We start from the raw sequence: 72089 nt of genomic DNA, 5'->3' as shown, positions 1-72089 counted from the left end.
TTGTCATGTCCATCCCCTCAACAATTCATCATTTTCTTATCACTGGAAATATTCAAAATTCTCCTTCTAGGTATTTTAAATATGCATGTCACAGTTAACTGTGTTGACTACTCTCTGCAACAAGTCACAAAATGTATATTCCTCCTATCTGACTGTAGCTTTGCACACATCCATCAACCTTTCTCTTTTCTTCCTCTACCCACATTTCTGAGGGTCTGCTAAGCACTATTGTCCTCTCTTGTTCTGTTAAACCAACCTTTTAGATGCACAGGAAATCCAGTTGGTATTTCTTATTCTAGTGAACAGGTTTTTCATGCACAATAGCAGAGTGAACAGAACACATTCCTATCCCCTGTGTGATATCCTCTCTGTGTTATTTCAGAGTTTCAGTTTTGAATTCTTTGAATAAATCCACTGGGCATACTCCAGACCTGCCAACATACAAAGACTTCCCAGTACATACTCTATAAATAGTGAAAACACCTTGATATTTCTTACCTGTTACACTGAATAGAACGATGTATTGGCTGATCCCTGAGGATGCTACATCGCCACACACACACACACACACACACACACACACACACACGTTTGCTTCATTGTGCTGTGTCTCAACTTCATGATGCAAGATCCAAATGAGCAGGTGCTATGTTCATAGAAGAATATAAACATTTCTGTGTTTGAGAGAATAAAATAATTAAAAAGTATATGTGAAATGAAAGAATTGCAGGGAAGAGAAGGTTAAGTTGAGGGGGGTCAAAATAAGTGTATTAAATAAGTATAGTGGAGCATCAAGAATTAAGTGAAAATAAAAATACAACACCAACAATTTAATGTAACAAAACATTGATAATTAAATTGTCAAAGTCCTAGATATTAAAGCATATAATAAATATGTTCCTCAAATGTTATATCTAATGTGCTCAATTATTATTTGTTGGATGAATTAGGAATTATGCCACAGTGTATACTGACATTTAAACATGACAAAATCATCTTTATGTTTATTGCCTTGCAGAAGGTTGAATAATAAATCAAGAGATTATATCAATGTCTTTATATCCTGAAGGAAATGAAGTTGGTGCTCTAGATCACATATCTGACAACAGAGATATTTAGGACCATGGTGTAAATAATGCTACAAGAAAACTACATATAAAATTGTTTGTGGGAAAAATCATCTTAAACAATGAAAGAATCTCATAAGCAATAACACAAACATATTCCTGTAATTTAAATGTTTTGGGGAAAATATCACTCTAAACGTAGGTAGGCAAATAGTGAAATTGAAACTTGTATTGAAATGCTGCCAACTGTGCAATGGGCAGAATAATGAGCCAATGAAAACATTGCTCCATCTAAGAAATAAGAAATGACCTTACATCCCTCCACATGTATGCATCCCTCCACATGTACGACACTGTGTCTTTTTTCCATATGATTAAATACAAAGGTCCTTAGACACATGTTTTACTCACAATAGAGCCACGTTAAGCCTCTCAGTCCCTCTTCTAACTGGGCTTCCATTGCCATCACTTCACTGTCAAAAATGACCCTGCATTGCTGAGTTTGATGTTCACTCCCCTTTCAAACATGGCTATTAAACACATCAATGAAGTAATCAAGCATGCCAGTAAACAGCAAAGACATCTCTCAGCTCTGGGCTGGGCTGCATTGGCTCTCAGGTGACCTGAGGTAAATCCTCTCTCCCATCTCTCGGAAGCTCTCCTGATATGCTATCACACTCATGTGAATGGGTTTTGTGAATTGAAATTCTCCCTGTGGAAGTCAAAGTCCCTTTATGGATAGTTGGCAGGGAAGACAGTATTCATGTAGGCAGACAGGATGGAAGGAAGGGTTGAGGATCTGTCCCCAAGCAGGTGAGAGCTCAAAAAGAAACTATGTCCCATGCAGAGCAAAGTTGTACTCTTGGAATGAACATAGTCTGGGCAATATTTACAACTTTAGACCTCTAGTCACAAAGCAAATCTCCCTCTTGTTTTTCCATTACTGAGCACATTATTTCCAAGTAGGACATGACTCTACAGTGAAAGCAATTTCTTTTCTTGTTAGTTCTCTGTTCCCAAGACAACTAGACAAATTTACAATTAGTTTTTATTTCTATCTCCACAAAAATTATTTTGCCTTCTGGAATTCTAAACTCATAACATGATCCAAAATATCAATGTTTTCTCCCAAGTCAAAGATGAAAGGACCTATCTTGACTGTGTCCTTTGTCTCCCCAAAGCCATGACTAGAGTTCAGAAACCACACTTGCTATGTCAAAATATTTACTAATCCTTCTTCAACAAGGAGATGATCTGTGGTCACTTCGTATAAAAGCATGGGCAGTAAATCCTTGACTTCACATTTTAAACATGAAGTGTATAACTCAAGAGCTACTAGTCATGCATTTATAAGTAATTTTAAAAATTGCAGAATTATACTAATCCAGTTTATGAGCACTTCCCTTAAATTAACACTTAAAATGAATCTATTTTTACTAACGAGCATTTTTGCAGTTTGAACTATTGCAAAAATCATTCTATATTTCTTTTGTTTTTTGATTGTTGTAATGGTCATTCTACTTTTATTCAAATGAGCTCAGAATAAGCGTTCTTCCAGGTAAGCTCATTAACAGTTAGAATCCAAATATGCCATGTTTATTTATTTATTCATTTATTCATTTATTTTAGAGGTTCAGGGATTGACTTCATGGTCTCACACTTCAGTCACTACTTAAGAATTCATGGCTTGAACCTGCAAGCTGCTCAGTAGATATTTGTTGAATCAGAGGATACATAAATGATTTGATAAGACCACTGTTTTGTCTACAACTCTGTGCTACTTCCTGCAAATTGTTTTGAATATTCAGGGTATTTTCTGTTTCCATATAATTTTAAGACAGCCGTCTATACTTCTATGGGGAATGTCCTTCTTATTTTCATAGATTTGTATTAAATCTGCAGCTCATGTTGACTAGTGTGAACGTTTACATAATATTTATACTTCCCACCCATAACACAGGAGCTCTTTGCTATTGTGTATGTCCTCTTTAACCTTTTTCATCAATGTTTTAAAGTTAGTTTTTTCACTTCTCTCTAGGTATTTTACAGCTATTAATATGGGATTGCTATCTTGAATTCTTTTCTTTAATTTTTATTTTATTCATATGTGCAGACAATGGGTCATTTCTCCCCCCTTTCCCCACCCACTCCCTCTCCCCCCCCAGCCCCTCGTTACCCAGCAGAAAATATTTTGCCCTTATCTCTAATTTTGTTGAAGAGAGAGTATAAGCAATAACTGGAAGAACCAAGGGTTTTTGCTAGTTGGGATAAGGATAGCTATACAGGGAGTTAACTCGCATTGATTTCCTGTGCATGTGTGTTACGTTCTAATTTAATACTTCTTGAACTAAACTTTTCCTTCTCCTATTGGCCTCAGTTGCTTTAAAGTATCTGCTTTAGTTTCTCTGCATTGAGGGCAACAAATGCGATCTAGTTTTTGAGGTGTCTTACCTATCCTCATACATACCTTGTGTGCTCTTGCTTTATCATGTGATCAAAATCCAATCCCCTTGTTGTGTTTGCCTTGATCTAATGTCCGCATATGAGGGAGAACATAGGATTTTTGGTCTTTGGGGCCAGGCTAACTTCACTCAGAATGATGTTCTCCAATTCCATCCATTTACCAGTGAATGATAACATTTCATTCTTCTTCATGGCTGCATAAAATTCCATTGTGCATAAATACCACATTTTCTTAATCCATTCATCAGTAGTGGGGCATCTTGGCTGTTTCCATAACTTGGCTATTGTGAATAGTGCTGCAATAAACATGGGTGTGCAGGTGCCTCTGGAGAAAACTGTGTCACATTCTTTTGGGTATATCCCCAAGAGTGGTATTGCTGGATCATATGGTAGATGATGTTTAGCTTTTTAAGTAGACTCCAAATTTTTTTCGAGAGTGGTTGCACTAGCTTGCATTCCCACCAGCAGTGTAAGATGGTTCCTTTTTCCCTGCACCCTCGCCAACACCTGTTGTTGGTGGTGTTGCTAGTGATGGCTATTCTAACAGGGGTGAGGTGGAATCTTAATGTGGTTTTAATTTGCATTTCCTTTATAGCTAGAGATGGTGAGCATTTTTTCATGTGTTTTTTGGCCATTTGAATTTCTTCTTTTGAGAAAGTTCTGTTTAGTTCACTTGCCCAATTCTTTATTAGTTCATTAATTTTGGGAGAGTTTTTTAAGTTCCTTATATATTCTGGTTATCAGTCCTTTGATGTATAGCTGACAAATATTTTCTTCCACTCTGTGGGTGTTCTCTTCAGTTTAGAGACCATTTCTTTTGTTGAGCAGAAGCTTTTTAATTTTATGAAGTCCCATTTATCTATGATATCTCTTAGTTGCAGTGCTGCTGGGGTTCTATTGAGAAAGTTCTTGCCTATACCTATTAATTCTAGAGTATTGCCTACTCTTTCCTGTACCGATTTTAGTGTTTGGGGTCTGATATTAAGATCCTTGATCCATTTTGAGTTAATATTGGTATAGAGTGATATACATGGATCTAGTTTCCATTTTTTTCCAGACTGCTAACCAGTTTTCCCAGCAGTTTTTGTTGAAGAGGCTGTCTTTTCTCCATTATCTTTTCTGCCTCCATATGAATATTAGTATTCTTTTATATTTCTGTGAAGAATGCTGCTGGGATTTTTATGGGGATTTCATTGGATACATACATTGCCTTTGTGATGTAGCCATTTTCATGAGATTAATTTTGTAAATCCATAGATCTTTCCATCTTCTAGTGTTTTCTACAGTTTCTTTCATCATTAATGGTTTATACTTGGCATTGTAGAGATCTTTTACATCCTTATTTAGTTTATTCCTGGGTAATATTTTAAGGCTATTGTCAATGGAATTGGTTTCCTGATTTCTTTGTTATCATGTTCCTTATTAGAATCATATGTTGATTTTGTAACCTGCTAATTTGGTAATAGTAATTGTCAGATTTAAGAAATTATTGTGCACAAGAGGCCACGAATAGCCAAGGCAATACTCAGTCAAAAGAACAATGCAGGAGGTATCACAATACCTGACTTCAAACTATATTACAAAGCAATAACAATAAAAGCAGCATGGTACTGGCACAAAAACAGACATGAAGACCAGTGGAACAGAATAGAGGACCCCCATATGAAGCCACACAACTATAAGCAACTTATCTTTGACAAAGGAGCTAAAAATATACGATGGAGAAATAGCAGCCTCTTCAACAAAAACTGCTGGGAAAACTGGTTAGCAGTCTGCAAAAAACTGAAACTAGATCCATGTATATCACCCTATACCAAGATTAACTCAAAATGGATCAAGGATCTTAATAACAGACCACAAACTCTAAAGTTGATACAGGAAAGAGTAGGAAATACTCTGGAGTTAGTAGGTATAGGTAAGAACTTTCTCAACGAAACCCCAGCAGCATAGCAACTAAGAGATAGCATAGATAAATGGGACCTCATAAAGCTAAAAAGCTTCTGTCCATCAAAAGAAATGGTCTCTAAACTGAAGAGAACACCCACAGAGTGGGAGAAAATATTTGCCAACTATACATCAGACAAAGGACTGATAACCAGAATATACAGGGAACTTAAAAAACTAAATTCTCCCAAAACTAATGAACCAATAAAGAAATGGGCAAGTGAACTAAACAGAACTTTCTCAAAAGAAGAAATTCAAATGGCCAGAAAACACATGAAAAAATGCTCACCATCTCTAGCAATAAAGGAAATGCAAATTAAAACCACGCTAAGATTCCACCTCACCCCTGTTAGAATAGCCATCATCAGCAACACTACCAACAACAGGTGTTGGCGAGGATGCGGGGAAAAAGGAACCCTCTTACACTGTTGGTGGGAATGTAGATTAGTACAACCACTTTGGAAAAAAATTTAGAGGCTACTTAAAAAGCTAGACGTCAATCTACCATTTGATCCAGTAATACCACTCTTGGGGATATACCCAAAAGACTGTGACACAGGTTACTCCAGAGGCACCTGCACATCCATGTTTATTGTGGCACTATTCACAATAGCCAAGTTATGGAAACAGCCAAGATGCCCCACCACTGACGAATGGATTAAGAAAATGTGGTATTTATACACAATGGAATTTTATGCAGCCATGAAGAAGAACAAAATGTTATCATTTGCTGGTAAATGGATGGAATTGGAGAACATCATTCTGAGTGAGGTTAGCCTGGCCCAAAAGACCAAAAATCGTATGTTCTCCCTCATATGTGGACATTAGATCAAGGGCAAACACAACAAGGGGATTGGACTTTGAGCACATGATAAAAGCGAGAGCACAGAAGGGAGGGGTGAGGATAGGTAAGACACCTAAAAAACTAGCTAGCATTTGTTGCCCTTAACACAGAGAAACTAAAGCAGATACCTTAAAAGCAACTGAGGCCAATAGGAAAAGGGGAACAGGTACTAGAGAAAAGGTGAGATCAAAAAGAATTAACCTAGAAGGTAACACCCACGCACAGGAAATCAATGTGAGTCAATGCCCTGTATAGCTATCCTTATCTCAACCGGCAAAAAACCCTTGTTCCTTCCTATTATTGCTTATACTCTCTCTACAACAAAATTAGAAATAAGGGCAAAATAGTTTCTGCTGGGTATTGGGGGGGAGAGGGAGGGGGCAGAGTGGGTGGTAAGGGAGGGGGTGGGGGCAGGGGGGAGAAATGAACCAAGCCTTGTGTGCACATATGAATAATAAAAGAAAAATGAAAAAAATAAAAATAAAAATTTGTAGATGGAAAAAAAAAAAGACAATACTCCTCAGATTCAAACTTCAGTCGGGGATGCATAAATTTTTTTAAACTTATCTGTTATATTTCTCAAATATTCAATATAGGTAAATGTAAATGACAATTATTGATTTGCATTCCAGGTACAAATCTCATTTTTGATTTGTAGAAAGCACCAAAAACCCAAAAGTTGTGGTAATACCCCATGGTTTTATAACAAATAAACTCAGTTCTCTTCCTTGAAGAAGAGGGAATAGGAATTTCCTGAAATGTTCATGAACTGTGGTCACTCTGCAAGTCAGGGTTTTGTAATTCTAAAGAATGTAGAAAAGTCAGGTACTTTGGAACTTGGAGAAAATTGGAAGGTACAGAAATGCTGAGGATTTAGACCTCAGGAGTGTAAGAGAATATAAAAATTTATTCACCTAATTTCTAACTTTGTCACTTAGGAACATAAAAGGATCTGAAATTTTTTCCGTTTTGTTCTATCACTATCTCTCAAGGAAATCCAGTATTCAGAGGTGGTATGAACAAGAGGAAATGTGGTAATAAGCAGAAAGAGAGTTATAATAAATACATGCTCTGCTGGTGTCCCTCAGAGGATACACTCCCAGGCTAGATGGGATAAGTTGGTTATCTTTGTAGTCCAAAGCCTAGTTAAATGCCCAATTCTTCACTCCCTTCTTCTACCCTGTAGGGCAGAGTTTCAGTCACCACCATCTACCATGCAGGAGAGAATCCAGATGTCCACATAGTGAACTTCTTCTCAAAGTCCCCATCCAGATGATACTGAGATCTTGGTAGGTACTAGGAAAACATGGCAATGGTAGAGAAGAATGAAATAAATGCATATATTGAATGCCAATCACAGCGTGAGTCCTATTAACAGGAGAGATTGCAATGACAGGCACAGGATTTTATATGTGTATGATAGATTGTACTGTCCTTGGAGTCAAGTTCCTGTGTTCACATATTCCAAACTCGGAATAATCTCTTGAACATTTTGTCCAGTTCACTTTATTAATATTTTGTTGAGCATTTTCAATACAAATCATCAAGGAAATTTGCCTGAAATTTAATTTTCTCCTAGAGTTTTTGACGGACCAAATTGTGACCCTCATACAGATGTGTGAATGCAGAACACACAGTTACATAAATAAGGATCTGCTCTGCTGTATACAATGACTTTGAAACAGAAGTCATGAGATTTCTAAGGTAATCAGACTCAAAAATGCCTGAGATACAATTGTGGAGACAGTGGAGTGGATTACAGCAAAATATAATGTGGTTTATTGATGATTTCAAAGTTACTGTTACTTAAATTTATTAATTTCAAAACACACACTGTTTAGCATAATGCTAACACTAAGAATACGATATTGTACACCTCAAAGTTTACTATGATGATATATCGTCTGTTGAGTGTTCATGCCCTAGAAAAAACAATACAACAAAATGAGAAGAAAGGAGCACAAGTTGCTGGATTTGTATGTAACACTAATTGTGGGGTTGGTGTCACCAGGGCTTGAATGTGTCTAAACCTCGATGATTTAACACATTACAAATGTGCGGCTTCTCACATATTAATTACATTCAATGAGGCTGCTTAAAACAAAGTCCAAAGACCACACATAAATGGAGGATTTTTTGCATTCTGAAAATATTTAAATTTCCCCAGCAGCAGGGAAACTTCCCTCCACCTGTCACGAAAGCTCCCTCCTTCACTTCGCTCTGGCTCAACTTTGATAATGTGAAACAAGCCAATCCACGGGCCTTTTCACTGCTTATTCTTCCTTCCAAACACAAACTTCTTCAGTTATACTTTTGGCCCTATTCCCAATTTCCTGAAATCTCTGTTCAAATTCCCTAATGCTTAAACATCTTGTCAAAGTCCTTTAAAAAATCACGTACCTTAATTTCCTATTTAACTGTGGACTTCATCTACACAACTATTACCATGTGATATTTTATATGATAGCATTCTTTTTGTCACAGATACATAATATCTATACATGCGTATGAGATGTTTAAATAAATGTATATGTTCTGCCATATTCAAATTCATCTCTCTCGAAAGGATATATTATTTCTTAAAGATCAAAACATTCAAAAGTCTATCCTAGCACTTATTGTTTGATTTTCTCTTTCAATATTTTTACACTTCCTTCATGATTGCATTGTAAGGACTTTTTATTTATAACCATCATTGACCCTTTGCTGAGAGTGCAAATTGTTGTATAAGTTGGAACTCAATTTATATTCCTCAAGCCCATACAAAATGTTCATTAAAGCTTCAGAGAGGCTGTTATTATGCCTCACACTTGAAATCTCAGCTCCTTGGGAGGTAAAGATACAGAGGACTGCATGTCAAGGCTGGCAGAAGGAATAAAGCATGAAACTATCTGAAAAAAAATAGCTAAATCAAAACAGAGCTTGGGGCATGGTTCAAGTGGTAAAGCACCTGCCTAGCAAGCCCTGGACCTGAATTCTAAAATAGTGCTGCCAAAAAATAAAATAAAAATAAAAACTGTAGAAATTTCAGGCTACTGGGGAAATAATATAGACAGGAGCAGAAATAAATACAGTTTTTTTTGCTTTGCCAGTTCTGATCTTTTTGTTGATATTGCTTTCTGATCTTTTTGTTAATATAGTGGTCAGGATTTTGTAGCTTCATTGCTGGGTGGTGGTCCCCTAAATGACATCCTTTTTTCTTACTCTAACATAGTCTCCTACATAAGTAAATTCCCATAAGGTCAGGAAAGGATAAACATTTTCCTCCTGGGTATCTCACCTCTCAGTAGCCTACTTATTTATTGTACAATGGAAGGAGTGTACCTGAGTTATTCTGTGACTCAAAAACTCACAATAAATTGTAATAGCCTTGAACCTAATAATATTAAAAGTCTTCTGGTAATTTATCTGTTTCTTCATAGTCTCCCACGCCACATACAAGTATGGTATTACACCTAAATGATGGAATTTTTTCTTCTGGTAATTTCAGAGGTTTCAAATCTGAAAAAGGTTTCGTTAAAACTATATATTTTAATATGTGCAATATGTTGAAAAAAGGGCAGAGAGAATGAGAAATAGAGACAGACAGGGAAAGATAAGAGGGAGAGAGAGACAAAGAGATTGAGAAGGAGAGAGAGAGAGAGAGAAAGAATGATTCCTACTCAAAGCAGACACAGGACATAGTAAAGTGGACCAATTACAAAATTGAATGATGCTATTTTCCTCATTTCTGGTAAGAATATCTACCACATGGAAACAGAAAATAATACAAGAACTTCAGCATTTTTTCTTCTGGGATTTTCAAAGGAACAAATATTTCAGGGACTACTGCTTCGGTTTTTCCACTCTATGTACCTGATTACAGTGATAGGGAACCTGCTCATAATCCTGGCCACAATTTCAGACTTCCACTTGCACAAGCCCATGTACATCTTCCTCTCCAGCCTGTCCTTTGTGGATATCAACTTCATCTCCACTACTATCCCAAAGATGCTGGTGAACATCCAGATGCAGTGCAAAGACATAATCTATGAATGCTGCATGAACCAGATGTAATTTTTTTGCATTTTTAGCATTGTTGGACAACTTTCTCTTGGCCGTGATGGCCTATGACTGCTTTGTGGCCATCTGTCATCCCCTGCATACACAATCATCATGAAATCCCAGATCTGTGGATTGCTGCTGTTGGTGTCCAGGTTCACAAGTGCCCTAAATTCCTTTTCACACACCTTAATGGTTTTGGAAGTGTCCTTCTCTACAGCCCTAGAAATCCCTCACTTTTTCTGTGAACCTAATCAGAAGCTTCACTTTGCCTGTTCTGACACTTTTCTTAATAATGTGATAAATATTGCAACAGCATTGCTGTGGGTTGGTCCTCTCCCTGGCATCCTTTGCCCTTACTCCAAGATTGTGTCCTCCATCCATGTAATCTCATCAGCTAAGGGGAAATACAAAGTATTTTCCTCCTTTGTTTTTCACCTTTCAGTTGTCATTAATTTATTGCACAATGCTGGGAATGTACCTTAGTTCTGCTGTGACTCAAAACTCAGACTCAAGTGTCACAGCTTCAGTGATGTTTGATCTTGTCACCCCCAGGCTGAATCCCTTCATTTATCATCTGAGGGATAAGGACATAAAGAGATCCTTGAAGACACACTTTGAGAGAGATGGTATAAAAACATACATTACCATGGGACTAAAGCAGCATTGTTGATCTAAGTATTGAAACATCAGAGTGATAATTACAATATTTATATCAGGAAGGAGAAGTATAATTTTCTGAATTTTTTATTTCTTTGAATTCAACTTCTCTATAATAATAAGGTTTAATAATGGGAGCCATGAAATACTATTTGAAGGAAAGGAGAGGAGAAGAGCTAATGGGAATATAGTGGAAGAAGTGAACTAGTTCAAACACACTGTGCATGTGTATGCAATTACCACAATGAAACCCCCACATATTACTAATGCAAGATAAAAATGTTCATAAAACGTTTTTAAATTTTGCTTAGCAAATTTAAACACCATACTATACTTTCAATTATTTCATACCTAGAAAGTACTTTCAACTTCAGCAATTTCCTTCTTCCAAAAATTATGTTAACACTGTGATTAAAATATAAGAAACATCCTTTCATCCCTTGATACAAAATGAATTCCTTAAGAAGAATTTACTCCCAGATATGTTTTATGTCAGGCAGAATTATTGTTCTATTCTTTTACAAAACATAATCATGTGCCTTACTCTTTTTCCATTGGAAAAACCTACAGTTGCAAGGCAAATCATATGATTATATCTTATTTTTTACAGAAGACAAAATAATGCCCTTTTTATTTTTAAAACTCTGGTGAAATAGGTTTCCATATGACAACTTATTTTTTAAAAAATTATTGTAAACCAACCTGTGGGTTAGATACACTATACAGACATCATCAGAATGTTTACAGTTGCCTAGACTATTTCAAACACCACTTATTAGGCAGTAAAGTTTTGCTGCAATTTTTTGCCAGTACATATTCCACAGTAAAAGAAAAGAGGATGTGTGGGTGTCTGGTATAAAAACCCTTAACAATTGGAGAAAGGCAATTAACTAAGAGAATATTTTTCCTTGAAACCATTTTCTTCAATAATTGGGAATATAGAAATGGGATGTAGTTGTCAAAGAACTGTAAGAATGTCTGTGTTAACATTTTTCTTTTAAATTATTTTAAGTACCATTCAGTTAAAATGTTTACATTCATTATTAACAAGCTGTTAAATCTTATGCAAATGATTGAACACTGATAACTGAACACAAATTGCATTTTAAAAAAATATTGTATACATGAAAGAAAAATATCTTGTTTGTTACCCTGTTTATAAGTCTCAGTGACCTCAGATCAGATCTTTGAGACACACCAGTCACATGTCCACCTGAACTATGATACAGTTTTACACACTGACTTATGTCCTTGAAAAGACAGCTCAGAAAGCTTCTCCACCACCAGGTTTTGTACCAAATGGACTCTAATGATCTTCTCCATGAACGCTTGTATGAAGAAATTTTGGAATAACCAAATTTGATCAGGAGAAGATTTAGACTAAATGAAATACTGAGACCACAGTTTCACCTTGTGGATCCATCATGCAACACTACATTTACTCTTTACCTTTTATTCCAGGTTTTAATAAACCAGTGTGTGTTATACATGAGCATTGGCTTACCTTCTCACTATTGGGATTCTGTTTTTTCCTCAGCTTGGTATCCATACTGCCTACCATAAACACAAGCAAAAACTACTGCATTATCCCTGGAACTCTACATGGAAAGACACTTTAGACATGATATCTTGATTAATTGAACATCAAAATCAAAGAGGACCTGAAATATGGTTAGGTAAATTCCTTCATTTTATATTGGTTTTCTCTGTAAGTGCAATCAGTGAAGAGTGGAAGGTTGCTGTCCATGTGGAAGGCTTTATTCATTGAGGAATCTGTGGCATGTGTTATATTTTATTTCTGAATTACTTGTTTGCTTCTGTTTGGAAACTTTCACTGCTACCCATAAATATAAATTCTCTCATTGTTCTAAATAAAAGCTCCTCCCATTTATGAATGCTTCCATACACACTAGAAGGGTAACAAGCAAACAGTATCAAAGTCATCTGTTATGTACCATCTTTACGCTCAAGAATAACTTTGATCTTCATAATCAAGACATGACATTCAGGGAACTTGAAATCCTGCTCAGTCTTTCAGTTGTGGGTCATCAGCTTCCTTGCATAAACATCCATTTATTTTACCTTAAATGTTACCTCCAGGTAGTGTTTTAAGTAGAGTTATATAAAAAAAACTTGAATAAAAAAACTCATTGTGAGTGTTATATTTAAATGAGGAATAAATTACAGAAGTAAGGAGGAGCTTGTTATCATAATTGCACTCAAGTTCATTGTCTTTGGTTAATGTGAGTGTTAGCTACTGGTGCAGAGCCAACATCCTTAACGTAAGTCATTTAATACATTGCCTTAATTATCAACGGCAGTATGCATGGAGGGTTACTCTGAAGTCAGCTGGTCCTGTTCTGCATCTGTAGTCAGCTGATGGTCAGCTTAATTTGCTTTGCTGATCCTGGCAAGGCTATCTAACACGTTGGTGCTTCAGCTGATCCTGGCTCTTCTAGAATAGGTTTTGCTGGGATAGTGGTTTCTCCACATGCCTTCTGCAGTTCCATCTGTCTACCTTGGATTTGTCATGTGGTTGTGGCAGGATTTAAACATACAGTGGAAGAAATTTCCCATGCGTCACTTGAGGTGCACTATCAATCCCAATATATTCTACTGTCAAGGCAAACTAAAAACCTTAATCCACCTCAATCCATGGAGAGTGACTCTATCCAAAATTCTCCTCAGCTGCTAAAGAGAGTTCTTACAGAAGAGACTCAGATTGAGGAATAGTCCCCTCTCCATAATCATGGGGGATGGGTTCTAGAAACTTAACAGACACCAAAGGTGACTTTATATCTTGAAATCAGCTGCAGGCAAAACACGGTGAATATGCATCACAGTGTAGCAAAAACTATTTATCAAAACATATCATAGGCCAGATTTAGCCAAACACAGTAGTTTATCATTTTCTCTCTCAGAATCAAGGTGAATTTGTCCTTCCTGAATGTCCTGAATTTCAGGGTGAAGGAGAAGCAGAAGGTTCTGGAGAACATGGGATTCAGAGGACAAACAGCATGAAATGATGAACAAGGACAAGCACCAGTGTCCTTTTAAGTAGCAGACATATTTTAGGACCACTAATTCTTCACTAATGCAGAAAAATGAAAATTTCCATCTTCTTCTTGAGCCCCTATGGCATTTTTGTGGGACTATGTGAGTTCTTTTCCAGTAGATGATTGTTCATATGAAACATCTATCAGAGAATAAAAATGCACTGTAGTTAAATAACAAGGTACATCTTAATATGTAGCCTTGTTACTTTATTTTCAAATTTGACAGGTCTTCTTTTTTCTCATTTCATATTTTAATAGCATATAGCAATTGTACAAATGGACTTAGTTGCTGTATTTCTATCAATGAATATAATGCACTTTAACCAAATTCACTCTTTTACTCTCTTAAATCCCTCCCCCAATTTAAGCAATAATAATGGACTTCATTTTTCTATTTTCATGCATGCATATAAATTACTTCTATCATACTCATACCCTATTACCCTTTCCATATGCCCACTCTTTCCCTCAAGTTCTGTAGAGTCCCATTTTAACACTCAAGCCATTTTGCAGGTATTGCATAAAAGAAAATGTGCAATATTGTGTCTTTATGAGTAGGGTTTATTTTGTTTTATACAATGATATCTAGTTCTGTCTGTGTATTATTAGCATTTCCTTCTATTTGTCATGTATTCATGTTTGTAATAACTAAGCTCCTGATTTCTACATCTTCATTAAAATATACAATAAAAACATGTGAAATACTGGTTCCCCATCATCCTCAGAAACACCACAACCTTTTCCTTCATTCTGTATTTTGGTACTTATTAGTCAACCTTACTCTGTTACTCCACCCTCCCATCTTTTTAAGTTTCTAGTAATGACATTCATGGATTCAAGCTGAATTATTTTAACTTCCACATAGGAAAGGGATGTGAATTGAATTTAAATCCATATATTGGAATAAGCATTTGGATTATCATTTACAAACACAGATGAGATACACTTCTAAATTGCAAACACAAATGAAATACAATTCTGAATTTCTAGGGACCTACGTTATGTATGATTTAAAAAATCAATAAGCTGGGTGGATCAGAAAGAAAGAGACACAAATGAAAATGGGAATGCTCTGATTTTTCATTTATACAATCTCAGAACACATCTTTATAAGTTAACAGGATAATATTTCCAAAGGAGTCCCAACAGAATCACCTCAGAAAATCTGTGTTAAATACGTATCATGTGATTTATTTTTAAAAACTAACACTGGTGTAAATAGCTGAAAATAAGTACAGATTGTAGTTTACAAAGTTACAATGACTGGCTAAAAGGGAAAAGTGTAATGCAATATATAATTTGATGAAGTATAGCGAGGGCAGGAGAAATGCTAAAAAGACAAGCAAGTAATAACTTGCTTTAACATACACACACATATGCACAGAAACAGTGAAAGCATCTAAAGCAGTAGACTGGACTCTGTGTTGCTTGGTTTCATGCACATTTTAACTCATGATTGCCTGCCATGTTCCCTTCACTGAGAGGTACCATCTTCCTAAGGAGTCTCTCCAGGGCTCCTTTCTCTCCTTGCTCCTCATACTATAGATGAAGGGACTCAGCACAAGGATGACTATGGTGCACAGACTTCAGACCTTCAGCTTGTCCTAGAGGACAGAGCAGTGGCAGAACTGAGGAAGACCCCAAAGCTATTGCTGCAATTTGTATCTTAAATGTATCCCACAAATCTAGGTGTTAACGGCTTTGAACCCAGTTTGGTGGTACTACGAGATGGTAGAACATAAAAGAGGTAGAGCCTTGCAGAAGATCTTGGTCATTGGGACATACCCTTGAAGGTGATTTAGAACGCAAGAATTTTCCTGACACTTTCCCACTTCCTGGCCAGGAGCTAACAGCCTCCCTCTACCACATGCTCTCTGTCCCTCATGGTGTGCTGACTTAGCACAAAGCCATGGAAGCAGCTCATCATGGACTGCAATCACAAATCTGAGAGCCAAAATAAACCTCCTCTGTTTATAATTTGATGATATGATGTATTCTTTTCAGTAATGAATGACTGTTTAACAACCCAGTGCTGTCAAACAAGGACACCACCAAGAGGGGAGATCCACATTTTCAAAAATGCTTTGTATAAGCCTTAAAATAAAATTCTCAGGATGGGGTGAAGAATCTGAGAAACAAAGAAATTACCAGAGAGAAAATCCCAGTGACATCCTAACTTGATTGTCATAGTCACACCACAATGTAACTGGGAAGAGTATCAGAACAGGAGACCTTCATGACTTCAAGAATGTCACAAAACATGAAAGGGGTAAGTCTGAGGAATATGGGAGAGCTTAAGATGTTAACCCATGTAAAAATCACACTTCTAGATAAAATTTCCATCTGTACACATGTCTCCTTCCATCTCTCCACAGCAGACAGGTTCATAATGATGGAAGTTTGGATGCCAACATTTATTGTCTCCATTCTGTTTACTGCATTATTGAGCTGTTTTTACATTGATCTGTAAGCACACTTCCTAACGGACTGCCATAAAAGTACTTTGTCACATCATGTCCAGAATGACACAAAGATAGATTACTATCAGCATGATGCTTTTATCAAAACAAAGTATGTTATGGTAATTTTCACCATGGTATATTATTGTGTTTTCAGTATGAAAGTTCCCCCACAGGCTCAGGTATTGTGCATCTAGTTGTCATCTTGTGGGCTTTGAGGAATTTATTTCATCCTGAGAGCTCTAAACTAATAAATGTATTTTCCCTCAATAGATTCCTAATGTGATAGAAGTATTGGAAGATGGTAAAACTGTAAAGTGGGGGCCTTGTTGGAGAAAGAATGTCGCTGAATGTGTGTCCAAGAAAGATGTATTTTTGTCTACTGTCCCTTGTTCTTTCTTCTCTTCCTGATGTCATGAGCTGAGCAACTTTGCCCCAACACATCCTCTGTGCTGTTCTGCCTCATCCCTGCCCAGTCACAATGGAACCATCCAACTTTGTTCTAAATCAGGTAAAGCTGAGTCTTGACATTGTTTCTCTCACATATTTGTCACAGAGATTAAAAATGACTAACAAAGAATTTAAACACATCATATAATTAAGTAGGATAAAATTAAAAGAAATTGTGAGTTGACGAAGGGAAACAAGACGAAATTTGAACGGCTTAAACACAGCTTGCTTGGATAACTTTACTTTTTCTTTTGTAATTATTACCTAAAATTTTTATTTTGAGATAATTGTAAGTTTACATGCAGTTGAAAGACACAATAATGAAGGATTCGTGTACTTTTTGTTCCATTTTTAAACAGTAACATGGAGTAAAACTTTGACACAACATAAGAAACACTCAACCAGGCTAACTTGGCTTAATGTAATGAGATTTAATTTTTCTGAAAGGGCTTCCATTACCAGGGGGATGGTAGTTTTTCTGTCTGTATATCTATATGTGTGTAACCCAAACTTTTTCATTCCCCAATTTATTTTCCACCTTAATCACCTTTTTCTAGTGATATCAAAAGTTTTTAAATTTCTCTATTCATTCTTGTATAGGAAGTACAACCACCATACTCACCTTCTTAACTTCCTTCTTTTAAGCTACCCCTTGTCTATGGGACCTCCCCTTTGCAAGACCTGTTTTTCATAATATGGTAATTGTATATTTGAGAGAAAGGGTGCAGCCACTGGTTTTCTGAACCTGTATAACTTCACTTAAGATGATGTTCTCCAGTTCAGTCTATTTGCCTGCAAATGACAAAATTTCATTTTTCTTTATAGCTGAATAAAACTTCATTGTATATAAATACCACAGTTTTTATTGCAATCATCATTAGTGGGGCATTTAGTATGTTTCCAAAGTGCAGCTATTATGAATAATGCAATAAATATGGATGTGCAGGTTCCTTTGCTGTAACCTGAGTTACATTCCTTCCAGTATATCCTAGGAGTAGAATTCCTGCATCATATAGTAGTTCTATTTGTAATTTTTTAAGAAGCCTCCATATTGTTTTCCAAAGTGGTTGTACTAGTTTACATTCCCACCAACAGTGTATGAGGGTTCCTTTGTCCCCACATCCTTGCCAACATTTGTTGTTCATGTTCTTGATGGCAACCATTCTCATAGGAGTGATGGGGAATCTTAATGTGTTTTGATTTGCATTTCCTTTATGGCCAGGGATTTCGACCATTGCTTCATGTGTTTTTTGGCCAAGTGGACTTCTTCATTTGAGAGTACTATTCAGTCATTTGCATTTTCTTCATTGCATCAATACTGTTGGGGAGTTTAGTGTTTTGAACTCCCTATATATTCTGGTTATCAAACCCTTGTCAGATGTATAGCTGGCAAAGATATTCTCACATTCTGTTGGCAGCCTCTTCAATTTACAGACCATATCTTTCATTGTGCAGCAGGTTTTAATTTCTTTTAGTCCCATATGTCAATACTTTCTCCTAGTTGCTGAGCCACTGGAGTTCTATTGAGGAAGGCATTGCCTATGCCTACTAACTCCAGTCTATTCCCTGGTCTTTCCTGCAGTAGCTTCATAGTTTCAGTTCTCGTTTAGGTGATTAATCAAGTTTGACTGGATACTTGTACATGTTGAAAGACCTGGATTGAGTTTTACGTTTCTGCATATACATACCAGTTTTCCGAACAACATTTGTTCAAGAAGCTACATTTTCTCCATTGCATATTTTGTCTCCTTTGCCAAAATTTATGTGAGCATGCCTACATGTGATCATATCTGGGTCTTCCATTTTTTCCATTGGACAACGTATCTGTTTTTGTGCCAGTACTGTTCTGATTTGATTGCTATGGTTCTGTTCTATTGTTTGAAGTCAGGTATTATGACACCTACATCATTGCTCTTTTGCTCAGCCTTTCCTTGGTTATTCAACAGCTTTTGTGCTTTCATTTGAAATTTAGGATTGATTTTGAAATCTCTATGATGAACGTCATCGAAATTGTGATGGGAATTGCATTGAACATGTAGATTGCTTTTGGTAATATTGCCATTTTCACTATGCTAATTCTGCCAAAACATGACCATGGGAACTCTTTCTGTATTCTGCTGACACCTTTGATTAATCTCTTCAGTGTTTTTTATCTTCCATTGTAGATACTGTTCACATCCTTTGCTAAGTTTTTTCCTTCATGAGGGTATTATAAATGGAATTATTTTCCTATATTCTTTCTCAATCATTCATTGTTGGTGTATAGAATGGCTACCAATTTTTGTAAAATGATTTTGTATCCTGCTATTTTCTAAAGCTGTTTATGTAGTCTAGGAGTTTTTGGTGGAGTTTTTCAGGTCATTAATGTATAAGATCTTGTCTTCTGCAATTATGGATAGTTTGACTGCTTCCTTCCCAATTAGTATTCCTTTTATGTGTTTTTCCCCTTTTATTACTCTAGTTAAGAATTCCAAGACTATGTTGAATAAGACTGGAGCTAATGAACAATCTTTTCTTGTTGCAGACTTTATAAGAAATGTAAAGTCATCATGTCGGAAATAGGCTTGTAATATATAGCCTTTATTATGTTGAGGCACATTCCTTGTATTCCTAGTTGTATCAGAACTGTTGTCATGGAAGGATGTTGAATTTTATTGAAGATTTTTTTCTACATTGATTGAGATGATCTTGTAGATTTTGTCTTTGTTTCTGTTAATATGCTGTGTTACATTTAATGAATTGCATATGTTTTACAATCTTTGCATCCCAGGGATGAAACTGACTTTGTTATGTTTTTAGGGTAATTTTAAAAATAAGATATTTATTATGGTATGAGTATTTCGTATTTGGGTTTAATTATCAGCTAATGGACTTTTGCAATATAAAGTCTCTGGCCTACAAAGTAAACGAATACCTTGAGGAATTAAACTAATGGCATTAATTGAAGATGGTAAAAAGTAAGAGATGGATACTAGTTGGAGAAATTAGGTTACTGGGTCATGCTGTGGAAAGAGGTATCTTGTCGTCCCCTTTCTTTCTTTTTCATCTCTGCTTCTGGACTACTGTGAGGTCAGCAGCTTTGCTCCACACCACCCTCTAGGATGCCCTGCCTCACCACAGCCCAGAGACAATGGAACCATCTGACCATGGACTGAAACCTCCCAAACCATGAGACAGAATAAATCCTTGTTTCTGTCTTGGATATGTCACAGCAATGAAAAATTTATTAACACAAATATCTTCTAAAAGCCTGTGATCATGTGGATTAAATTGAAACTGAACCGTGTGTTGAAGAGGGAAAAGAGAGCAATTCACACTTGAACTGCATCCAAACAGCTTGTTTAGAAAACTTACTTCCACTGACTGAAATTTATTTAAAGTTTTTAGTTTTGAGATATTCACAAATTAACCTGCAGAAGAAAGAAATAGCACAATATACCCTTCTGTCATTTTCCACAATGATAACATCAAGCACAACTATGATGCAATATCATCTCATAATATTAACACAGGAAAGAAGAAAACGACATCAGCAAAGCAAAGAGACACCTGCACACCACAGTTTAATGTGTCACTTTGTACAGTACACAACTCAAGAATCAGTCTACAACCCATCACATGAGGAATACACAAAGAATATATGGTATATTCACACAATGGAATATTAGTCAGATGTAAAGAATGGAGTTCTAACAATTGTAGCTACATGGATGGAAATTGACAACTATATGTTGGGTGACATAATCCAGATTCAGAATGACAAGTACCACATTGACTCTCCCTTACATTCTCAAGTATTAAAAAGGATATATGAATGGATAACCATGATTACAAAAGTTAGGAATAGCTGAGAAGTCTAATTAAGGAAACTGGGCTTAATTAGTGCATAATGTATTCATGTAAGCAAATGCCATAGTGAATTTCATTCATATGTATAATTGATACAGTTTAATCCTAAAGGAAATATAATTTAATAGAGAAAAGCTGTAATAATTCAAGGATTCCAAGAATTTGTCATCTATATCCTCTTCTACCCACGCTGTTTCTAGTACCAATGAACCACCAGTCTATTCATCATTTCCACATTGTTACCATGACAACTACACTATAATGAGTAAGAAAATACCCATTATGGATGTGTGTGTTGCCCATGACTGTCATAGGCATTGAAGACATCAAGCTGATATAGAAACAAGACTCCAAATACAAGAAACACCCCCCAATGATGAGCTATACAGCACCATAATAAGCTAAACTCTACATTATCAGAAAGGCAGAAACTGACACATGAATGCATGATAAAAAACACAAGCATGCAACTGCATTTTTTGACTATATACCCCTACAGGATCCTATAAATGACCTGAGCTACCAAATGCATGTTTCCTGCATGGGAGTACAGATTATACAATTAGTTTCAGTGTCCATCAACCAATGAATGTATAAATAAAATGAGAGAGGTGAGGAGAGGGAAAAGGAGAGAGACCAATGGAAAATTATTCAGCCAGAGATAAGAATGCAATGATATAATTTGCTTACAGAAACATGGAAGGAATCATCATGCAAAGTAAGCCAGATAGAGAAAGTCAAATAGCACACACTGATTCATATGCAAAATGTACACCAGAAAAATGGCATGAGTACAAAATGAGGAGATTGCTTCTAGGTGGGAACCAATGGGAGAGGGAGGGTGAAAGGAGAAAAGGATGATGAATATGATTAAGGCTCTTCTTATACATGTATTAATATAGTATAATGAATCCTGTTAAAACTGTATAAACAGTGAGTAGCGGAATAAGAAAGATTAATAGAAGGGCTGAATTTGGTCAAAATACAGTGGTGCATGTATGGAAATACAATGATGAACTCCTTCTGTATAAATTATATTAACTAATAAAATATGAAAACTTGTTACTGCCATATACATAATCAGAGATGAAAAGTTCCAAAGAAATGTATATTATGCTATTGAAAGGAATTTTCAAGTGTTTTGAATCCAAAGTTGGAAAATTCAGCAAAATTAAAAAGTGATAAAATGAGATGATTGGATATCATAGAGAGCAGGAAGTTTACAAAAGTGAATTTTGTGTATGAATTACATGTGAAACCGAAATCCGAGAAATGGAAACTTCAGAAATAAAACAGAATGAACAAGTTCCATATCAATCATCAGATCAAAGAATCCTAAGTCCAATACTGAGGCTTTGAGTCCTGTAATCATGGTCACTTATTTAGTCTCAGAATACTTGGCCATTTTATTGTTTCTATCTCAGTAAGTCTCTTCAGAGCTCTCTTGATGTCCTTATTTCTCAGGCTGTAGATGAAGGGGTTCGGCATGGGGGAGATCACAGTGTATATCACTGAGGCTATTGCAGTGGAGTGTGAATTTTGAGTCACAGCAGAACAGAGGTACACACCTAGGCTTGTGCAATAAAATAAGGACACCACTGAGAGTGAGATGCACAGGTGGAAAATGCTTTGCACTTCCCCTGAGATGATGAAATTGAACAGATGGAGGAAATTATCTTGGAGTAAGAGTAAAGAATGCAAGCAAGGGGACAAGCACCCAGTAGCACAGCACCAATATATGTCACTACATTATAAAGAAATGTGCCAGAACAGGCAAGTTGGACCACCTGATTCACTTCACAGAAAAAGTGTGGAATTTTGGAATGCCCACAAAAGGACAGTTGTGATATTATTAAGGTTTCTAAAACAGAATACAGGGAACTCCCCACCCAGGACATGAAAACCAGCAATACACAGACCCGAGGGTTCATGATGACTGTGTAATGCAGGGGATGACAGATGGCCACAAAACGGTCATAGGTCATCACTGTCAACAGAAAAACATCCAACATTATAAAGAGTAAAAAGAAATGCATTTGGATGATGCAGGACTTAAAGGAAATGACCTTGCTTTGTGTCTGTATGTTCACCAGCATCCTTGGGATTGTAGTGGAGGTGAAGCAGATGTCCACAAATGACAGGTTGGAGAGGAAGAAGTACATGGGCATGTGCAGGTGGGGATTTGAAATCATGGCCAGGATGGTGAGCAGGTTCCCAAACATGGTGAACTGGTACATTGCCAAGAACAGTCCAAAGAGGACAGGCTGCAACCTGGCTTCCTCTGAAATTCCAAGAAGTAGAAATTCTGAAATCTGTGTGTTATTCCCCAGACCCATGTGGTTGATGTGACTAACATTAAAAAGAAAATAAGACATGTTACAATTATGCAATCACAACATGACATCTTCATCTGCAATGAAGATGTGAGCATTGAAGATTGCATGTAAATCCTCTTCACTTCTGATTTTTGATTGCAAATCCATTCCAACTCTCAGCTTTTTTCAAAGTGGTCATGTATTCAAAACTTTTAGACATTACTATTTTCATGTACTAGAAAAGTATAATTTAGTGATGCTAGTGTTGCAGGCACTGTTTAGGGAATGATTGACCTCTGCAAAAAAATAAATAAATAAAAGCAAGTGTTCCTAAAACCAATTAGGGAGATATAAGATCAATAAATATAAGAATATACATTTAGGTAAAAATAGTATCAATGGAAACGACAGATGGTGAGAAGTACTGTCAAAGAAACAGGAGATATACTGGAGAAAGTGTATAAGAATTGATAAATTTTGTGGACTTTCTGGCAAGGCCAACACTTTGCTCTCTAACCCCAGGAGGGCAGGGAGGGATTCACAAAGTCATCTGCAGTAGAATATGACTGGAAAGAGGAAAAGCCCCTTCACAATCTCCTTGATTCAAGGTCAGCATGAAGACCATGTGACTAGACACATGAGCGAGGAGGAGAGTGCTGAAACCTGGTGGTGGGGAATAAATAAAATTGTGGAAGCATAGCTGCTTAAACTCCAGACACAAGGAGTCATTGTGTCCAGATGTTCCTGCATTTACATTTTGAGATATTTCTTCTTTTGGAGAACACGGTTTATTTTTTAACCTTTTTATGAGTATATGACAATTGTACAGGGCTGTTTAATGTGACGTTTCTAAATATACATATATTGTAAATAGTTTTGGTTCATCCTGTCCAATATTCTACATCTTACCCCACTGCCCATATTAAAAGACTTCAACAGGTTTCAGTGTTTCATACTCACACATGTATAGAAGTCACCTCCAACCATATTTACCCTCCTTTGTCTTCTTCATTTACCTGCCCTGCCCACAACTCCCCTCCCCATAATGACCTGCTTTACATTCCTGTCTTGCATTGTTTTCATCTCTTTTTATCGTTCAGTGAGTTGTGCTCTTGTTATTTTACCTGTAAATATATTGTATTCCATGAGTCAATCCCATTTCTTACTTTACCTTAAACGTTTCCCCATACCTTGTACTGACCAACAAAATTCTGTGAATTTTGTTCTGTCTTGTTCACCCAGATGTGATGCAATTCATTGTTATTTATTCCCAGTCATCTTTTCTTCTCTTCCTTTTCCCTTAGGTCGCTGGGTATATAGACCTGTGATACAGCTTCCTATGGAAAGAAAGGCCCTGGTTTCCATACCTACAGATGAAAGAAAAGTCTAGAAAGAGGTTTCTCAATTGGGCAATAGAGACAGAGAGAGAGAGGAGAAAGAGAGAGAGTTAGAGAGATGATCCATCCCCTCAACAATTCATCATTTGATTGTCATTTAGAACATTCAAACTTCCCCTTCTATGTATTTTAAATACTCATGTCATTGGTAACTGTGGTTACTGCTCTATGCAGCAAGGCACCACAGTATATCCCTTTTATCTAACTACCTTTTCACCCATCTATCAACCATTCCCTGTTCCTCCTCTACCTCTGCTTCAATGGGTCTGCTAAGCACTGTTCTTCTCTCTAGTTCTGTGAGAACAACTTTTTGATTGCACAGGAAAATAGGTGTCATTCCTCTTTCTAGTGAATATGTTTTTTCACACACAAAAGCTGAGGAGACAGACCCCATTCCCATCCCCAGTGTGATATCCTTTCTGTGTTATTTCAGGGTTTCACTTTTGAACTCTTTAAATGAATCCATTGGGTAAACTGCAGACCTGCCTGTGCTCTCATCCAACAAGCAACAATTTTCCAGTGCAAACTCTGTAAGTTCTGCATGCATCATGATGATTGTTCCCTTTTACAATGAATAGAATCCTGCATTGGCTGATCCCTGAGGATGCTACTGCATCACACACACAACACACACACACATTTACTGCATTGAGCTGTGTCTCAACACCATGATGCAAGATCCAAATGAGCAAAGTCCTCACCTGCTTTGTTCCTCATGCTGTGTTCACAGAGGAATATGAAGAGTCTGTGTTAGAGGAATAAAATCATTAAAAAGAAGATATGAAATAAAGAATTGCATGGAGGAGCAGGTTAAATAAGCGAATTAAAATATAGTGTTGCATCAAGAATTAAGAGGAAGTAAATATGCGACAGCAACAACTTAATGTAACAAAACATTGATAATTGAATTTTCAAAGACTTAGATATTAAGGTTTGTAAGGAAAATGCTCCTCAAATATTGGGTTATAGGTTAAGTGATCAATTACTAATTGTTAAATGAATCAGGAATTATTCCTCAGTTTATACTGACATTTAAAACATGATGAAGTAATTTATGTCCATTGCCTTTCTGTGGCTTCAATAATAAAGTAAGAGCTGATATAAATGTCAAGGAAATGAAATTGGTGCCCTATGTTACATGTGTGACAAAAATCAGAGATATTGAGGACCTCAGTATTAAAGTAAACAATGCATTTTAGAGAAATAGCAAGAAAATTACATATAATGTTGGTGGTGGAAAAAATCATCTTGAATAATGAAAGAAACTCCAAAGAAGGTCGACATATTCCTGTAAATACAATGTATATTTTTTTTTGGAAAATATCATTGCAAAAGTAGGTAGCAAAATAATACACTGGAAATTTCTGTTGAATAGCTGACTGCTGTCAAATGGGCAGAAATGGTTGCTCCATGTGAGAAATAATAATGCCCTTGCATCACTGTGTCCTTGCTCGTGTAAGGAACTGAGTCTCTTTTCTGCCTGATTAAATACAAAGGTCCTTAGGCACATGTTCTATTCACAATAAAATCACTTTAAGTCACTCAGTCCCACTTCTGACTCGGCTACAGCCATCCCTCAGCACTGGGCTGGGTTTCTTTGGCTCTTGGATGACCTTAGGTAAATGTTTTTCTCTCTCATCACTCAGAAGTTCTCCTGTAGCACCTATTGAGCTCTCAGACTCACCTGGATGAGTTTTGTGAATAGATGGTCTCTCCGTCAAAGTTCAAGTCCCTTTCTGGATAGTTGAACATGGGGCCTGAATCTATGTAGGCAAACAGGACAGCAGGAAGGGTTAAACATCAGTCCCCAAGCAGATGAGAGCTCCAAAGGAACAACTATGTTCCTTCCAGACCAAGATTATATTCACTGAATGACAACAGACTGGTCGATATTTCATCTCTGGACCTCTGGTCACTAAGGAAATCTCCCTCTTATTTTTCCATTCCTGGGCACATCATTTCCCTATGAGACATGGCTCTGCAGTGAAACCAATTTCTTTTCTTGTTGATTCTTTGTTCCCCAGACATCTATTTGAATGTATGATTAGTTTTTATTCATAGCTCAAAGAAAACTCTTCTGCCTTCTGGAATTCTAAACTCATAACAAAAACAAAATCACAATGTTTTCTCCAAGTCTAAGATGAAAGGACCTACATTGTCTGGATCCTTTGGCTCCCCAAAGACTTGACTAGTGTTCAGGCACCACACCTGATATGTCGAAACACTTATTAATACTTCATCAACAAGGAGATGATCTGTGGACACTTCATATAAAAGTATGGGCAGTAAATTCTTGGGTTCACACTTCATGCAAAAAACTAAAATATATTTCAAATTTAAAATAAAAATTTAAAGGAAAACTCCAATCGAGTGCTATTAGTCGTGCATTTATAAGCAGTTTTAAAATTCAAAGATATACATTTGAATGATTTTATGAATACTCTCCTTAAATTAACAACTAATAAATATTTCTATTTATTAAAGTCCATTTTTTCTGGTCTCAACTGCTGTGAACATCATTCGATATTTCTTATTTTTAGTTGTTTTAATGGTCATTCTACATTTCTACAAGTGATCTCACAATGCTTAAGTGTTCTAACCAGTTAAGCTTATTATGTAAATGTATAATTTTTATTTATTTATTTTGGTGGTACAAGTGTTTGAATGCTGGATCTCATGCTAGCTAGGCAGGAGCTCTATCCGTTGAGTCACTAATCATTCTGTAATGAGGTGAGGAACACAGACTTGGGACCCCTCAGATGCTCAGTAGACATTTGGGGGATTAGTGAATACATAAATGATTTGATAGGACCATGCTTTGTCTCCAGTGCTATGCACTTTACTCCGAATTGTTTGACTGTTCAGGATATTTTCTGGTCCCATATAATTTTATGACAGCTGTCTATATTTCTATGAGGAATGTCCTTATTTTTCATAAGAGTTCCATGAAAATCACAGATCTCTGCCTAGTGTGAACATTTTTTATAAATTTGATACTTCCCACCCATAAATATGGGAACTTTTTGCTCTTGTGTAAGTCCTCTTCAATGTCTTTCATCTATATTTTATGCTTTATTGTAAAAATCTTTTACCTCTTTCTACATATTGTACAGTCATTATATATTGGATTTCTTTCTTGGTTTCTTTTTCAAGTAGTTCATTCTGGGCATACAGAAGTGCTATTGGTGTCTGTATATGAAGCCACACAACTATAACCAACTTGTCTTTGACAAAGGAGCTAAAAATATACGATGGAGAAATAGCAGCCTCTTCAACAAAAACTGCTGGGAAAACTGGTTAGCAGTCTGCAAAAAACTGAAACTAGATCCATGTATATCACCCTATACCAAGATTAACTCAAAATGGATCAAGGATCTTAATATCAGACCACAGACTCTAAAGTTGATACAGGAAAGAGTAGGAAATACTCTGGAGTTAGTAGTATAGGTAAGAACTTTCTCAACAAAACCCCAGCAGCACAGCAACTAAGAGATAGTATAGATAAATGGGACCTCATAAAGCTAAAAAGCTTCTGTTCATCAAAAGAAATGGTCTCTAAACTGAAGAGAACACCCACAGAGTGAGAGAAAATATTTGCCAACTATACATTAGACAAAGGACTGATAACCAGAATATAAAGGGAACTTAAAAAACTAAATTCTCCCAAAACTAGTGAACCAATAAAGAAATGGGCAAGTGAACTAAACAGAACTTTCTCAAAAGAAGAAATTCAAATGGCCAAAAAACACATGAAAAAATGCTCACCATCTCTAGCAATAAAGGAAATGAAAATTAAAACCACGCTAAGATTCCACCTCATCCCCGTTAGAATAGCCATCATCATCAACAACAGGTGTTGGCGAGGATGTGAGGAAAAAGGAACCCTCATACACTGTTGGTGGGAATGTAACTAGTACAACCACTCTGGAAAAAATTTGGAGGCTACTTCAAAAGCTAGACATTGATCCACCGTTTGATCCAGCAATACCACTCTTGGGAATATACCCAAAAGACTGTGACACAGGTTACTCCAGAGGCACCTGCACATCCATGTTTATTGCGGCACTATTCACAATAGCCAAGTAATGGAAACAGCCAAGATGCCCCACCACTGACGAATGGATTAAGAAAATGTGGTATCTATACACAATGGAATTTTATGCAGCCATGAAGAAGAACAAAATGTTATCATTCGCTGGTAAATGGATGGAATTGGAGAACATCATTCTGAGTGAGGTTAGCCTGGCCCAAAAGACCAAAAATCGTATGTTCTCCCTCATATGTGGACATTAGATCAAGGGCAAACACAACAAGGGGATTGGACTATGAGCACATGATAAAAGCGAGAGCACACAAGGGAGGGATGAGGATAGGTAAGACACCTAAAAAACTAGCTAGCATTTGTTGCCCTTAATGCAGAGAAACTAAAGCAGATACCTTAAAAGCAACTGAGGTCAATAGGAAAAGGGGACCAGGAACTAGAGAAAAGGTTAGATCAAAAAGAATTAACCTAGAAGGTAACACCCATGCACAGGAAATCAATGTGAGTCAATGCCCTGTATAGCTATCCTTATCTCAACTAGCAAAAACCCAGTTCCTTCCTATTATTGCTTATACTCTCTCCTCAACAAAATTAGAAATAAGGGCAAAATAGTTTCTGCTGGGTATTGGGGGGGGGAGAGGGAGGGGGTGGAGTGGGTGGTAAGGGAGGGAGTGGCGTCATAGGGGCGAAATGACCCAAGCCTTGTATGCACATATGAATAATAAAAGAAAAAAAATAATAATACTTTACCCTGTAGCTTTCCTGAATGTATTAATCACTTTTTAAAATTCTGGTGATTCATTCATGTTTACTCTTGTTTGTTTTTATTGTGTCTTTCCTTGTAACAATTCCATACATACATGTATTAATCTCTGTGATCAATCACTTCCTCCTTACTCGTTTGTCCTCCCTCCCAAATCCTATCACTTATTTCAAAAAACTTTTGCCAAGTTTCATTATTGCATTTTAATGTATGCGTACAATATTCTTGGTCGTGTTCATTCCATCATACTCTCATTCTTCCCTTCCTTTCCTGGAGTCCCCTTTTAAATAGCTCCCTTTTATGTTTATGTCCTTTTTAGGTCAAGAGTCTGCATATGAAAGAAAAAATGAGATATTTTTCTTACAGAGTCTGCCTACATCACTTAATATAATGATCACACATTCATTCCAGTTCTGTGCAAATGTCATCATTTTGTTTTGATGGCTGAATAATACTCCATTTTGCATTGTATACTAGATTTTCTTCGGCCATCATTCTGTTGATGGGTACCTATTCTGATTCCAATCTCTGGTTATTGTGAACAGTGCTGTGTGCAGTATACATGGGTGTGCAGGTATCTCTGTTAAATAAGCTCATTTTTATTCATTAATTTTTGTTAGGCTATTCCTTGTAGGGGGCATTCACTATGACAATTCTAAATGGGCTTACTTTGTACATTGCTTATATCGCCCACACTTACATGCCAGCCTTCTTTGGGAACTGCATGCTATATACACATAGAAAAGGTATTACCAATTCTCTAGGCATTCCATAATCCACTCAAACAGACACAAAAAACTAGTCATACAAATGTCAGGGTTCAAAGTGACATGCACTCTTTCAACATGAGGTAATAAAGGGCCAAAAGCAGTGAATAAGATTAGAACATCTCCTACAGTACAAATTGTAATCATAGCAATGATGAAAATATATGTGTGGGGCAGCACAAGACAGACCAGAATTTATTCTTTTGTGGACAGAAAGTTTTTATGAATTGCATATTATGCATTTGCAAAAGGAGAATGAGAATAACCTTAGAAATTTGACCCACTAAGAAATACAAAATTTATGGATAGATCCAACATTGGACCCTAGTCAACCTGCTTAAAATAGTCTGCAAGGATTTAATGTACATATTTGGAGGTGGCAGGTGGGAATTCCAAATGATGTCCATGAGGTCAGCACAGAGTTGCATGCTGTATTGCTAAGCTTTGTGCTGCCTGACTCAGCCCTGGGAGGATGACAATCCCTATCACCACTGCTGTCTAACAGGACTAGGGCAATGAATGCCATGCTCACTACTCATGACAAGAAAGTTTGTGTCATCACAGAAAATTCAGTACATGAAGAACAAGGTGATAGTCACATAATTGCTATCTATTGATCATCTGCTCTATGCCAGGCAGTTTTCTATGGTATTCAACACAGTACCTAATATTAACAATATGTCATTTTACACTAAAGATTACTATGAGGATAGATCTCATATTAAAAGTTGTTACCCTAGGAAAAAAAAGAAAAAGCAAGACAGAAGCAAAACTAGAATACTCTGGGAGGTGCTGGATGTGTCTGCAACACTGATTGTAGGGATGGTGTCACCAGAGCCTGCATGTGTCTAAACAAAAATGATTCTACTCATTATATATGTGTAGTTATTTACATGCCAGGTATACTCAAAATTTGCTTAAAACAAAGTATAAGGGCAGCACAGGAATGGAGAACTGTCTGAATCCTGAAAATATTTCACTTTCTCCAACAGCATGGTTGCCTTCCTCCACAGTCTCAGGAAAGGTCTTGCCTTCATCTCTCCATTGCTCATTCTGGCCAGCAACATGGCTTTGTCCAGAATGTTGATATGTGAAACAAGCCCCACACTCAGTACTTTTCACAGCTCATGCTTCCTGCCAGGCACAAACTTCTTCAGATAAATTTCTAGTCCCAACTCCATCTTTCTTGATGTCTCTGTATGAATGTCCCATTGTTTACCTGTCTTGACTGAACTCCAAAAAAATTACACCTACATTACCTGCCCACTTTAAATGTTCAGCAGCTATTACCATATGATAATATGATATTTTATTTGGTAACTTTTTTGTTTAACAGATACACAAAACTGTACATAGTTATGAATGCCATATCATATTAAAATAAATGTATACATTGTGCAACGTTCAAATCAATCTTTCTCCTGAAGTATGTACCATTTCTTTAAGCTCAGTCCATCCCAAAACCTTTCCTAGGTCTTACTGTTTGCTAACCTCCTTCTATATTTGTACTCATCCTTCATGATTGTGTTGTAAGTACTTAATATTTTTTAAAGTGTCAGCACACTGCCTAGACAGTGCAAACTGCTATAGAGGTGGGAAATAAATTTACATTCTTCAACTGCATACAAAACGCTCATTAAATCTGTAGAGGATATGGCACAGCTCCTTTGGTGGTGGGTATCTGTAGGATTGCACTTCAAGGCTGACTGAGGGCAAAAAGCATAAGACTACCTCTGAAATATAACTAAATCGAAAACAGCTGGAGGCATGGTTCAAGTAGTACTACACCAGTCTAGCAAACATAAGACCCTCAGTTCAAAAAACAGTACTGCCAAAAAGTAATTTAAAAGCTAGATTATTTAGCATACTGAGGAAGAAATATAGACAGGAACAGGAATAGATAGAGATGTCATAGTCATCACCCTAATCAGTTGTTTCACTTTGCCTGTTCTGACGCTTTTCATAATATATTGGTGATGAATTTTTTAGCTGAATTGCTGGGTGGTGGTCCGCTCCCTGAATCCTTTATTTTTACTCTAACATAGTTTCCTACATAAGTAAATTCTTATATGATCAGGGAAAGTATAAAGCATTTTCCTTCTGGGTATCTCACCTCTCAATAGCCTACTTTTTTTTATTGTACAGTGATAAGAGTGTACCTGAGTTATGCTGAGACACAGAACTCACACTGAATTGTAATAGCCTTGGATGTAATGTTATTAAAACTCAGAGTTACTTATTTTATTCATGGTAGTCTCCCACAAACATGAAAGTATGATATTATACCCAAAAGACTGAATTTTTTCTTTGGGTAATTTCAGAGGTTCCCAAATTTCAAAAGCTTATTTAAAACAATATGTTGATGAAACTGCAGACAGAATGGGAGAGAGAAAGTACAGACAGAAAAAGGAGAAAGAGAGGGATTCCTAATCAGAGAGAGCACAAGACAACCTAAAGTGGACCAATTAGAAATATGCTATTTTCCTCATTCCTTCTAGGAACATCTAGCACATGGAACAAGAGACTAATACAAAAAATTCAGAATTTCTTCCTCTGGAATTTTCAGAGGAACAAGAATTTCATTCCTTTTGGTTTGCTTTTTTTTTCTTCCCTATGTACCTGATTACAGTTTGCAAATGTGCTCGTCATCCTAGTCTCAATCTCCCACCTGCTCATACCAAGGTCTCCAACCTATCATTTGTGGACTTCTGCTTTATAAAGTCAGTGGCACCCAGATTTTTTCCATATTTTGTAGGACTGGACAACTTCCTCCTGTCTGTGATGTCCTATGGCTGCTTTGTGGCCATCTGTGTCCCCTACACTACACAAAGATCATGAAGCTCCAGCTCTGTGGATTGCTGATGCTCATGTCCTGCCTCATAAGCGTCCTAAATTCCTTGCTATACACCTTAAAGATGATGCCAGTGTCCTTCTGTTCAGCCCTGGAAATCACGTTTTTTGTAAACCTAATCAGGTTCTTCTCCTTGCCTGTTCTGCATTTTTCTGACTAACACAGTGATTGATATTGCTACTGCATTTCTGGCTGGTGGTCCTCTTGCTGTCATACTTTATTCTTACTCCAAGATAGTTTCCTCCATCTGTGAAATCTCATCACCTCGGGGGAAGTACAAGGCATTTTCTAACAGCACTTCTCACCTCTCAGTTGTCTCCTCATTTTATTGCACAGTCCTGTGAATGAACCTTAGTTCTGCTCTTACACAAATCTCACACTCTTGATGTACTCTCTAGTCATACCCATGCTGAACCCCTCCATCTATAGTCTGAGGAATAAGGACAACAAGAGAGCTTTGAAAATACCCTTTAAAAGAGACCTAAAAAAGCATCCATTATCCTGGGACTAAAGCAGCACTGTTGATCTAAGACTTGAAAGATCAGAGTGATAAATACAATTCTTTAATCAAGTGATACAGGTAAAACTTACTCCTATTTATGCTCTGAGTTTTTTATTTCTTTCATTGAAATTTCTCTATAACAATGTGGCTTTATAATGAAACCCACCAAACACTGTTTGAAAAGAGGAGGGGAGTAGAGGGTATAGAAAAATAATGGAGGGAGTGAACTAGTTCAAATATACTGTATTTGTGGGTGGAATTACCACAGTGAAACTCCCTCATATTACTAATGCATGCTAAATAAAAACATGATCAAACTAGTTTTCAATTTTGCTTAACAAATTTAAACACCTTGTTAAACATTCTATTCTCTCATATGTACTAAAAGCATTCCACTTTACCAATTTTATCCTTCAAAAATGTGATTTTAACACTTTGATTAAAATATGAAGAACATCCACCCATCACTTGGGACAAAATGAATTTCCTAAGTATAATTTGTTATCAAATGTTATGTCAGACTGAAAATTATTTTTCTGTTGTTATGCAAAACATAATCATGTGTTTACGCTTTTTCTATTGGAAAAACCAACAGTTGACAATTAGAGCAAATCACATGATTTTAGATGAAAGGAAACTCTGACCTTTCTGTGGATCCAGCATGTCTTCCAGAATTCTGCACCTGTGGATCCAGCATGTCTCACTTCATTAACTACTCTATCCATTAATGCAGGTTTTAACGAACCAATGTCTGATCTATCTGAGTGTTGGATTTTCTTCTCATGATTGGGGTTTTGTTTTCTTCTTCCACTTGCTGTCCACATTTCCTACCATATTCACTAGCAAAAAATGGTCACCAAATGCATTACTCCAAGTAAATTGTACTTAGAAAGATACTTTAGAATTAATACCTTTATTAATTGAACTTCAAATTAGAGAAGAACTGAAATATGCTTAAATATCTTTATTCTATATTGTATTTCTGCACAAATTTTGATCACAATCTAATTACAATCAATGACATGTGGAAGACTGCTGCCCATGTGTAAGGCTTTATTCATTAAGGATTATATGGCATGTGTTACATTACATTATTGGATTATATATTTTGTTCTGCTTGGAAACTTCCAGTGCTACCAGTAAGTATGAATTCTTCCACTGTTGTAAACAAAATCAACTCTCATTTCTAAACACTGCCTTAAACATTAGAAGGGTGATGATTGATCAGTATAAAGTCATCAATTATGTACAACCTTTATACTCAGTACTAACTTTGCTCCTCATAATCAAGATATAAGATACAGGAAACTGGAAATTGTATGCAGTCTTGCAATCATAAGCCATGAGCTTTCTTGCACAAACATCTGTGTTCTTTGCCTGCAACATAATTTCGATGTAGTCATTAAGGAGTAATGGTGAATGCTGTCCATAAATATAACAGAAAATGATAACATGAGGCAGGAACATGTTATCATAATTGTGCTGAGGTTTGTTGGTTTTGGTTAAAATGAGGGTTAGCAATTTTTGCAGAACAAATACCTTAAAAGCAAGTCATTTAATACAATGCATTTATTATCAATGCACTGTACATAAGGGGGGTTATTCTGAGTCCAGCTGGTCTCTTGCACCTGCCATTAGTTGATGGTCAGTCAAGTAAGTTTTGCTGATATTCACCAGGTTTCCTAAGGTATTGAGGATGCAGCTGATGGTGGATCAGCTAGGATCATTTTTCACTGGGACACTGGCTTCTCCATATGCCCACTTTGGTTCCATCTTTCTATGGTGGATTTTTCATATGGTTGTGGTAGGATTCCAACATACAGTGGTAGAAATTTCCCAAGAGGCTACTTGAGGCACACTATCAATCCCAATATATTCTATTGTCAAAGTAAGTGAAAATCCTAAATCCTTCTGAAGCTGAAGATGGTGAGTCCTTTCACATGCCTACCCAGCAGCTGAATATTCTTCTTACAGAACAGACTGAGATTGAGGGACAGCCACCTCTCAATATCTATGAGGGATTGGTTCAAGGACTTCATGGACCAAAGTCTGCTTTTATATCATAAAATCACCTGCAGACCACACACGGTGAATCTGCATGACAGTGCGCTGATAAACCTATTTACAGAAACAGGCTACAGTTCAGATTTAGCCACACACAATAGTTTGTCATTTTCTCTCTGAGTATCAAAATGAATTTTTCTATCCTGAATGTCCTGAATATGAGAGTGGAGGAGAAGCAAAGTCCCTGGAGAACACGGATTCAGAGTAGAAGCAGCATGAAATGTATAAGAACATGTACCCACACCCTTTACGGTGGCAAAATGGTTTCATGACCACCAAGACTTCTTCCATTGAAAAACTTCTGTTTAGTTCACTTGCCCACTTCTTTATTGATTCATTGATTTGGGGAGAGTTTAGTTTTTTGAGCTCCCTGTATATTCCTGTTGTCAGTCCTTTTCCTGATGTATAACTAGCAAATATTTTTTCCCACTCTGTGGGTGGTCTTTTCAATTTAGAGACCATTTCTTTCGCTGTGCTGAAGCTTTTTAGTTTCATATAGTCCCATTTGTCCATCCTTTCTCTTAGGTGCTGAGCTGCTGGATTTCTACTGAGGAATTCCTTGCCTATACCCATTTCTTCCAGAATATTCCCTGTACTTTCCTGTACTAACTTCAGAGTTTGGGGTCTGATATAAAGGTCCTTAATTCACTTTGAGTTGATACTTGCACAGGATGATAGGCATGGATCTAGTTTCAGTTTTCTGCAGGCAGATAACCACTTTTCCCAGCAACATTTGTTGAAGGTGCTGTCTTTTCTCCATTGAATATTTCTGTTGCCTTTGTCAAAAATTTGTTGGGTGTTGCTATGTAAATTCAGATCTGGGTCCTCTATGCTGTTTCACTAGTCTTCATATCTGTTTTTGTGCCCAATTTACTGATTTTTAGACTCCTACATTAAAAAACATCCCTAGAAAGTGTATTTTGTTTGTGTTTATAAATCAGAAGTGCATCACATCTGTGTCTGCAAACTTAATATCCAGAACAGCTCTTGTTAAGGGGATTATAGTCAGTGATTTTTGTTGAATGGAGGAAAATTAGGCAGGCAGTGGTTTCATATAGACATTTGATGCAATCCCCATCAATATGCCAAAGTAACTTCAAGAAATAGAAAAATTAGTCTTTTAAAAATACTTTATTAGCATATATTGGTTGTATAGGGAAATTCATCGTGACATTTCCCTACATGCTTACAATATACCTTGGTTAGTTTCATCCCCACCATCAGTCACTCCCTTCCTCCCCCAGTGGAAATTATGTAAAAGGTTTCATTGTTCCAATTTCATACAAGTATCAAAAGTATATTTACTGTATTCAGCCTCTACATTCACCCTCCTCCTCCTCCCATTTTATCCACTCCTTTAAAGCAACTGTCCTTCATGCTAAGTATGTATTCATTGGTTACTATAGTATGAACATTCATATGTAAAAAACAGCCCCATATATACTCATAGCATTTGTGATAAAAAAAGAGCAATACTGGAAGTATCAGAATACCTGACTTCCAAAAAGAGCATGGCACTGGCACAATACAGATATGTAGATGAATAAAATAGTATAGAAGTTCCAGAAATAAACCCACATAGGTACTGCCACCTGAATATCACCAACAGTGCCAAAACTAATGTTGGAAAAGAAGATTCTTCAACAAATGAGGTTGGGAAAAGTGGATATCAACATGTAGAAGAGTGAAGTTTGACCTGCATTTCTCAATTTGTAAGAAAAATAAATTCCAATGGATCAAATAGCTTAATAAAGTTCTAAAACATTAAAATGACCACAGGAAATACTGGGGGAAACACTTAAGTTATAAGCAATGATTTTCAAATAGGACTCCAATTCTCAGAAAATAGTAGCAAGAAATGACAGACAAGTGTGATTTATCAACTGAAAGAGCTTCTGCACATCAAAGGAAACAATTATTGTAATCAACAGACATTTCACAGAATTAGAGAAACTCTTTAAGTAATAAACAGATATAAATAGGTCAAAATGAAGAAGTAAAATAACAACTAAAGTAATTAATACATAGACCAATGAATTGAACACACAGCTCTCAATTAACAGAAGCAAAAATGGCAAATAATACATGAGGAAATCCTAAACATCCTATCCTTAAAGGAAAAGCAAATCAATGCCATATTGCAATTCCATCTTTGCCTATTTAGTAAGGTTATCATCAAGAAAAAACCTATACAAAAAGCAACAAATGCTGACAAGAAGAGGAAGAGAAACTTTTATACACTGTTGATGGGAATTAAAATTGTCTTGTCACTGTGGAAATCAGTATGTATGTTCCTCAAAAATCTAGAAATAAAACAAAAATATGATTCTAGTATACCACTCCTAAGACACATCTCAGAAAAAAGCAATATGGTGGCTTCTTTCAAAAAAGCCTAAACATAGATCTGCCATATGAACTAGCAATAAGGAACCACTCCTAGGGATGTACCTGAAAGAATGCAACACAGGTTATTACAAAGGCTCCTGTACACCCATGTTTATTGCAGCACTATTCACAATAGCCAACCTAAGGAAACAGACAAGAAGCCCGACTACTGATGAATGGACTAAGAAAATGTAGTGTTTATACACAATGGGATTTTATTCAGCCACAAAGAAGAATGAAATTTTGTCATTCGCAAATAAATGGATAGAACTGGAGAAAATCATCTTAAGCAAAGTTAGTCAGGCTAAGAAGGCCAAAAATCATATGTTCTCCCTCATATGCAGATTATAAACCTAAAACAAATGCAGTAATATTATTGGACAAGGGTCACACACTAAGGGGAGAACATTCACAGGAGGAATAGACAAAGGGAAGGAAACCTAGAGCTTGAATGTGGTTGATGTACTCACTGTAGAGGAGCAAATATAGTAATCTTAAACTGCCAGAGGACACCATGGGAAGTGGATTAGGAAGTAGTGAAAAGGTCTGGTAGAGATGAAGCAATGTGGGTTGCAATACACATGTGCATAGAAGCAATGCTAGGAACCTCTCTGCATAACTATCTTTATCTCTAATTTAAAAAGCAGTTATGTCTTTGTTATTATCTCTTATGTATTCTCGTCAAAAAAATTAGTTCTCCCAGAAAGGGAGGGGGGCAGGTGGCCCAAACAATGTATCCATATTTGAGTAAATGTCAAAGCTATAAAATAAAAAAAAAACAAAAAAATCAGTAAATTGGGTGGACCAAAAAGAAAGAGAAACAAATAACAAAGTGAGAATGCTCTGGCTTATCATTTACTTAATCTCAGAACACATCTCAGAATTTACTACACAAAGCAACATTTGCAAAGGAGGTCCACTTGGATCACTTCTAAAATTATATGTTATATATGTATGGTGTGATTTATTTAAAAATCCTGAAACCAAACCCTACTGTAGATAGCTGAAAACTGCCAGCTTTTCATTTTGAGGTAATTGTACCTTTACATGTAGCATAAAGCCTCAACAATGAGAGATGCATGTACTTTTGCTCCGATTCCATAATAGTAGCATGGAGTTAAACCTTGATACATCATGTGAGAGAAAGCACTGATCTTTGTCTTTCTGAACTTGGCTAACTTCACTTAATGTAATGATCTCCGATTTTTCCAAATGGCCTTCCATTACTAGGGTGATTACAATTAAAATATGTGTCCCAAGGATATGGAGCCGAGGAAACAATAGTATAGTGTTGCTGTGTTTCCCTGACATGGCTAGACCCTGAGCATCATCCCCACATATTGCAGATAAAATAAAAAGACTTCAAAAAGACTTTGTGTGTGTCTGTGTGTGTGTGTGTGTCTGTGTCTGTGTCTCTGTTTGTGTATGTCTGTGTGTTATAGAATGAAGGCTATATAGTTGATTACACTGTGAATTGTAATGTCACATCTTGAGTTTAGGAATATGGAGAGAAATCATGAACTCTAGAGATTTCTTGCTAATCTAGGAAGAGGGAGGATAATGAGCAAGTTTGCAGATTTGAACTCAGAGGAAACTCTGCTCCAGGGAGGATAAACAGTTGTCTGGGGACAGCCCATTCACCACAGCTCCAACCCTGCATCACACAGGAATTGGGTGCCTCCCCTTTCTTACCTCTATCACCTCAGAGTCTGGGAGACACAGGGGCCTCAGGCAGCTCATGATGGGGCTGGAGTCTCTCAACAGGGTGGGAAAGGACACTGGTCCAGGCTGCAGGTCCAGTCCCACCCTGGGGGATAGAGGGAACATACAGCCGAACATCACCAGCAAGGGACTCCATGAGGGTTTCAAATGATGCCCATCGCAAATCCAATATCATTTCTGTCCTCAACATTTCCCACTTTTGGAGTGTTGTCAACTCCTCACTATGACTCCGTGCACATCACAAAGGAAAGATTACATCACAGCCATAGTGTCATAGTCATGGTCACAGTGTAAGGCCACAAGTTGCAGGGACCACTGAGGTCACTATCTGGGTCACGTGAATTCTCACAATGCCCCCTTCACACTTAATCAGTGACATACCTGATTAGACAGTTTAAGTAGCCCATGCCCTCTTGATTGAATGACAGTAGAAATGACCAAGTAGGTAGAATTGATTTCCCTGTGAATACAAGCTGGCCCTGTCAGCCCCATTTGCCTTTGACAAGAACTTGTTCCCAACCCAGAACTGAGACTAGTGTCTCCCTGAACATGGGACTCAGAGTGTGCACAGGAATTTCCAGATTTCTTTGCACATGGGATGTGACATTAGTCTTACCCAATAGGGAAGCTGAGCACAGGCCAGACTCAACAGCAGGTTCTCTTGTGCTCTGAAGTCACAGGCTCAAGATGTCTACCATGCCAACTTTGAAACTGTGCTCTTTGCCAACACAGACATTTAAAAGAGACCTCCTCACATGTAGCAGTGTCTGGTTCCCAATTCCTCTTGGGAAGGTCATATAATCCAGTCCTAGAAGGGTATGTGACTTACTGATATAGCCAACAAGGAGCTATGTCCATTACACCTGCAAGGAATGCAACTTCCTTTGGAAGGATGTTTATTTACTTATTAATTTGTTTGTTTGTTTATTTGTTTATTTACTTATATATGGTCTGGTAACTTTGCCAAAACCAGCATCAACCTCGTGATTTTTACCTGGGATCACAGGTATGCACCACCACTGTAGCAATTTTATGTATTTTATGATTATATGTAAATTTTCTATGTTAGTCTTCTTTCTATGATTGTGAAAAAAATACCTGAGATAAACAAGTTAATAGAAGTTTTATTTTGTTTCACTGATGCAGAAGTTTTACTGCAGGCTCAAACTAATATGACATACCAACATAATTATGAGGTTTTTACTGTTTTTTGTGTTTGTGTTTATGAGCACATATAAATATATATATACATATTTAACCTAAATTGTGGCATAATCCACAATCCACAGCAAGAGAGTCCATACTGTTACAAATCATTGCATCACTTTGTAGAAATGAAGGGTTCTGTTTGTACTAATCACTGTCCTCCTGGGCATAAAGGAAAGTGATTCCCCCATGGTCTGCCTGAAGATTCATCTCGAGCTCAATAAGGATACTAATTGCAAAATAGTCATGATGATAAGCTACTTGAAACAGCTGTAGCTGGACCAGTGCCTTCAGGAGTTGGAGATGCAAACAGGGCAACAGCTAAGATACCCATGCAGCTTTCTGAATTTCTTACTGGATTGTCAAAAGTTTCCAGGGTTGTCATGAGGGCTGTACTGCTGGATACTTGGCTGACAGTCCTTTGCTCAAGGCAGTCAAGGCACCAGTAAAGGGTTAAAATGTCATCACAATTAAAATTCAAATTTCCCTGACTCCCAACATCTTAGGTTGTTTATAGAAAAGCAAGCATTAGAAGGGATGATTACACCAAGGGCTAATAATTAAGATTTGGAGTGCTTTAAGAGTATTTGAGAGTGCTGCAACAATGCTGGCCTTCTGCCCAGTCCCAGAGAGAAGGGTTATCCCTACATCTACCTCAAGTTGGAGCATGGCCTTGGAAGAATATTAGGAGCCCAGTATCTTCTATCCTTTTTTCACTTGATAAGAAGCTTTTCTCCACCATGTTCTCATCATTCCTCTTGATGCATGGCCTCTCTAAAGGAAAACATTAATGGAATTAATCGATCAGGGTATGGAACTTCTGAAATGGTGCCAAGGTAAACCTCCTCTGTTTATAAGTTGATTGCATCAGATATTTGTTAGAGAAAAGGAAAGCTGGCTAACAGCCATTGAACAAGGGTCAGACCAGACGAGAGACCCATAGGTAAGAAAGGTTTTAGATTGTCTCCAGCTGATGAAACGCTCAGATTGAGAATATAATCTCATAATAGGAGAAGAATCCCAGGCAAAGGTGAAACAATGAGGACTGTGATCAGAGAATACATCACAATGAGAATAAAGAAAAGATAACATTCAGGACTTAAGGAAAATCTCAAAAAGTGTGGGATTTCCATGATTATGTGGAAGGAAATAGGTATAGAATTTTCCCTTGTACAAAATTCACATTTCTTGATCAAACATCCTTCTGGACTGCTATCTCCCTCAGCCTCTCCACAGCACACAGGCCCATAATAATGAAAAGACAGCTGACAACATTTGTTATTTTCCCAATTCTGTTTGTTTCATTCTCGAATTTTTTACACTGATGAATAAACTTTATCACAGACTGCTGTATACCTGTGGGTTCACAGCATGTACAGAGTCATAGAGACAGAGCCCATTAGGAGCATAACTTTATTTTTATTTACCTATCTGCTTCAAAAGCAGTTTGGTGAGGGTAATTTTAAGCATAGGATATTATTGTGGCTTGAGTATTTTGTATTTGTGTTTGTTATCAGTTAAACGACTTTTAGTATGTGAGGACTATGACCTACTCAATGGTTGAATCCCTTTATGCATTAAACTATTGACATTATTAGAATGTGGTGAAAAGAACAAGGCTGATCCTAGTTGGAGAAATTAGGTCACTGTGTCATACCCTGGAATGATGTATCTTGTTCCTTGTTCCCTTCTTTTTCATCTCTGCTTTGGGGCCACCATTTGGTGAGAAATGTTACTCCAGTCCTCCCTGCGTGATTTATGCCTCACCACATTCCAGAAACAACAGAGGCAGATGGCCATGCGCTGAAAACATCTAAAGACATAAGATGGAATGAATCTCCGTCTCTGTCATGTATTTGTCACAGGAATGAAAGATTTACTGACACAAATATAACAACATGTGGTCATGTAGGTGAAATTGAAAAGGAATTGTGAGTTGAACATGAAAAGGGAAATAAGTCAAACCATGAACTGCTTAATAACAACTTGCTCTAAAAACTTTATTTATTGAAAGTTTTTAATTTTGAGATTTTCAAATTACCCTGCTGTAGAAAGAAATGACAAAGAGAGACCATATGCCTTTTTCTGTTTCCACAATGGTAACATCAAGCAAAATTATCATGCAAAATCACCCCCAGGACATTCACATTGGTATAAGGAAAGGACATCGAAGAACAAACGTTCAAACGACCATATTTATTGTGTCACTATTCACAATACTTAACACAAGAAAGCAGTCTACAGTCCATCATAAAACAAACAAGAAAAGAATATGTGGTATATTCACACAATGGAATATTAGTCAGCTGTAAAGAAGAATGGAATTCTGTCATTCGTGGGAAAATACTGTATGTTGATTAAAAAGGAAACCCGAAGAATAGTGACTACAAGAAGTTTGGGAAGAGTTTAGAAGTTCAGTGAGAAGCTGGATTGGATTAGTGTATACAGTAGTCATGTGTGGAAATACCATACTCAGTTTCATTCATATTTATAATTGATACAGATTAGTGTGAAAGAAAATATAATTTAATACAGAAAAGTTGCAGCAATTTAAGGATTCCAAGTATTTGTCTTCAATATCCACGTCTACATCACTTCCTTTTTAGTGCCTAACTCCTAAGAACCACAAATCTATTCACAACTTCCACACTATTGCCATATTATCAATGTGATCTTGAATAAGAAATATCCAACTAGGAAATATGGGGGGCAGGGTAGATAACTCTGTGTGCCTGGGTGTCCTATGACTGTAGGAGGCATTAAAGACATCAAGTTGAAATAGAATCAAGACCCTAAATACAAAAAACCCTCTATTGATGAGCTATAAGAAAACTGAATATACTAAATTCTGCACTGTCAGTAAAGGCAGAAAGTGACACATCAATTAATGATAAACACACAAACAACTTGTATTCTCTGATTATATTCTCTTATAAAATACTGTAAAGGAACTGAGTTACCAAATGCATGTCTCCTACATGGAAGTGCAACAAATGTAATCAGTTTCAATGTCCATCAACCAATGAAGGTATAAATAAAATTAGATAGGTAGGTAGATAGGTAAATAGATAGATATAGATAGATAACAATGCAAAATCATTTAGTCAGAGATAAGAATGAAATTATAAAGGGCTTTGGGCTTGATAGGAAGGTGCTTTACCACTTTAGCCACTTCCCCAGCCCTGAAATTATACACTTTGATTTCAGAAAAAAATGGAAGGAATTGGAAATCATCATGGACAATAAGCCAGCCTTAGAAAGAAAATGAAAACACAAAATCTAGACCAAAAGAAATGCCATGAGTGCAAAATGAGGATATTGCTTTAAGGTGAAAGCCAATAGGAGAGGCAGGGTGAACACAGAGTCTGTAGAGAAGGTGAATGTGATTAAGGTACTTTATATGAATATATTAACATAGAATAATGAAACCTGTAAAAATTGCTTAGTGAGCAAGGGGATAAGACAGAGGAATAGAGGGGGTGAATTTCATGAAAGTTCACTGGTGCATGAAAGAAAATATATCATGATGAACTCTCTTTGTAATCAAAAAAGAAATGGCATTGTTACAGCCATATGCATCATATGAGATGAAAGATTCCAAAAATATATATTCTACACAATGATATGGGAATTCCAAGTATTTTGAATCCAATGTTGGAGAAACCCCAGCAAAATTTGAAGATAATACAATGAAATGATTGGATGTCAGAGAGAGGAGAATTTGTGACAAAGTGAAATTTGTATTTGCATTGTACAGAGAAACTAAAATCAGAGAAACAGAAACACCAGGAATAAAGTAGAATGAACAAGTTACATATCCACCATCAAAGAATTCAAACTCTGACCCAGAGGCTTTGAGTCCTGCAATCATGGGAACTTACTTATTCCCAGAATGGATGGCCATCTGATTGTTTCTATCTCAGAAAGTCTTTTCAGAACATGCTTGTCCTTACTCCTCAGATTGCAAATGAAGGGTCTCAGCATTGAGGTGACCACAAGGCTCATCACAGAGGCTATTACAGTGGATTGTGAATTTTGAGTCACAGAAGAACTGAAGTTCTCACAAAGGCTTTTGCAATTAAAAAAGGAGACAAATGAGAGGTGAGATGCACATGTGGAAAATACTTTCTACTTCCCCCGAACTGAGTCTGAACAAATGGAGGAAACTCTCTTGAAGTAAGTATAAAGAATGCCAGCCAGGGGATCACCACCTAGTAGCACAGCTCTAAAATATGTCACCACCTTGTAAAGAAATGAATCACAACAAGCAAGTTGCACCACCTGAATCACTTCACAGATAAAGTATGGAATTTCTGAGTGTGCAAAAAAGGAGAGTTGTTATACTATTAAGCTTTGTAAAAAGGAAAACAGGAAACTCACAATCCAGGACATGAGAACCAACAACACACAAAGCTGAGGGTTCATGATGACTCTGTAATGCAGTGGGTGCCATATGGCAACAAAATGATCATAGACCATAAATGTCAGCATAAAAATGTCCAATGTTATAAAGGGTATGAACAAATGCATTTGGGTGATGCAGGATTTATAGGTAATTGGCCTTGCTCTGTGACTGGATGTCCACCAGCATCCTTAGGATGCAGGATAAGTTTGAACAGATATTCACTAAGGAAATATTGGATAGAAGATATACATGGGTGTGTGCAGGTGGGGGTCTGAGATCATTACCAGGATGATGAACAGTTTACCAAACACAGTGTCCTGGTTCATGGCAAGAAACAGTCCATAGAGAAAATACTACTCTGGCATGCTCTGAAATTCAAGGAAGTAGAAATTCGAAGTCTGTGCATCATTCACTGGCACCATTTGGTTGATATGAGTAACATAAAAAAGAAAATGAAGGAATGACTCACTTATGCAATAATATCATGACAGAAATACTCTTTTATATCCTGCAATCAAGATGTGAGTTTCTATATATTGCATGGGAATCTTCTGCACTTGCCATTTCTGATTTGCAAATCCAGTCCAACTCTCAGCCTTTTCCAAAGTGGTCATGCATTCAAACATTTTAACACACTAATTTTTACGTGCACTAGAAAAATATAATTTAGTGATGCTCATGCTGTAGGTACTGTTTGGGTGATGATTGATGTATACAAAAAAATCAAGTGTTCTTAAAATACATGAAGGTGAAATAAGACCAGTAGATGTAAGAAAATACATTTAGGTAAATAAATCATCAATGGAAATGATGGATGGTGACAGATACTATCAAGGAAAGGGGAGACACAAAGGAGAAAGTACATAGTAATTGTTACTTTTTCGTGGATTTTCAAGCAAGACCACCACTTTGCAAAGAAACCCCAGGAAGGCAGGGAGGGATCCACAAAGTCATGTACATAAGTCTGTGCCAGGAAGGAGGAAAAAGTCCCTGAGCAATGTCCTTGATTCAAGGTCAACATGAAGACTATGTGACGAGAAATATAAGCAAGAACAGAGTGACAAGATCTAGTGGTGGGTAATAATGACAAAAGTGGAACCATTGCTGCTGAAGCACCAAACAGAAGGAGTCAGTTTGTCTATATGTTTTTGCACGGCATTTTGGGATTTTTTTGTGCTTCTTGGTGAACAGGCTTACTTTTAAAACCTTTTTATTACCATATGACCTTTGTACAAGGGTATATATTGTGACATTTCCATATGTTGTACCCAGGTTTGATTCATCCCCTCCATTTTCTCCCTCCTACCCCAATCCCCTTCTTAAAATGTCTTCATGAGATTTTGGTGTTCCATACTCATACATACAAGGAAGGCACTGTAATCATATTTACCCTTCTTTACCCTCTTCCTTTACCCTCCCACTCCCACTGACATCTTCCCCTTAACATGACCTGCTTCACATTCCTTTCCTTCATTGTTTTGTTTTAGTCTCTGTTTGTTGTTCAGTGAGGTATTGTCCAGGCATTTTACCTGTAAATATATTGTACTTTAGTCATCCAACCCCCTCATTTACTTTTCCTTAACCTTTGTCCACTACCCTGTATTGTTCAACTGCTTTCAGTGTATTTGTTGTGTCTTGTTCCAACACAGATATGTTGCAATTCATATCATTCATTCCCTATCACTCTTTTCTTGTTTTCCTCATCCCTTAGTCTCCTCTAACCATCCCATTTTTGGAAACGTTTTGTGTGTGTGTGTGTGTGTACGTGTGTGTAAAAATGCTTGTATTTGCATGACATTAACTGCAGAGATGTCTCGTGAATTGGAGTACAACTGCCATTTTTCTCTCTGTTTTGTTATGTTCAGACCTCTGTATTATGGGTTAGTTTGGGGAATATCAAAGCCCACATTCCATTTTTTTTGTGAACTACCCTCACTTTAAGGACAACCACAACAACAAGACACACACACATACACACACTTGAAGTAATGTCACAAGCCGTGGTCTTCAAGGGCTTTGTTTATTTCACGTTATCCTCACTGCCATGTTCACTATGAGAAATGACAACACAACAAGCAAGTTTTCTGTATCACGTCTCTCCAGTGAAGTTTTGAAGTGGATAGATAAATTCTACAATGCAAATTTTCAACCATTTAAATTTCAGGCTCCATTTTGCAATGATCATTTTGTACTGTGTTCAAAGAAATGTAAAAAGTTCAGATGGATATGTAGATCTGTGATACAGCTTACCTAGTGTACGCCAGCCCCTGCTTTCTATCACCACTACCAAAAAAGAAAGGCCTCAGAATAAATTTCTCAATTGAGGAAGAGAGAGAATGACTCTGATGGGGTACATTTCTAATTTGGTCAGTGGTCTGAGAAGAATTATAAGAAAAATTTTCCCTGTTTCTAGTTGCATTACAGATCCAGACATATCCTCTTAAGGACTAGCAAAAACTAACAGACAAAAAAGGCAAACAGTGATGTATTTTGGGTGGTATGGCACAGATTGAACAGCTGATGGTAAAATAAAAGGGAAAAATAAAACAAAAATTCCCAAAACAAATCAGAAAACTTTGGGCAGTTTTTAATTTAAGCAGGAAAAGACATGTGAGTAAATGTAAAAATGATAAAATTTTTTTAAAAGTTCAGTTACTAATCTCAAAGAAAAGATTTTCTCCTGCAAAATTTGGTATTGGTTGGTCGATTGGGTGTCGTTGATTTATTTCATTTTAAGTGAAACATAATTGTCAGTATATGTAGTAAAACATGGTGCTTCAGTACATACACATATGGTGTAAATGATCAAATTAGGATAATTATCATGTCCATACCCTTGATAATTCATCATTTGGTTATCATTGAGAGTATTCAAAATTCCCCTTCTAGCTATTTTAAATATTCATGTCATTGTTAACTGTGGTGACCAACCCATGCAACACAGCACCAAAATATAAAGCTCCTATTTACCTTTGCACCCATCTATCAAATTTTCCCTGTTCTCTCTCACTTCCCGGGTCTGCTAAGCACTATTTTCCTCTCTAGTTCTGTGAGGCCAAGTTTTTAGATTACACAGGAAACCCAGGTGGTATTTCTCATTCTAGTGAACTGGACTTTTCATGCACAATAACTGAGGAGACAGACCCCATTCCCATTCTCTTGTGTGATGTCCTGTCTGTGCTACTTCAGGGTTTCAGCTTTGAACTCTGAAAATATTCACTGGAATACTCCAGACCTGCCTGTGCTTTAATCCAACATAAGAATATTTCCCCAGTGCTTCCTCCATAAATTCTGCACGCACATGACGATTCTGCACTTTTCCACCAAACACAATGCCTCATTGTCTTATCCTTGAGGATGCTGCATCACGCACACGCACACGCACACTTACTTCACTGTACTGTGTATCAACATCATGATGCAAGATTCGAATGGGCAGAGGCCTTACTTGCTTTATTCACTGTGCTCTGTTCACAGTGGAATATGAATATGTCTGTGTCTAGAGTATAAAATCTTTAAAAAGATGATGTGAAATGAGAGAATTGCAGGGAACAGTAGGTTAAATTGAGTGATATCAAAGTAATTATATTAAAGCTATACAGAGAAGCATCAAGAATGAAGTGAAGGTAAATGTTCAACATCAACAGTTTAATGAAACAACACATTGATAATTAAATTGTCACAGACTTAGTTATTAAAGTGTATAATGAAAATGTTCCTCAAAATTAGGTTATAGGTTAAGTGCTCAATTTATATTTGTCGAGTAAATTAGGAAAGATGCCTCAGTGTATAGTGACATTTAAAACAAAGTAATTTATGTTAAATGGCTTACTGAAGCTTGAATAATAAAATAAAAGATGATGTAAAAGGCTTTTGTTCCTAAAGGAAATTATGTTGTTGCCCTACCTCACATACCTGATGAAAACTAAAGATATTTCAGACCTCAATATGAGAGTGAACAATGCATTTTAGAGGACCAGCAAGACAATGACGTATATGTTAGTGGTGGGAAAAATCATCTTGAATAATGAAGGAAACTCAGCAGTAAGAAGACAGACATATTCTTGTAAAAAGAATTTGAAATTTTTTAGGAAAAATATCACTCAAAAAAGTAAGTTGACAAATAGCAAACTAGAAACTTCTATGGAAATGCTTCCAACTATGAAATGGGCAGAATAATAAGCCAATGAAAAGGTTGTTTCATCTAAGAAATAAGAAATGCCTTCATGTACTGTGTCCCTCCACAGGTAAGGCACTGTGTCTCTTTTCCACCTGATTAAATACAAAGGTCCTTAGACACGTGTTCTACCTCACACTGAACACTCATTTAGCCTCTCAGTCCCTCCTCCACCTGGACTTTCATTGCCATCATGTCACTGTCAACAACTGTTGCAGGCCAGTGCCAAGAGTTCTTGCCTTCACTGGCCAAGGAATTGGCTCTTGAAACAATGGATTGATTCATGGGACAACAAGGTTGACACACAAAGTAGAATTTATTAGAGAAAGAAAGCTGCAGGTAGAGCAGTGCAGTGGAGCCTGGAAACCAGTGACTCCCTGCTGAGGTGAAGTCTGGGGCTTTTTATGGATGCTTTAACTCTGGGTTAGGGTAAGGATTAGGTGGGTTTTTTCCATTGACCATGGATTTGTGTGCATGGACTCTCTTTTCAATGAGCTAGTATGTTTGCCCCTTAACGGAGCAAACAACCTTGAGAACATTCTGTTTATCAGTATCGTAGCAGATTAATGTAGTCATTTGTCCCCTCTTCAAGGTGCAGGAATGCAGACTTATGAGGCCATGTATCTCCTTCTCAGGTTGCAGGACTCATAGTGCTCTCCATGGTGGATGGAATCCTGACTCATTCATCTCTCCTTTAGGTCCCCAGACCCAACAAGTACCCTCCTGAGACAAGTACCCAACTGCTGTTGGAGAGAGGGGCAATGACTTGTCTAGCTGCTTCCTGCTGACAATGGGGCAGTGGGAAATAGGTGTGATGGAAATTGTTGACCTGCCTAGTCTCCAGAGGCCCCCTATAGAATTGGATGGAGGTCTCACACATAGGCAGAGGTGAGTATTCCTTAAGATCTGGTATTTGATCCATTGGACCTGTTGAGATATGAATCTGGAGAGGGCATTTATTATACAAAGCCAAAATAGGAATACTAGAAGGAGCGTAAAAAGGGACCAACCAGAAGTGGTGTCCAAGGAGCCCAGATCCATATGTTGCTTCAGAAGGACCACGAATTAGCTAGCTAGCTGTTGTGAGGGGTTAGCAGGGTCTTTAAAGGAAAAGAGGCTGACTGTCAGGATGTAGAGGAATATAAAAGAAAGTGTATTGAAGTCTAGTATAGAGCAATATTGGGCTTTTGAGGGTATTTGAGCCAATAGAGTATAGGATTGGAGGGGAATGACTACTTTATTAATGAGCTGGAGATTTTGAACAAGTTTTTATTTATCTGGTACTTTTTAGACAGCAAGAATAGGAGAATCATAGGGGCTGGAGTAACTGATTAGTAACACCTGTTTTGTTTTAAGGATTTTTTTATGATAGGAAAGAGGCATTGTCAGCCCTCAGTTTTGAGGAGATACTGTGAGGAATCTTTCAGTCTTATTCGAATCAGGAGGGTCATTTTTGTTCACCCTACAATCATTCCATCAGTCCACAGATTTAGAGGTGACATATTGACTTCTCAGGGTGCAGGGCTTATAGTGCTTTCCTTGGGGGATGGGATATTGACTCACTCATCTATCCTTTAGCTTCACACCCAACACAATGGCCCTGCACTCTGAGTTTGATGTTCTCTTTCCTTTCTAGGAAGTTAAATAAACACATCAGTGAATTAACCATCTCTCATATCTGGGCTGTCTGCATTGGCTCTGAGGTGACCTTAGGCGAATATTTTTCTCTCCCATATCTCAAAAGCTGTCCTGCAGCATCTGCTAGACTGTCAGACTCACCTGAATACTTTTTCTGAATAGAAGGTCTCCCCATGGAAATCTTAGTCCCTTTCTGGATAGTTGACCATGCAGATTAAACTCATTTAAGAAGACAGTACAGAGAAAATCTTGAATATCAGTCCTCACCAGACCAAAATTTTATTCACTGAATGACCACAGATGGTGAAAATTATAGCTCTGGACCTCTGTTCCCTGAGCACATCTCCCTCTTGGTTTTCCATCCTGAGTCCATCATTTACCTGTAGGACATATCTCTACAGTGAAAGCAATTTGTTTTCTTGTTGATTCTCTGGTCTCAAGACATCTATTTAAATTTACAATTCCTAGCTTAAAGAAATATCTTCTGCCTTCTGGAATTCTGAACTCATACCGCAATCCTAAATCTCAATGTTTTTCCCAAAGTCTAAACCCAAAGGACCCACCTTAACTGGGACCTTTGGCTCCCAAAATCCTTCATGTGTGTTCAAACACCACACCTGATATTTCAAAGCATTTACCAATCCTTTTCAACAAGCAGATGATCTGTGGTCACTTCATATAAAAGCGTGGGCAGTAAACCTTTGACTTCACACTTTATGCAAAGTTTTTTAAATATCCAGTGGAACACATTAGCAGTTAGAATCCAATTATTTTCATTATTTATTTATTTATTTATTTATTTATTTATTTTAGTGGTGAAGGGGTATGAACTCATGGCCTCAAACTTGCTAGGCAGGCACTCTAACACTTGAGCTAATATTCACTGTAACAGAATGGACAACACGTGGGCAAGTGCTACATGCCTGGAACCTAGCAGGTTCTCAGTAGATATTTGTAGAATCAGTGGTTACATAAATGTCTTGATAGGAACACTGTTTTTCTTCTCTAGCTCTGTGCACCTTACTGCAAATTATTTAGACTATTCAGGGTATTTTCTGGTTCCATATAATTTTATGACAGCTGCCTATATTTCTGTGAGGAATGTCTTTCTTATTTTGGTAGGAATCTAATACAAACATGCTTCATATATGAGTTTGTATATGATTATATCTGTTGTGGATTATATGTTTCTCTCACATATCTATCTTCAATGTATGAGAGGAAACATGTGGCTTTTTTTCTTTTCTGAACCTAGCATGCTTAATTCACTTGACCTGATGTCCTCCAATACCCTCCATTTACCTCCAAAACAACTGGGTTCATAATTTCTCATGGCTTTTCTTCATGTCCTCTGTAAGTCCATCTGTCTGTCTTGGATTTGGCATGTGATTGTAGCATTATTCTAACATACCATAGAAGAAATTTCCCAAGAATGCACTTGAGGCACACTATCAATCCCAATATATTCTATTGTCAAAGTAAATGAAAATCCTAAATCCTCCTCAAGCTGTGGACTCAAGCATGTGACTCCTTTCACATGCCTCCTCAGCATCTGAATGATTTTTGTATAGAAGAGACTGTGACTAAGGCACAATCACCCCCAAGTGTCCATTGGCTATGGCTTCCAGGAATGCATTGGACACAAAAGGCTGCCTTTATATCATTAAATCAGCTGCAAGCAACTCATCGTGAATCTGCATGTCAGTGTACCAAAAAAAAGAACTCTTTTCAAAAACAGTCCATAGCCATATTTAGCCACATACAATACCTTGTCATTTTCTATCTCAGTATCAAGGGTAACTTGTACCTCCTGAATATCCAGAATTTGAGGGTGGAGGAGCAGCAGAAGGCCCCAGAGAATATAGGATTCAGAAATGAAACAGCATGAAATGATGGACAAGGATGTACCAGTGCTCTTTCAGTGGCAAACAGATTTCATGACCATCAAAATGTCACTTATGCAGAAAAGTTGAAATTTCCCTTCCTTCTTTTGACCCTTATGGCATTTTTGTGGATCTTTCTGGGTTATTCTCTTGTAAACAGGTGTTCATATGAAGCTTCCATCAGAGAATAAGAATGCACTGTAAATTGAATGGCAAAGAACTCATCATTACAAAACTTTTCAAAATTGTCAGGTTTTCTTGTAGGTCTTTCTGGTTTATATTCCTGTAGACAGTGTTTATATAAAACAGTGTTTACATCAAATTAGAATACACTGTAATGTAATGGCAAGGTACACATCATTATATAAGCTTGTGCTTTATTTTCTAATTTGTCGGGCTTTCTTTTTTCTTCTTATATATTTTATTATCATATGTGTACATATGTGTTTATTTGCTGTATTTCTACAGATGCATACAGTGCACTTTGATCTAATTCACCCTATTACTCCTCTTAAATTCTTATGCCCAATTACAACTATATTAATAGATCTCATTTTTCTATTTTTATGCATGCATAGAAATTAGTTTTATCATATTCACACCCTATTGCATTCTCCATATACCCATGCTCTCCCTCTAATTCTTTAAATACTCTTGCTTTCACACTCATGCCACTTTTCAGATTGTGTATATGAGAAAAAACATAAAGTATATAAGTTGGGCTTATTTTGTTTACTATAATGACTTCCAGTTCTGTCCATTTTCCATAATTTCATTCTGCTTATGACTGAATATTATTCCCTTGTGTATATGTGTATGTGCAACACATTATTTTCAATCTTTCCATATATAAGCAACTAAGCTGATTGCATTACTTCACTAGAGTGAGTAGAAGTGCTACCAAAAAAGGTGGGCAGATATCTGTTTTGAGTTCCAGCATTGCTCTTTTTGACGATAATTGCTGTGGATATATATGGGACCTTTTGTAAATATGAATGTTAATACCATGGTGAAACCCTTTGAACAATGAAAATACACTTAAAGAACAAGGATGAAGGACACTTGCTGTTAGGAACTGGGTACTAATAGGAGGTGATAGAGTGAATGGAAAGGGTGAGGAACATTGAATAAGGTCAATGTTCTTCATATCCTCCATGAAAATAGAACAATGAAACTTTTTAAATAATTTTAAGTGGGGGAGAGGGAAGGAAGAGGGTGATGAGGGGATGAAACTAACCAAGGCATATTATAACCTTATAGTTAAATGTCACAATGAAACTTCCTGCACAACTAATATATGGTAAAAAAAAAATTTTAAGACATTGGTTTTTCTATTTCTTGAAGAGATACTTTGCAATATTGATGGGGATGGCATCAAATGTATATTTGTTCAACCAGTGTCTGACTAATTTTCCTCCATTCAACAAAAATCACTGAGTACAATACCCTTATGAAGAAGTGTTCTACATAGATATACTTCTGATTTATAAAAATGAATGGGATGCACTTCTGAATTTCTAAGGACCTATATTATGTATGGTTTTTTAAATCAGTAAATTGAGTGGACCAAAAAGAAAGAGAAACAAATAAGAAGGTGAGGATCCTCTGGCTTATCATTTACTTAACCTCAGAACACATCCCATACAGGATATTTCCAAAGGAGGCCTACTGGAATCAGCTCTGAAAACATCTGCAACATATATATGAGTGATTTTTTTAACAATCCTAAAACCAAACACTAGTGTAGATAGACAGATTGTAGTCTACAAATTTATAATGACTGACTAAAAATGAATAGTGTAATCCAAAATACAATTTTATGACGTACAGCTAGGACAGGAAAAACCCCAAATAAAGAGCCAAGTAATGACTTGCTTTGCGGTATATATAAACAGAAGTAGTGAAAACATGTAAAGAAGTAGGCCAGGCTCTCTACTACTCAGGTCCATGCAACTGCTACTCATGGCAATCCAGCCAAGGTCCTTTCACCGAGAGGTCCATTTTTCCAAGGAGTCTCCCCAGGGCCCCTTTCTCTCTCTGCTCCTCAGTCTGTAGATGAAGGGATTCAGCACAGAGGTGAATGTGTACACTGCTTTGAGACCATCAGATGGTCCTAGAGAACAGAGAAGCTGCAGAACTGAGGAAGATCCCCAAGGCCATTGCTGCATTTTGGATCACAAATGTCCCCTACAGGCCCTGTTGATAGAGGTTATGAATCCAGTTTGGCACAATTAAGAAGTGATAGAACTTCTAATGAGTTAAAGCCTTGTGGAAGGTCTTGGGTAGTTTGGTCATAACTTGGAAGTTCATATGGGACACAAGCATCTTCCTGATTCTTTTCCTCTACTTCCTGACTATGAACCTGAGAAGCTTCTATCTACCTATGTTCTCTCTTCCCCAGGATGTGATGCCTCACCAGTTGCACAAAGCCATGGAAACAGATCATCATGGAATAGAATCACAAATACTCTGAGCCAAAAGAAGTTTCTGTTTATAATTTGATGATATCACATCCTTTATTTCCGTAATGAATAGTTGATAAACAAATCCAGTGCCATGGAACCAGGAGCTCACCAAGAGGGAGATGTATGGTTAGAAAAGTCTTGTAGTTGCCCTCACCTCATAACATTCTAGGATAGGTAAAAAATCTGAGAACCAAAGAAGAAAATCCCAGGGAGAAAATACAAGCAACACCTAGGATGATAGGCTCAGTTGCAGCACAATGTGACTGGTCAGAGTATGGGAACAGGTGAGTTTCTCAATTTCCAGAACATCACAACACATGAATGGAATACATTTATGAAGCAGAGAAATTGTGAGTTAAATGGAAAACAAGAATTTTGAACTGCCTAAACATAGCTTGTTTGGATACATTTACTTTTCCCACTTGTATTTTTAATTAAAAGTTTTATGTTGAAGTAATTCTACGTTTACGTGTAGTAGTAAGACTCAACAATAAGAGATTCATGTACTTTTTCTCCATTTCCATAATAGTAACATGGAGTTAAATATTGATACACCGTATGAGAGAAAATACTGATCATTGACTTTCTGGTCTTGGTGAACTTCACTTAATGTACTGATCTCCAGGTTTTTTGAAAGACCTTCCATTACCAGAGCAATTACAATTAAAGTGTGTGTCTGAAGTTTGTGGAGGTGGGGAAACAATAGCAGTGTTACTCTCCTTCCCTGGCATTGCAAAACCCTGACAACCATCTCCAGCACACTGCAAATAAAAATACTTCAAAATTCTCTGTGTGTGTGTGTGTGTGTGCATATGTTTTAGAATAAATCCCATAAATCCCATGTAGTTGATAATGCCATTAATTGCAATGTCAAAAACGTTAGTATTGAATTTGAGAATACAGGTAGGAATCATAAAATTTAGACACTTATTACCAGTATAGGAAGACCTAGGATAATGAGCAATGGTGAGAGGGTCAGGGATTTAACTGAGAGGAAAATCAGATCCAGGGAGGAAAAAGGGGTGAATGGGAGCCCCCACTCACCGTAGCTCCAACCCTACATCACACAGGGTTTGGCGTTGCCCCAACCTTACCTCTCAGTCTGGGATATACAGGGGTAGCAGGAACTCCTGGCTGACAATAAAGTGCTGCCTAAGGTTAGACAGAACACTGGTCCAGGCTGCAGGCCCAGCCTCACCAAGGGGGTTGAGGGGATGGAGGGCCAAACAGCACCAGCAAGGGACTCCAAGAGAGTTTCACTGGACCCTATCACAGATTCAATATCCTCACTGGCCTCACCATTTCCCACATTTGGAGCATTGTCAACCAGGTGAAGTGCTTCTACCATGGCCTGGTGAAAGTGTTTGCAGGTACATTTAGAGTTCACCAAGGCAAATGATGGCAAAATGTACATCATAAGCCACTTGGAAAAAACTATAACTGGGCCAGTGCATTCAGGATTTGTGGATGCAAACAGGGCAACAGGCATGATAGTCTTGTATCTTTCTCAATGCTTTGCTGGAGTATTGAAATTATCCAGGGTTGTCATGAGGATGGTTCTGTTCATTGTTGACTGATAGTACTTTGCCCAAGGCAACCAAGGCAGCAGAAAAGGGTTAAGATGTGACAATTAAGTAGTCAAATTTCCCTGACTCCCAATATCTTAGGTTGTTTATAAAAAAAAAAACATTGAAATGGATGTAATTAACATTAGGAGTGCTTTAACAGTGTTTAACAGTGCACCAAGAATGCTGAACTGCTTCCCAGTCTACAGGGAGAGATTGATTTCTAAATCTGTCTCAACTGTGGGCATGCCCTTGAAGACCTTGAAGGGGGTGATGGGAACCCAGTCTCTTCCTGTCCCTTTTTCACTTGATGAGCAGCTCTTCTCCACCACACACTCCTTTCCTCTCATGATCAGCAGTTTCAGTTTCTGCCAAGGAAAACACTAATTGAACCAACTGATTAGGTTCTGGAACTTTCAAGATGGTACCAAACTAAGCAATCTAGGGTTATAAATTGATTGCATCAGCTTTTGTAACAGTAATGGAAAACTGTCTAATAGCCATTGAACAAGGATGCACCATAGATAGGAAAGGTTTTAGCTGGCCCCAGCTGATGAACCACTCTGGATAGAGGATATAAACTCAGAATTAACAGAAGAAACCTGGGAAAATGCGCCATAACTAGGACAATGTTCACAGAATACAGCACAATGAGAAAAAAGGATAAGTGAGGATCAGGACTTTAGACTGACCTCAAAAAGTGAGGGAATTTGATGATTATGTGGATGGGAAGAATTCTACAATGTTCCCTTGTGCAAAATTCACATTTCTAGTTCAAAATTCCATCTGTACTACTGTCTCCCTCACCTTCTCCTCAGCCTACAGGGCTATAATAATGGAAGTTCAGATGGCAACATTTATTAATGTCCTGGTAGTCCCCTTGAGGCATGACATCAATCCCAAAACATTCTACTGCCAAAGTAAAGTAAAATCCTAAACCATTTCAATCCTTGAAGGGTGAGTCCATCCAATTACCTCCTCAGCCGTAAATAATTTTCTTATAGAAGAGACTGAGATTAAGGGACAGTAACCCTTCAATATCATGGGAGATGGGCTCCAGGAACTCCATCAACATGAAAACCTTTCTTTGTATCATGAAATGAGCTGTATACCCACATTATAAATCTGCATGACAGCATGACAATAAAGCTTTATTTATAAAAACAGGCATAGGTCACATTTAGCCACAAACAATAGTTTGTGGTATAAGTTTATTGTTACTTATACCTGAATAATATTCCATTGGGTATATATTCCTCCATTTTTTCCATCCACAAATTGAAATTGAATCCATATACTTGAATAACCATGAGATTATAGTTATATATTCAGAATGCTTATTTATTTTTCAGCTTTACTATCAAACTCAATGTCAATGTGTTTATGTACCTTTCCTACCTCAAGTCTCTTGTTACATCAGTCTGCATTCACTTCTCTGATTTAGACTCTATATTCAAACATCCCCTTTCTAATTTTTCTCCATTCAACAGAAAAATCACAGATTATAAACCTTTATCAAGAACTGTTCTATATATTAAGTTTTCAGACACATACAAGGAACAGTTCTGAGTTACAAACATGGGTAACGTAGAATCCTGAATTTCTAGGCATCTATATAATGTATAAATTTTAAAGATTTAGTAAATTGGGTAGAATAAAAACAGAGAAACAAATGAAAAGATGGAAATACTCTGACTTGTCATTTACATACTCTCAGAACTCTATGTTACTGAACAACTTTTCCAAAAGAGGTCCACATAGCATCAGTTCTGGGACTATGTGTATTATATGTATAATATGATTTGTTTAACAAACCTCAAGCAAATCATTACTGAACATCATTGGAAAAAATAACACATTGTAGTCCTATAAAGCTAAAATGACTACATCAAAACAAAAAAGTGTTATCTAATATATGACTTTGTAAGACTTAGCTAAGGAATGAACTACCCCTAATAAAAAGCCAAGTAATGACTTGCTTTATAATATATTATAACAGAAGGACATCACAAAACATGGAGGGAGGCAAGTTTGTGTAATAAAGAAGAGACAGAAGATGATCACCTATATAAAAATCACCCTTCTGGATAAAATTTCCATCTGTACATGTTTCCCTCAGTCTCTCCGCAGCAGACAGGGTCATAGTGATAGAAGTTCAGATGCCAGCATTTATTGTCCATTTCTGTTTATTACCTTAGCCAACTGTTTTTACACTGACCAGGAAACAAACTTCCTCACAGACTGCTCAGTATCTACTTTGTCATGGCATGTCCACAAGGACACAAAGACACAGTCCATTGTCAGCATGACTCCATTCATTTTTATTTACCTGCTTTAACAAAACAAACTATGCTAGGGTAATTTTCAACATAATATATTATTGTGACTTGAGAGTGAAAGGTTCCTCACAGGCTCATGTACTGTGTACCATCACTTTGTGGGCTGTGATGAATTTATTGCATCCTGTGGACCCTGAGCTAATCAATGCATTATCCCTTAATAGATACTTAATGTGATGACATGATTGAAAGATTGTGAAAATTATAATGTGGGGGCCTAGTTGGAGGAAGAATGTCACTGTGAGTATGCACAAGAGTCATGTATTTTGTCCCCTGTCCTTTGGTCTTTCTTCTCTTCATCCCTGATGTCATGAGACAAGCCACTTTGCTCTACCACATCCTCTGTGGTGTTCTGTCTCATGGCCCAGACACAATGGATCCATCCAACCTTGGATGAAAGCAGCTAAAACCATGAGCTTTTACATTGTTTCTTTCAATTATTTGTCACAGTGATGAAAAATGACTAACAAAGATATGTCATGACATCATACAATTAAGTTGAGCAAAATGGAAAAAATTGTGTTAAAAATGGAAACAAGTTGAAATTTGAATTGCTTAAACACAGATTGTATGGATAAATTTACTTTTCTCCTTTAAAATTCTTGTTTTATTTTGAGATAATTGTACCTTTATATGCAGTAGGAAGACATGAGAAATTCACATACTTTTCCTGTTTCCAAATGGTAACATAGAGTAAAACTATGATACAACATATGAGAGAAAAATACTTGACATTTGTACTTCTGAAACAATCTAACTTCTCTTAAAGTGATAATGTCCAGTGTTTTCAAATGGCCATCCACTGCAGAGAGGATCACAATTTAAATACTGTGTGAAAATGCTGGGGAGTGTGGAGGGAAGCAAAGTGGAACTAGGCTTTCCTGGCATGAATGAGGACTTGAGCACCATCCCCATTCCTGTACATAAAAACATCAAAATTGTGTGTGTGTGTGTGTGTGTGTGTTTGTGTGTGTGTGTGTGTTACATACAATTAAGGCCATATATTTGATGATGTCATGAACTGTAAAGGTGAATGCTCAGTTTTGCAAAATGGGGAAGGATCATGAAATTTAGGGCTTTATTAGCCAACTATGGAAAGCTATGACAGTGAACAAGGTCCGGGATTTGAACTCAGAAGAAAATCGACTCCAGGGGAGACTGGAAATTCCTCACACAGCACAACTCCTACCCTGCATCACACAGGATTGCGGTATCTCCCCCACCCTCCCTCCGTCACCCCACAGTCTGGAGACAGCAGGGCGGTGGGCAGCTCCTGGCTGAGCATTGACTGCACAGGACTGTACAGGACATTTGTCAACAGGACACTAGTCAAGGCCAGCTCAACCCTGGAGGATGGAGGGGATGGAAGGCCCAGCAGCACCAGCAAGAGACTCTGTGAGGGCTTGAGATGACCCCCACGGCAGATCCAATATCCCCTCCTGCTGCACCATTTGCCAGTGTAGGACATCCACAACTCCTCATTATGGCTCTGTGAACGTCACAGAGCATAGATTACATAACAGTCACACCACCCCACCGTTGTCATGGCCACCTATGCACAACCAGAAGGTGCAGGGACCATCAGGGTCAGGTTCACGGTCACGTGCTTTCTCTCAATGCCCCTTTCGTGCCTCTTTGTCGGCAGCACACGGATTGGACAGTTCACAGAACCCCACCTCCTCTTGATTGAATGACAGCTTTGTAGACCAGGTAGGTAATTTTGATTTCCACTGTGATTACAGCCTGTCACTGTGAGCCACATTTCCAATTGACCAGAAATTGGTCCCAACCCATAACAGAGTCTAGTGTCTTCCTTCAGCTTCTTTTTTTTGTAATTCTTTATAATTGTTATTGTTGTACTGGGGATAAATTGTGATATTTATAAATTTTCTTACAATACATCGTAGATGAATTCACTCCATCATTCACCATTATCTCTCCTCACCCATTCCTGGAATTGTTTCAACATATCTCATTTGTACAGAATATTTCCACCATTTTCACTGTCATACAAACTTTCCTGTTATCCTCCTGTCCTCCCACTGCTGCCAACACTTCAAACAGTACTTGTTTTTACTTCCGGTTCTCTGCTTTTGTGGAAAAAATGACATTTTGTTTCTTTTAGACAGGTAGGTATTATAAACTGAGTTTTTCATACCCTCAATTTTTAATCCTTTCTACATTACTTACCTCCTTATAGTGGTCTCAACAAGTTTAAAATTCCATATTCATTCTTTTAGAGAGTGCATCAATCATATTGACCTTCTTAACTTCCTTCTTTTACCCTACCCCTCTCATATGTGACCTCAACTTATCGTGACCTGCTTTTCATAATATTGTTATATTTGTATTAGGTCTATATTCCACACATAAGAGAAAATATGTGGCTTTTGGCCTTCTGAACCTGGTTAACTTCACTTAAGATGATGTTTTCCATTTACATCCATTTACATGCAAATGTCAAAATTTTATTCTTTTTTATAACTGAATAAAATTTCATTGCATACTAAATGGACTTAATTCATTCAACAATAGGGAGTATCTTGGCTATTTCCATAGCTCAGCTATTGTGAATAATGCTGCAACAATCATGGGTGTGAGATTCCTTTATTGGAAACAGATTTACATTCCTTTGGATATATTCTTAGAAGTGGAATTCCTGGATCATATGGCATTTCTAGTCTTAATTTTGAGGGGCCTCCACGATATTCTGTAGTAGTTGTACTAATTTATATTCCCACCAACATCCTCAAATCCTCACTGATATTTGTTTTATGTGTTCTTGATGATAGCTATTCTAAAAGAATTGAGGTGGAATCTCAACATGGTTTTAATTTTGCATTTCCTTTATGGCTAGGGATGGGGAGCATTGCTTCATGTGGTTTTTGGCAAATTGACTTCCTCCTTTGAGAAAGTTCCGTTCAGTTCATTTGCCATTTCTTGATTGGTTCATTAACTGTTGGGGAGTTTAGGTTTTTAGCTTCTTGTATTTTCAGTTTATCAAGCCTTTTTCAGATGCATAGGTGCAAAGATGTTCTCACATTCTGTGGATGGCCTCTTCAATTTAGATATCATTTCTTTTGTTGTGCAGAAGCCTTTGTAATTTCATGTACTCCCATTTGTACATGACAAATTGCTAAGCCATTTGAGTTCAATTGAGGAAGTCAACGCCTATGCCTGTTAATTCCAGAGTATTCCCAGCTCTTTCCTACCATAGCTGCAAAGTTTCAGGTCTTATATTAAAGTCCTTAATCCACTTTGATTTGTTACTTGTACTACATAAAATCATGGAAGTTCAGTTGTGAGCATGCAGAAAACCAGCTTTCCCAGAAAAATTAGTCGAAGAGGCTCTCTTTTATTTATTGTACATGTTTTGACACTTTTGTCAAAAATCAGGTGGCTGTAGCTGCATGGATTCATATCTGGATGTTCTATTCTGTTCCACTGGTCTTCCCATCTGTTTTGTGACAGGACCATGCTGACTTAATGCTATATATCTGTAGTATACTTTGACATCAAATATGGTGATACCTCTAGCATTGCTCTTTTTTCTCAGTATTCCCTTGGCTTTTTGTGGTCTTTTGTTTTGTCAAATGAATTTTAGGGTTGATTTTCACTCTCTGTGATGAATGTCATTGGATTTTTTTATGGGAATTGCATTGAACATGTAGATTGCTTTTGGTAATACAGCCATTATCATTGTGTTGATTCTATCAATCAATGAGCATGGGAAGTCTTTCCATCTTCTGTTCTCTTCTTTCATTTCTTTCTTCAATGGTTTGTAGTTTTTCTTGTAGAGGTCTTTGGCATCCTTTGTTAACTTTATTCCTAGGTATTTGATTTTTTTGAGACTATCATAAATGGAATTGTTTTGCTACATTCTTTCTCAGTATGTTCATTGTTGGCATATAGATTTTGTGTTCTGCTACTTTGCTTAAACTATTTATGGTATATAGGAGTTTTGGTGTAGCATTTTAGGTTTTTTATGTATGAGGTCATGTCATCTGTGACCTATTCACAGATAGTTTGACTTCTTATTTATCTGTTCATATTCTTTTTATTTACTCTTCCTGTCTTATTGCTCTAGTTAGGAATTCCAAGACTATATTGAATGGAAGTGGAGAAAGTGGACACCCCTGTCTTCTTCCTGACTTTAAAGGAAAGTTTCAGGTTTTCCCCATTTAGTATGATATTGGCTATAGGCTTTCATATATAGCCTTTATTATGCTGAGCTACATTCCTTGTATTCTTAAATTCATCACAGCTTTTATCATGGAAAGATGTTGATTTTTATCAGAGGCTTTTTTTGCATCTATTGAGATGGCAACTGGTTTTTGTATTTCCTTCTGTTAATACACTCCATTACATTAAATGATTTCTGTATGTTGAACCATCCCTGCATCCCTAAGATGATACTGACTTGGTCATGGTGTATGATCTTTTTGATATGCTGTTGAAATTGGTTTTCCATTATTTTATTGAGGGTTTTTGCATCTTTGCTCAATAAATGGATTGGCATTCAATTCTCTTTTTTGTTGCATCCTTGCTTGTCTGATTTTGAGATGAGTGTGATACTGTCTTCATAGATTGAGTTTGGTAGTGTCCCCTCCCTTTTCTATTTCCTGGAAAAGTTTAAGGATTGTTAGTATTCTTCTTTAAAGGACTAAAGTTTCATAGAATTCAGTGATAATACTCAGGTCCTGTACTTTTCTTTTTTGGGAGATCTTTATGGCTGTTTCAATTTCATTGTGTGTTATAGACCTTTTTAAGTGATTAATAGCCACTTGGTCCAATTTTTGATTGGTCATATATGTTAGAAATAAGCCCATTTCTTCTTGATTTTCCAGTTTATTTGAATATAGGTTTTGAAAGTGGTCCCTGATGATTCCGTGAATTTCTTGGTATTTGTTGTTATCTCCCACTTTTATTTACCTGCTTTTATCAAAATAAAGTTTGTTAAGCTATTTTCACTTTAATGTACTATTGTGGCTTAAGTATGAAAAGTTGTGATAAGCTCATGTATTGTGTACCTAGTTGTCATTTTGTGGGTTTTGAGGAATTTATTGCATCCTGAGGATTCTAGGCTATCCATTCATTATCCCATAATAGATTCCTAATAGTGATGACATTATAGAAAGATGTTGTGCCAAAGAAAGACATATGTGGTCGACTGTCCCTTGCTCTTTCTTTTCATCTTGGACTTCCTGAGGTGAGCAACTCTCTCCACCACATCCTGTGCGGTGTTCTGCCTCATGACAGATCAGACACAATCAGTCAATTGCACCTTGGACTAAATCACCTAAAACCATGATTCTTTGCATTCATGCTATCACTTAATTGTTCCAGTGATAGAAAATGACTAACAGAGATATGTGATGACATCATACAATTAAGTGGATTAAATGAAAAGAAATTGAGTTTATAAAAGGGAAACAAAAATGAAATTTGAAGTGTTTAAACACAGCTTGCTTGGATAAATTTACTTTCTCATTTGTAATTTTTGACTATAATTTTTATTTAGAGGTAATTGCATCTTTACATGCAGTAGTAAAATACAAAAATAAGAGATTCATGCTCAGTTTCTATAATAATAACATGAAGTAAAATTATGATATAAGATCACACCTAGGATAGTAACACTGAGAACAAGAAAAAGAGAGGAAAAAGGAAATGATGATACCAAAGTCATCCTTCATAAGCATGGATGTTGTGGTACTATTCACCATGGATAAGACATGGGATAAAACTAACTTAAATCACAAGATGAATGGGTGAAGAATATATGGTACATATAAACAATGGAGTATTTCTGAGCCATGAAGAGTGAAACTCTGACATTTGTGGCAACATGGAAGGAATAGAGAACATTGTGCTTGATGAAATAAGTCAGAAGCTGAATGACAAGTACCACATGTTCCTTACCTTATATGTTGAAGTTAAAAATGGTGGGTGAACTGAATGTGAAATAATAAATAACAGATGTTGGGAAAGGATTAGTAGAGGTCAGATAAAGGGAGACTGAATTGTGTCAATGCATGTTGTAGGAATGTGTGGAAATATCACCCAGAACCTCATTTATTTAATAATTGATACATGTTAATACAAACTAAAATCTAACATAATACAATGCACATTTCCATTAACATAAGGTTCCTCAGTATTGCCCTTTTACAACCAACTACAAATTCCTCTCTTCCCAGTTCCTGACCCCTTAGCTCCAACAGTCTATGCATCAGTTACAGATTCTTATAATTTCAGTAATGCTACCTAGAATATGAAAATATCCACCTGAGAAATGGATACTTCTAGGGGCTTATTTTGCCTATGGCTAGGGTAGGTACAGAGGTTATTGAGCCTGAAATAGGAAAAAGATCATAAATGCAAGAATAGAACCTAAAGATCAGCTCTAAAGTATACTAATAGGTTGAAGCTTGCATTAAGTGCAGTTAGAGAAGAGTTACAACAAGAAATGAATGCACAAGTGACAATCTGTGATCTCCTGTTCTTCCACTATGAAACACTATACGTGGCCTGTGTTGTCAACTGTGGTCTTTCCCATAGGAATACAGCTTGCGACTATTTTCAGTAAAAGAAAAATTGTTCATTGTGAGCTATGGCATCTGAGATGAAGTGACTCCTCCACGAACTTCTCATACAAAGATGGAAAAGCTTGAGGAAAAATTAGAAAATTATAGCATGGAAATGATTGGATGCCACAGAGAGAAGAAAGTGTAATAAATTCACTTCAGTAAATGACTTGTATACAGTAGCTGAAAGCAAAAAAAGAGAAACTTCAGGAATAAAAGCAGAGTAAGCGCTAATCAACAAATCTGACCCTGAGGCTTCTTTTTGTGTTCTAGATTTGAAATCAAGCTATTGCACTTGCTAGACATATACAATGCCACCTGAGCCACACCTTCAGCTGCAATTATGGACGTTTGTTCAGCCTCAGAGCAATTAGAACTCTATTAGATTCCATATGAAAAAGTATTTTCAGAGCACTTTTGATGTCTTTGTTTCTCAGACAATAGATGAAGGAGCTATGCACGGGATTGATGGCACTGTACATCACTGAGGCTCTTGCAGTAGATTGTGAGTCTTGGGTCACTGTAGACATAAGGTGTATAGTCCAGTGCAATAGATAAGGAGAAAACTGAGAGATTAGGTGCACAGATGGAAAATGCTTAGTACTTCCCCTGAGCTGACAAAATAGCATGAATAGAGGAAACAATCAAACAGTAAGTGTAAAGGATACCATTGAGGGGACACACAGCCAGCAGCATAACTGAAAAATATGTCACCACATCATTAAGAAATGTATCAGAACATGTGAGCTAGACCAATTGATTAATTCACAGAAAAAGTGTAGGATTTCCAAGTCACTACCAAAGGACAGCTGCAAAATTCGTAGGGTTTGTACTACAGAATCCAGGACATTTGTTATTCAAGAAACAAGAAGAAATAACATACTAGTTTGCTCTCAGGTTGACTGTGTAATACAAGGGGGGACAGACTTCCAGAAAGTTGGTCATAGGCCATGACACTTAGCAGAAAAATGTCCAACCATGCAAAGAGTAGGAAAAGATTCATTTGAGTGATATAGTTGGTATGGGTAAAGACTTTGCTCTGTGTCTTGATGTTCATCAAAATCTTTGGGACAGTAGTTGATGTGAAACCGATATTGGTAAGGACAAGTTAGAAAGCAAGAAGTACTTAGGTATGTGCAGGTGTGAGACAAAGATTGTGGCCAGGATAATTAGCAGGTTACCAAGGACATTGATCAGGAACATGGATATGAACTGTCCAAGAGTACAGGCTGCAGTCTCGGGACTTCTGAAATTCACAGAAGTAGAAGTTCTGAAGTTTGTGTGTTATTCTCCGGAACCATGAGGCTGATGTGACTAATAACAATGGTGTGACATAATTATGCAATACTAAGCACACATAATTTTTCTTGTGTATATTCTGTAGTCCACACTTGAATTCCTATGAATATGAACTCACGTATTTTGCATATGAATCTGCTCCTCTCTAAGGGATCCCCTGATGGCTCTCATTTGAAATTCCTGTCTCATTCTCTGCTTTTTCCTAAGAGGTTATGTATTCAAAAATTTTAAACAATAATTCATTTCTGAATTTGAGGAATGTAATTTGGTGAAGAACATGTTGTAACACTGTCCAGTAAATAATTGAAATGTGCAAAAAAAAGAAATGTTTCTGAAAAACTTATGAAGGAAGAATGATACAAACAACTGAAAGCAGATACAGTTTGATAAAGAAATTATCCTGTTACTTGTCTGATGGTGACAGGTATTTTAAAGCTAAAAAGGAGATGTAAAGAAAGTGTCTGTGGAGGTTAATTATTACTTGGAGTTCACGTGTGGCCACTTGAAAAGAGACCTCAGGAAGACAGTGAGGAGGCTACCACATAATGTACAGAAGTGTGCGCCTGGAAGTAAAACTAGACAATGCTAACACCGGCAGGTAGGATTTGCTCAAATGTTCAAAGTCAGTGTGGATAGCACAAAAATGGGGGGAAAGCCTGGATGAGATAGATTCATGTCTGAACTGTACCAGACATTATTCCATAAAATTGAATACCTCAATAAGCAAATGCTATAAATGTAAATCTGCAGCCAACATCACACAACATGAAAAAAAATTGAAACCACTTCCCCTAAATTCAAGAACAAGGCAAGAGTATCCATTCTCTTCTCTACAGATCTTAAAATTTTAGCACAAGAAATACAGTTAGAGAAAGATATTAAAAGTGAAACAAAAAAAGAAAAGAAGTCAAATTTTATCTATTTGCAGATGATATGATCCTTTGCTTAAGAGACCCTAAAGACTCTGCCAAAAACTGAAATCTGTGAACACTTTTACAAAAGTAAAAGGGTACAAAATCAACATAAAATATCAGTAACTTTTCCTTATACCAATAATGAACATGCTGATGACGGAAAACAATCTGATTCCCAATAGCCTCAGCAAATACCTATGAGCAAATTTAATTAAGAAAGTGAAAGATCCCACCAATGAGAATGTAAAGATGGAACAAAATTCCTTCTCCACAAATTTTCTCTCCCAGCGTCAAGGAGAATTTGTCCATCCTGAATATCCTGAGTATGAAGTGGAGGAGAAGTCCTTGAGAACACAGGACTCAGAGGTTAAGCAACATGAAATGATAAACACGAACAGGTAGCAGCACCTTCTCAGTGGCAGACAGGTTCCATGACCACTCGGATTTCACTTGTGCAGAGAAATTAAAATTTCCCTTTCTTCTTAGGGGCACTATGGCATTTTTGTGGGTCTGACTGAGCTATTCTCCTGCAGACAATTGTTCATGTAAACTCCCATCAGAGAATAAGAATGCAGTGTACTTGAATTCCAGGAGCACATCTTTACACACCTTGTTACATTATTGTCAAATTTGTCAGGTTTTCTTTTTTCTTCTTTTATGTCATATTAGCATATTTTCATTGTACAAATAAATTATTACATTTTTACAGATCCATACAATGCACTTGGATCAAATTCTACCTCTTTATTTCTCTTGCTTAAATCCCTCCCCTAATCCTCCAACAATCGTAACAGGCTTCACTTTCTATTTTCATGCAGTCATATAAATTACTTCTATCATATTCACATCCTATTACCCTCTTCATATGCCCATTCTCTTCATGGAGTTCTCTTCATGTTTTAATGCTCATGCCAGTTTGTAAATTTTGCAAAAAATGCAACACTTAGCTTTATGATTAAGGCTTATTTTGCTTAGTATAATGATCTCCAGTTCTGTCCATGTGTTATTAACATTTCATTCTATTTGTCATTTATGTTAATTGAGCTCCTCAGTTCTACCCTTCCTTTTCCTCATTCTGTATTTTAGGAAACATTATTCAGCATTACTCCTTCCCAAATTTTCCAGCTTGGAGTAATGACAATCCTAGATTCAAGCTGACTTTTGTTAACCTCCCCAAAAGAGAGACAACATGTATTATTATTCCTGTGTCTAGCTTATTTCACATAAACTACAGTTTCATCTATTTTGCATCAAATAACAAGATTTTATTGCTACTTATGGGTGAATAATATTTCACTGGGTATATATTCCCTCATTTTCTTTTCCCACCCATACATGGATGTGAATCAAAGTTGAATCCATATATTGGAAAGAGCATGGAATTATAGTTATATATTTGGAATGCTGACTTCTTTTTGAGTTTTATTATCAAACTTAATGCCAATATGTTTAAATACTTTTTCTACCTCAAGTCTCTTCTTAAATCAGTCCACATTCACTTTTCTGATTCAGACTTCCTGCATTCAACACAAAAAAATCACTGAGTAAAAACCCCATAACAAGAACTGTCCTAGATTTTAAGTTTGCAAACACATATGAGGCACAGTTCTGAATTATAAACATGGATAACATATGTTTCTGAATTTTTGGGCATCTGTATAATGTATAAATCAAAAATAACAGTAAATTGGGTGCACTAAAAAGAAAGTGAAATAACTAAAAATGTGGGAATGCTCTGACTTGTTATTTACATAGTCTCAGAATACATCTATTTGTTACTTTACAGGACAACATTTCTGAAGTAGGTCCTCATAGCATTAGCTATGATAATATGTGTATAATATGTATGATATGATTTAGTTAACAAACGTAAAATGAAACACTACTGCACATAAATGAAAAATGCCAGATTATAGTTCTAGAAAGTTACAATCACTACATAAAAACAAAAAACTGTTATCAAATATATAACTTTATAAGGTGTAGCTAGGGCAGGAAAAAAGACCCTAAAAACACACAAGTAATGCCTTGCTTTAAAATATATATAATACAAGCAGTAAATACATCTAAACAGTAGGCCAGATTTACTGGTCCTTAGTTCCATGATTGTCCTGCCCTGGTCCCTTCACTGACAGGCTCCATTTGCTGAGGAATCTCCCCATGGCCCTTTCTCTCTCTGCTCCTCATATTGTAGATGAATGGATTCAGAACAGGGGTCACTGTGATACACAGGCTGAGACCATCAATCAGCTTGTCCTAGTGGACAGAGTGGCTTCAGAACTCAGGAAGACCCCAAAGCCATTGCAGCAGTTTGGATTCAAAATGTCCCCCACAGCCCAGGTGCTAAGGACTTTGAAGGTAGTATGATACTTATAAAGATAGTGTAGAATGTTTAACAGGTGGAGCCTAGTAGAAGGTCTTAGATCTTTGGGACATACACTTGAAAGTCATATATGGTACAATTTTCCTGTTTCTTTTCCACTTCTGCCCATGAACTGAGCATCCTATACCACATGTTCTATATCCTTCATGATGTGATGCCTCACCACAGGCACAAAGCCATGGAACCAGCCCATCATAGACTTGAATCACACATACTGTGAGTGAAAACAAGCCTCCTCTGTGTATAATTTGATGATATCACATATTTCATTTCAGCAATGATTAACAAATCCAGTGGCATGGAAAAAGGAGATCACTAGGAGGTGAGATGTTCATTTAGAAAAGCTTTTGTAGTGGCCTCAACTCATAAAATTCTCAGGATGGGTTCAAAAATATGAGAATCAAAAAAGAATATCTCAGACAGAAAAATAACAGTGACCAGCTAGGATGATGGTCACACTCATACCAAAATATAACTCGTGAGAGTATCTGACCAGTTGAGCTTTAGGATTTCAGAAACATCACAAAACATGCTTGGGGTATGTTTGTGTTTTAGGGAAGAATTAATACAACAAGAATTGAGGATTACACAAAGGAAAAACTGTAGTCTCAGATTTTCTTCTACTATGAAATACTATTCATGACCTGTGCTGTTATTTGTGGTCTATCCCACAAGAGTACAGCCTATGTGTATTTTTACTAAAAGAAAAATCATTCATTGTGATCTATGGCACTTCAGAAAAAATTACTTCTAAAAATGTGTGGTATAAGGTTGATGGGAATGTCCAAGTACATCTAATACAAAGATGGAAAAGCATGGGGGGATTAGAAAATTATTAAAATAAAGATGATTGTATGTCATAGAGAGAAGAAATAAAGATGATTGTATGTCATAGAGAGAAGAAAGTATAATAAATTGAATTCTGTAAGTGGCTTCTATATAGACTAGCTGAAATGAAGAAAGAGAAACTTCAGGAATAAGTAGAAAGAGCAAGTTCTGATCAACACATTCTACTTCCGACACTGAGGATTTTTGTAGTACTAGGGTATAATTCAAGGCCTGTCACGTGAGCCACACCATCAGTTGACACTGAGGACTTAACTCCTGCAATCATGGATGCTTCTTTAGTCTCAGAACAATTGGAACTCTATTAGATTCCCTATCAAAAAAGTCTTTTCAAAGCACTCTTGATGTCCTTGTTCCTCAGACTGTAGATGAAGGGGTTAAGCATGGGGGTGACCACACTGTACATCACTGAGGCTCTTGCAGTAGAGTGTGTGTCTTGGGTCACTGCAGAACTGAGGTATACACCTAGTCCAGTACAATAATAGAAGGAGACAACTGAGAGGTGAGATGCACAGGTGGAAAATGCTTTGTACTTCCCCTGAGCTGATGAGATTGCACGGATGGAGGAAACAATCTTACAGTAAGAGCAAAGGATGCCAGTCAGGGAACCCACAGCCACCAGCACAACTGAACAATAAATCACCACATCATTAAGAAAGGTGTCAGAACATGCAAGCTGGACCAATTGGTTAAGTTCACAGAAAAAGTGTGGGATTTCCAAGTCACTACAGAAGGACAGCC

General features: G+C 37.0%; 1 protein-coding gene and 1 pseudogene across 1 annotated transcript in view; both read right to left on the bottom strand.

The window, feature by feature from the left end:
• Nucleotides 1-22207: 22207 nt before the first annotated feature.
• LOC109678941 (olfactory receptor-like protein OLF4) lies at nt 22208-56904 on the bottom strand (annotated as a pseudogene).
• A 14760-nt stretch (nt 56905-71664) lies between these two features.
• Nucleotides 71665-72089, bottom strand: part of LOC109678939 (olfactory receptor 7A17-like) — a 918-nt gene continuing 493 nt past the window's right edge. Inside the window, exon 1 of the mRNA XM_020154314.2 lies at nt 71665-72089. This exon is cut by the window's right edge and continues 493 nt beyond it. Within this exon, the coding sequence (XP_020009903.2) occupies nt 71665-72089 (425 nt within the window).

The sequence above is a fragment of the Castor canadensis genome, chromosome 14 (assembly GCF_047511655.1).
Source record: "Castor canadensis chromosome 14, mCasCan1.hap1v2, whole genome shotgun sequence".
NCBI lineage: Eukaryota > Metazoa > Chordata > Mammalia > Rodentia > Castoridae > Castor > Castor canadensis.
This window is presented reverse-complemented; position numbering and strand designations above follow the sequence as displayed.